This window comes from Amblyomma mixtum, chromosome 2 (genome assembly GCF_055824585.1).
Source record: "Amblyomma mixtum isolate Tamu chromosome 2, ASM5582458v1, whole genome shotgun sequence".
Lineage (NCBI taxonomy): Eukaryota > Metazoa > Arthropoda > Arachnida > Ixodida > Ixodidae > Amblyomma > Amblyomma mixtum.
The window spans coordinates 49,005,491-49,076,846 of NC_143013.1; the positions used below are offsets into that span (position 1 = coordinate 49,005,491).

At 47.2% G+C, this 71,356-nt stretch overlaps 3 protein-coding genes and 1 pseudogene across 4 annotated transcripts in view; 1 reads left to right on the forward strand and 3 right to left on the reverse strand.

The window, feature by feature from the left end:
- Nucleotides 1–12,511: 12,511 nt before the first annotated feature.
- LOC149359266 (uncharacterized) lies at nt 12,512–22,878 on the reverse strand. Its single transcript, XM_089569001.1, has 5 exons — nt 22,759–22,878; nt 18,596–18,747; nt 16,223–16,290; nt 14,439–14,519; nt 12,512–12,648 (listed from the first exon to the last, which is right to left on the reverse strand). Exons 1-5 carry the CDS (start codon nt 22,876–22,878, stop codon nt 12,512–12,514), a joined length of 558 nt encoding a protein of 185 aa, XP_089425127.1.
- A 6,013-nt stretch (nt 22,879–28,891) lies between these two features.
- Nucleotides 28,892–31,732, forward strand: LOC149359267 (uncharacterized; annotated as a pseudogene). Its single transcript, XR_016288769.1, has 5 exons — nt 28,892–29,092; nt 29,880–30,099; nt 30,675–30,814; nt 30,978–31,042; nt 31,149–31,732. The product of XR_016288769.1 is annotated as an uncharacterized LOC149359267 (transcript).
- On the reverse strand, nt 30,924–39,601 carry LOC149359268 (uncharacterized). Its single transcript, XM_089571555.1, has 5 exons — nt 39,290–39,601; nt 38,510–38,671; nt 33,395–33,674; nt 33,122–33,232; nt 30,924–32,824 (listed from the first exon to the last, which is right to left on the reverse strand). The coding sequence occupies exons 1-5, from the start codon at nt 39,469–39,471 to the stop codon at nt 31,916–31,918; spliced, it is 1,644 nt and encodes a 547-aa protein (XP_089427681.1). The 5' UTR covers nt 39,472–39,601; the 3' UTR covers nt 30,924–31,915.
- Nucleotides 39,602–63,427: 23,826 nt separating this feature from the next.
- The window catches only part of LOC149359269 (uncharacterized), a 10,261-nt gene continuing 2,332 nt past the window's right edge, over nt 63,428–71,356 (reverse strand). Inside the window, exons 2-5 of the mRNA XM_089569002.1 lie at nt 68,283–68,434; nt 65,254–65,321; nt 64,675–64,755; nt 63,428–63,673 (exon numbers count right to left, since the gene is read on the reverse strand). Of these exons, the coding sequence (XP_089425128.1) occupies nt 63,537–63,673; nt 64,675–64,755; nt 65,254–65,321; nt 68,283–68,434 (438 nt within the window). The 3' untranslated portion in view covers nt 63,428–63,536. The remainder of the gene's footprint in view (nt 63,674–64,674; nt 64,756–65,253; nt 65,322–68,282; nt 68,435–71,356) is intronic.

Sequence of the window (71,356 nt, forward strand, 5' to 3'; positions counted from 1 at the left end):
GCAATTACATTGGAAGCGAAAGCGGCCCATGGCAGAGCGTCATCTGGTCCTGTCGTTTCATTTGTTCGCACCCACTGTGAAGCGCGGTAACAAAGCAAAGGATGTCTCCCTCTTTGTAGTCGGTCCTGTTGTACAAAGCAGCCCGCAAGACAAAAATGAACTGATGGGGTCGCTGAACTCTGATGAGTTTTTTAGTTCCCATTTATCGTAACGGCTTCGTTTAGGCGGTGCACTTCAAAGGGAAGTGATACGATTCGAAGGTATAAGCAGGTTCAATCTTTGGTTCAATCTTTGTCAGCGAAGGTTCAATCTTTGTCAGCGCTGAATAGTCATGCATGTCTTCTACTTGCTGGCTTAGAACCCATCTTGGCGGAATATGTTGGAGCTTTGTGCGTTACTTCGCTGCCTTTGTTTTCAGCGAGAAGTGAATTTCGCAACTGATTACAGGTATGGCCATTGTTAAGGTAACCTGCCAAGGTGGAGTGAATTTCCAATAAGGGACAAATAACTCAATAGCATCCACCCAAGCGAAGCAAATGGCTACAAAGGAGAGCTGTGCAGCTTGGATAGAAACTTCGCAGTGGAAGAAAAATATATCCTCGGCCCTGGTTCGAACTCCGGACAATGACAAATTTTATTCAACTGCGACGTCTCCGTGGAAATTATGCGTGTTTCATCTAAAACTTTGCACAAATTTTAAAAATAAGCTTTGTGAGTTAGAAGGGTGATTTTTTTGGCATAGCATGTTCAGGGGTGAAGTACATCAGAATATAGCGAAGGCGTACATCAGAGTACATCAGAATACGAATACACTGAGAGCGCCAGTATATCCGCAGCGCATGTGCTTCAAAGTGATGTTCCAGGCAACGAGCAGCGCTATCTCTAGGCCCCTCCGCGCCTGTGCCATTTAGCTTCGGCGCATTGCCGTGTCGTACGCATTGGCCATGGAAAGAGTGCAGCAACGCCGCTCGCTTGTTCAATGTCGGAGTGGACGACCCTGTAAACAAAATGGGACACACAATCTACAAGGTAATATAATGAGCAGTTTAGCAGTGAAAAAAGTGCTCTCAGATTTATTTTTGTTTCAAGGATGGCCCGAATACTAGGACTCCCAGCACACAATCTCCTCCAAAAAGACGAACTCGGCTAGGGAAAACTTCAATAACATCAAGGGGGATAACAAAAAAAAAGAGGATCAGCTTTCAGGTATGTAGATGGGAAGAAACGTACCCTATGGTCTACTGCTCCGAGCGAGCGAAATACGAGGAACGGGGGAGGTAGAAATTAGATGAAGGTCAAATGTTTAGGGTAATCCCCCAAGGTGGAGTAGATTTGTAATAAGGGAGTAATTACTCACTGACATCCACCCGAGCGCAACCATATGACTACAAAGGAAAGCTGTACAGCTTTCTCAGAAACTTCGTACTTAAAGAAAAATTCGTCCTCGTCCGGGGTTCGAACACTGGAGTCGCTCTACCAATTGAGCTAAGCGAGATTTTTGTTTCTTTCTTTCATGGTTTCATGGTATTTATTTACATCCTTTTGTACAGGAAGGATATATATATATATATATGTGTGTGTGTGTGTGTGTGTGTGTGTGTGTGTGTGTGTGTGTGTGTGTGTGTGTGTGTGTGTGTGTGTGTGTGTGTGTGTACACACACGTACACGCACGCACACGCACACACACTATTTAAAGAGCAGGCGCTACGTGTCACAAACATAACAGTAAATATATTAGAACTAAGAGGCCGGTAGGGATATACAGCGAATCAGGAGAGGAAACCAATCCACTAAAAAGTCAAATTCTTTGTAAATGCCCTTTACCTGCAGCAACATTCGGCTGAAATGAATTAAGGGCTAAACAACAGGTTCAACGTTGCGGTCTTGCATGCGCGATTTCCAAAGGCTATGTAGTCCAATCCGATTAATCATATCATAGGGTTTCGAGTTAGGTTGAGAAACAACAAGGTAGCGCACACTGCAGGAATTGACGAGGAAATCTTTCTGTAGCGTCCCCTGCAACAGATCCCAAAACAAAATCGCGTCTTTGCAGTCTTTAGAACAATGTTCAATTGTTTATGGCACACTGCACAAGCAACAGTTCGCAAACGACACAAAAATGTTTTTCCTAACGAGCCATTTGTTGACAGGTAGAGTTTCGGTGTGTAATTTATAGAAAAATGTTTTGGTGCAAGGAGAAATTGGCATTTTACGCACTCGCTTTAAAATATCATGAGCTAACCGGTTCGACAAGCTTATTGTAGGGCGAGAGCGAATTGATCAATAACTCGAAGTGGGAACAGTGTTGGTCAAATGTTTGGGGGAATCCCCGAAGGTGGAGTAGATTTATAGAATTTAGATGAAGTGTAGCTTATGCATGGATATTAGTGCGATCACCTTCATAATGATGGTTATTGCTCTAATACCGTGCGGAGAAGGCGTGTCAGTATCTGCATTTTTGTAATTTGCTCACTTAATTTTGGCGACACGTACTGATTCAATCCATCAGACATATACGCTTATGCTTGTGAGTCCAGTGAAATGTTTCGTCATGATTTTTTTTTTTATACTTAAGCTGATTTCAGCTCACTACATTTGCGGGTCTCAGACCACTGTGCAGCCCTTAGTCTTACTTTCGGGAGAGAAAAGCTGAACTTTATTTAGTGTTTGAAGTGGTGTTTAAGCAACATGCATTGTCCTGCTTTTAAAACGAAAAATTAACGGGAGATAATAATTGGCAGTGGCTCAGCTCGGCTATGCCAGGGTGTACGTAGCGAAAGCAGGACTCAGGTCTCTCCTCCGGCTGCTGTCGCTGCTGCTAGCATTCGAGACATTGTATGTTAAACGTGCCTGTCTCGAGGCGGCATATTCGCGGCGTTTATCCAGTCATTCGCTCGGTGTTCCTCTGATTCCTGGGCGATTCGTTTCCTCTTCATCTCGTTCTGATGTTGATTCTAGGCCCCCTTCTCCTTAGCTGTCTTCGTCGTCCATACTGCAGCCTCAGCTGTAGTTGGTGCGCACGCGGGCTCTCCTTTTCAATCCTGCGACATGTTATCAGGCATGCGACACAGCTGGCAAAGCGAGCGGAGGCTTGCGCAACGACGAGGCAAGCGGTGTAACGTCGTACCGAACGGCGGCGGCGGGTCCGCGGTGAGGCGCGCGCTGTGACGTCATGCCAGATGGTCCGCCAGCTGCGGCGGTTGCTAGGCAACGGTTCAAGGTCGATCTCTGTGCTTCCTCGGAGCACCGCCACCGCGAAATCGCATGTTCGCATGTCGCTTTCGCTACAAAATAATATCTGGGCAAAATTTGGCTGATCACACGCGCGCACGCGGTCACTTGTAAATCTTGCATACAGTGCCGAGCGTGAACATTCAGATTTATTATGCGCGCATATCTTTCCTTTTGGCAAAAATATCCAGTCCTGGATAGCAAGGTCTCAAACATTACAGCGTTCGTAATCTGTACAGTCTTAAAACAAATTATGTTTTCCAGAAAGAGCATCAGCCGCTCAGTTGACTAAATAAATTCAAAAATGCGCAGACGGCTTACCGATTTGTCGACCCATTCAAGCAGGTGTAGGCAGTTAGTAGTAGACGTGTAAAGCAGGTTCAATGAACCAAATATTTTGTTGCACGGACGCATAGTATGCGCATTCATGCCAAGTTTTGCCCCGCCTACGGCATCGTTATTCATAGTGAAAGCCGCAACAGAGCCGTGCAGCTGGGCACCAGAAGCCCTCGCATCCAAAGGGCTGTTTTCTATAAACAATCCATTTGAAATGGATACTCTTTGACATATAGCGTGACGTCCGCTTGAAGGCAGCACCAGACGAAAACAGCAAGCGGCCAATCGCAAGGTGGTAGGCCCCACGCCGACAGTAGCTTTCGCCACTCGTCGCACGCACCGATTAACAATTGGCTGCGATATCCAGCTAATGGTGAGATCAGGTCGCCAATGAGCCAGTCGGCCGTTTGCTTTCCCAGGGCGCTTGAAAGACGCGGCAACGTCACAAAACAATAATTAACACTGCTCGAGGGCCAAATGGATAAGAAATGAAATAGATATAACCGGTCCTTATAGAATGCGGCCTATGAAGACCTGAAGGCTGGCGATACAAAGAGATCATGCGATCAAATATGGCGGCGCCCATGCTCTAGGGATGTAAAGGATCGGCCACATAGAATAGAAAAGATGCATAGGCGGCCGCAGAAGCATCATTTTTGTGGCCGCCCGATCGTTACCGGGCAGGATGCCAACGATTCGCGTTTTCAGTGACTTGTTCCTTATTAATAAAAAATTTAAAATTAGTGGTTTTTGAGGACGGAAATGGCGCAGTAACAGTCTTACTTCTAGGTGGACACCTCAACAGCGCCATGATGGAAGGGAGGAAGGTGGGGCTGAAGGAAGAAAGAGAGAGAAAGAGGTGCCACAATGGAGGGCCCCTGAATAATTCCTACCACCTAGGGATCTTTAACGTGTACTGACATCGCACAGCGCACGGGTGCTTTTTGCGTTTCGCCTCCATTGAAATGTGACCGCGGCGGCTCGGTTCCAGGTCGGGTACTACGACTGAGTGGGTGTAGGAAGAAACGTCCCCGGAAAAACTTCCCCGGAACATACATCCCCGGAAAAAAGGTCCCTGGAAAAACGTCCCCTGAGGAAGCACAGTCTACGAAAAAATGTCCCCAAGTGAAGAAAAAAATTTCTTCCGGAACCCACTTGACAGAAAATTGCCCTCTTTGTTAGACTCGTCTTTGGAGGCTCTGCTCGCTGCTTATGCGACATTTTTTCTTCTCCACTAAGGTATCCGACTGCATGTGCGAGAATGGCAGCAGGCTTTTCTTTCGAGTCAAGAGCGGTTTCTTTCATTTCCTGCTTTGTTTTTGCGATATTTACAGCAGCATCATCTACGGGGTGATTGTGGGGAACAACATCATCATCATCGGCCTGACCGTTCCTGCTGCAGGGCAAAGGCCTCTCCCATGTCCCATGTGGGGAACACTTAGGCTGTACTCTGAGGCACAATTAGAGCACCTTCGCAGCTCTTGCGTTTAACACAGCACCAGCGGGTGCCAGGGGCAATATCTTTTTGTCTTGTATACACAAAGCCGTAAAGGCATAGCTTTTCGCTTCCTTTGCTCAACTTGGTGGTCTCCATCCTGAAATTCAGTGCAACATTAAATCAATACTGGGACAAAAGTATCCAACTTTTAGCGCTCTGCATATCGTTACATCGTGTTTGCTAAGTCGTACAGTTACCTTGCAAGAGCTGGTGTGTTTTGTGTTTTGTGTGTTTTGTTGCAAACCTTCCAAACGTTGAGCGATAAAGCACTGCCACACTTGCTTTGCTCTGACCATGCCGTTGCGTTTACGGTTCAGTGACTCGTTCCACCGGCAAACAACTTGTATACGTCTTAAGCGAGCTGTACATGCATGCCAGTCGCATGCATGCGAGTTGCATGCGTGTACACATGCAAGGCGGCCGAATGCTCAAATTACGGTGGCTTACGATGCGTTTGATGTCAGCCGCTTGGGGACATTTTTGCCTGCTTCGCAAAGCGGGACGTTTTTTCCGGGGATATATGTTCCGGGGACGTTTTTTCCGGGGACGTATCTTCCGGGGACATTTTTTCTGGGGACATTTTTTCTGTCTCCCACGACTGAGTAGCCGAGCGTCCTAGCTAGTGAGCCACCGCGGCCATATTAGCAAATAAGACAAAGAACGGATGCAAACACACAGTCGATGGATAAGCCAAACTTGAGTTTCACTTGTTTTTATTAAATCTGGAAACGAATTGAAAGGCTTGCACGCAAGGTTTCCGCGTCGATACTTGTACGCCCACATGGTGCACCACTTGAATAATAATGATCACCTGTAAACACCGCTTTCATAGCTAGAAAGAACACCCTTGTAAGAGTATTTATAAGCTTGCACCGTGTATACGTGATCAAGTAAGAAGGACATGTTGTGATATTATGATGAGTTTCGAAGAAGACGAAGTGAGAGGTGTAGCTAACTAAGAGAGCTTGCATACAATTTGTGAGCTTCTAGGCGCTGTTGGGCGTATTTCGTTCTTACCGCTGTTGGCGTGCACCTACCCTTTCGTCGGTGAGGATTGGTTTTTGGTTTCTGAGGAAAGGAAATGCCGCACTTACGGTCACATTAAGGATTGAGTAAAAGTAGAAACGAAGAAAGAGGCGCTTAGAACAGGGATGCGGAACTATTTCGACCACCTGGGGTTTTTTAACGTGCGCTTACATCGCAAACCACACGAGTGCCTTGCGTGTTTCACCTCCATCGAAACGCGGCCGCCGCTCTCGGGTTCGAAAGTTGTTTCATGAGTAATATGGCTGGCATGACTTCTGCAGTAGGAACATCCTTCTGTATACCCAGTGCTCTCCAAAAGTGTACTCCTGTGCCAGCCATCGGTTGACTATTTAAAGGGGCGTTCCCTTAATGGGGAAGGAGTGGGCGTGGAGGCTCGCTCATGGGGCCCAGGCTTTACGGTTTCGTTTTCAGGCCAAAAAAAAAAAATACTGGGTTGCAGGGGAAAGACAGAGCCACGATGCTTCATGTATCTGTCAAACCTGTGTAGACCAACTCACAACCACTGGGAACAAGTAGGAAAGACGCATCTACGCACGCCTCTGCATGATATCCATTATTTCTCTCCCTTGACCCTTTTTCACTCATTTCGTTCATTCTCTTGAGGTGTGGTAAGAGTGTAGTTAGCTGTAGTTAACGCTGTTAGCGTCACGTAGTGGCACGTTTATCGCGTCTTTCCTTTGTTTGCCACCTCCTCTTCCTCTTTCGATTTCTCTCTCTCCCCACAATGCCTTGTCAGCTGCGTGGCTTACGCACTCGCCAGAGTAAATTCCTATAGAGGCAAATCGAAAAAAATTAGAGAGCACTGCAGTCTGCTGCGTTGGAGAAATGCGAAAGCGTTTGCGTTTGAACGGCAGGTACTTTTTTTGTTTGCAAGTTCCTGTTGTCACGTGACACTTGGATGACGTCAGCGACTGTTTTTTTTTTAAGTCATCGTTGTCTAACATCAGTACACATCCCCAACACACTTTACCGTCGTACACAGCACAACGCGTTCACTTGGTGCCCTTCTAACACGATTGTACCAACGACACACCGGACTTGATTCCCCAGGGGATGGTGCCTATCGCTTCCGCCCTTTTAGTCGTGTTGTCTTCTATCAAGCTGGTAGAATGCAGCTACTATCTCAGGTATTTGGAACTACTCAGTACATAGCAGCTTCTGTACATACATAACCTCGCAGACTAAATACCATTAACACATCTTTTTGTGCTACTTGGTGCATACTTGAAGTGGTAAAAAAAAAATAGCGGCAAACCACGCAAACCGCAAGAAAGAACGAAGACGAGAAACATGTGGTTTTAATTGTTTGCCGCTATTTTTTCGCCAATTCAAGTAAATACGTTGGAAGAAAAAAAATACCCTTCAACCTTGCCTGTCAAAACGTGGCGTCACGAAAATGGGACTTTTGTGCCATCATCTGTGAACTGTCGCTTGTGGAAGCAGGCAGAAGCTATTAATAATAGCGTAGACTGGTCGGCGAGTTAGTACTACATTCTACGACAAAGCAGCGCACTAGCACAACTCGACCCCCGGTGTACGCTATTGTGCTTCATTTCTTGTATAAGGGGCTCTATTTTGTCTTCCTGTCTCCCCGATCCGTCTCGTTTCATTCCTATAGTCGCCAACGCGTCATCCAAGTCACGTGTGCTTGGGTTCTGCATTCGCAAGCGCATTCTACCACCTGAAGTCCTGCCCTTGTTTGGGGGCTTTTTGCCTTCCATGAGCCATGGAATGATGATGTGCAAGTCATAGCTGTGACTCACTCGTGCCTTCTTCCCTCGTGTTTGTGCTTGTGCGCTGCTTTTTCCTACAATAGAGTATTGATAATTGCTTTGTGTTTTGACACGATGCTGTCTGGGACAATCTTCAATGAACTGCGGAAAAGGACATTCAGATTACGGCTTATAATATAAGATTCTTGCCTAAAATGGAAGGTCCTAGGGTTCCATGTTATCTTTTAGCGCTCATGGGACTGTTTTGCCTGTGGAATAGCTGCATGACAGATCGCGACGCAGAGCCGCCACATTCATCGAAGTCTCTGCTCAGTGAGCAGTGTGCTATGGCGTGGGGGTATATGCTGCTCAGGATCGACTTCCTGCCTGGTTGCCTTTGCTCTATGCATGTGTGTGTGTCTCCCAGAATTTAGATGTGGGGGCAAAGTGAGAGCAGGATGCTAGTATGATTGTGTATGACGAGTTGCGGGATGCGACCTGGTTTAGTCGAGCTGGAAGCCTGTTATAACGGCTGTACTTCCATGCAATAAAGAAAAAAAAAGACCCTTCATAACGCATGCGTTGCACCCCTGCATGGCACACAGAGGGCCTGGGTTCAAACCGCAATGCCGGCGAATTTATTTTTTTCGAATGGACATTATCGTGCGGACACATTCTGCCTTCGCGCTCTGCAGACAGGTCCTGTACACGCCACTCATGAGAGAAGAAATGCTTTCACATTAATAGTATCCGTGTTCTGTGCGATATCAGTGCAAGTTAAAGAACCCCACGTGGTTGAAATTTATCCCTAGCACTCAAGTGCGCGGGCCCTTTTTTCTATTTTCTTCTTATTAGTATTACCCGCCGCGGTGGCTCAGTGGTTATGGCGCACGGCTGCTGACCCGAAAGACGCGGGTTCGATCCCGGCCGCGGCGGTCGAATTGCGATGGAGGCGAAATTCTAGGGACCCATGTACTGTTCGATGTCAGTGCACGTTAAAGAACCCCAGGTGGTCGAAATTTCCGGAGCCCTTCACTAGGGCGTCCCTCATAACTTGAGTAGCTTTGGGACGTTAAGCCCCATAAACCAAACATCTTATTATTCTTCCTTGATTCCATCCCTGATAGCGCGATTCAGGCGTAAGGTGCCGATGTGTTACGGTATTAGTGCACCATAAAGATCCCCAGGCGGTCGAAATTATTTCGAAAAACTCCAGCATGGCACCCCATTGTTCTTTCATTTTTTCACTCCTGCCTTTATCTCCCGGATCCATCTTCTACTGAGCCAGAGAACAAGGGGTCAATCCCGACCGCGGTGGCGCGTTTCGATGGAGGCGAAACGCAAAAAGGGCCCGTATGCCATGCGATGTGAATGAATGCACGTTCAAGATCCCCAGGTGGACAACAGCAAGGTGTCGGGCTAGTTGGTTCTGCATAACGGAAAACAGCGCTCTATTTGTCACCCTGTAGCGATCGTTATCCTCAGGAGATTGAAATTTCCGCTCTTCACCAAGTCCTGTATTTATTTCTTCCTTCTCTCAGTCCTTTCTCAACCCTTACTTTATAGCGTGGTTGACGTGTCCATAGAGAGGTGAGATATTTGCAGCGCTTTTCATTTCGTCAAAGCAGACAAATTTTTCATATTTATTGTGGCACCGACCGAGAAGCCACAGTTTTTGCGCCTTTCTTTCGTGTCCTCTGGTTTCTCCAGACCAAGTTTCATTTTCGGGACGTTAAGGCTGTAAGACTACAAAAAACATATTAGCACTCTTCTATGGCAAAAACTCGCGGCGCTGTCAGATTACCATGGAATCAGAGTCAAGAAATTTCCATCTCGTTCGCAGCCAGTATTAGCTGCAGAATATTGGACCTCAGCGTCAAAGTAAGCCGCAGATATTCTCCCGTTTGCAGAACCATGGTACTCGCACCTCACTCACCCTCTTACCTCAAGGAAAGTGCGGAGTGCAGAGGACGGCTTTTGAAGCTCAGAAAGCCCTCTCAATCGGCCCCGGCCCCTCGGCTCGATCATCGAAAGAGACAGGTTAATATAAACTGCGACGTTCATAAATTTTGCATACTCACACTATTCTACTGAAATCCTATAAAGGTTGCTGGCGGAGCTTACCAGATACAAACGATGTTGCGCTTTTTCGTGTTTCTGACTGCAGCCTCCGAGATCATTTTCCCGGTTGAATTTTTTTCGTGCTCGTTCGTTAACTTCCGCATAGGTGGCGCGAGTTGTCTGTAAAATGCAATTGTTTGATAGGGTAGCGCGGTTTTCTACAGGGCTATATAACACCTAATTTTGTTCTTTAAAGAGCCCTACAGAGAAAAAGACGCTAGAAGAGGCGCAGACACGGGACTGACTTGAAAATTAAATGTTATTGCTCGGCTAAAGAACGGTAATATAAGAAGACCTTTCTTGGCATATCTGAAAAACGAATCAAGACAAAAGACGGTATCGCTGTGTCTGCAAGCAGATTTGAAGATGCCAAAAGTGGATGATCAGTTGAAATTAAACATTGGAAGCTGTTGTTCTTCTTCAAGCTCAGAAATGTAACGGACCTATGGCTTTTTCGATGACATGAAAGATCTTTACTATTCAATCCCACAAAATAAATTACTGCAGTATAGCTCACCATGATGCCATTTCTTTCCAGAATGCATCTGGCACTTCAGTCGAATCTTTCCTTGAATTGCACTTTGAATAGGTTCCTTGCTGGGCGCTGACCGGTGATTCCTTTCCTGCACTTTGTGTTGCATCGCCTTGATATGAGCACCTCACTTGGCCGCCGGTATCACGAATTTCTACGCAGGGATGTGTTTGATTTCAGCACCTGCCATCGCTTCCAAGGTGCAACTGTGTTAACTTCCGCGCCAAGAAAGTACTTATTCTTGCAAAGAATCAGCAAGAACCGTTCGTTCTACAGGAGAAAGCAGCGATAAATTCAATTCCCTTGAAATTTAATCTAAAATGCTTCGCGCAAACGGGCAGTAATCTAAATGATGGGTTCCTTGAACACCGGAATGATATGAAGTATGGTGTCAGCGGTTGTCTAGCAGCACACTAATAAAACGCCGTGTCACCCAGATTTTGAGCTCTGAAGTGTATCCTATGGCCACGAAGTTAAGTTTTAAAGAGGAGCAATTAAGGCTTACAACATAACATATATCAAAAAATTGAAGAGCACTGCCGACTGCTGCATTGGAGGAATGCGAAAACAAGGCATCGTTGTCACGTGACACTTATAACGTGGCCCTTGGATTTGGATTTAGTTACTGCAGAGAGTTTCGTAGGAACCGGTAGAAAGTCATGCACGCAGACGACCTCCTAAACGATAAGCTTCCGAGAAGTAAAGCCGAACTTCTAGTTGTGCTGTTTCAGACAAACCTGAATGAGGCGAGTGGACGGCAGATGTGAAAGAAACTTAATAAAAAAAAAAACGACTATAATATTGTGTCCTACGTAAAGGCACGTCTGGGGCTCGTTCCTCCTAAGAACAGTGTCCACCACTAGTTTGAATGTGTCCGGAGCTTGCCTATTTCGGCCCTGATATTTTCCGCGCGCTTGTTCCTGCTAGCCGCGGGGGCAAAGTTCCAACGAGATGAAAACCTTTGCTCCTTGCACCAAGTTTACCTCCGTCTGTGCACAGCGGAGGAATGGACAGTCTTGCGGGTGGTCCTTTTCAACAGGTGGTAGCCAATGCGCAACGTTATGTAACTGTCCGTTGCTTTCACTCTGCTAGCTGGAGTGGCCCATGTACTGTGGGAGGACTGTATTACGGTGGTATGAGACATGCATCCACATGGCGGCCATTACTGAGGTATGGCTTCGTGACCGGTACTCCGTATGTTCGTTGGAGCTAAGAGGAAGACCCATAGCAAGAGGCTTCGACGATGTGACCATTCTGCACAGTCGGAAGGGGGTACTGACGGCGTGATGAAAACGTTAACGGGCGGCCGAACCAGTAGCAGCAAGAATGGAGTCAACTGCATCAATCTCAAGGGACGAGGCATAATCGTAAAAGGTGTAAATAAGACTAGGATCAAGTTGCTGAGCACGCTTTAGGCATACGATGCTGAACATCTGTATGCTTGCTGCATGCGATGAGTTCACGGATATATTGCGCATATGTTTACAGGAATTTCAGTGAAAATCAGTGTCTTGCTTGCTGCTTAAGTTACGCGTGCCCGCCGTCTAATCTCTACCGTGCAGTTTAACCAGTCCAGCCAAAGGTCGTCCTATGGACCTACCTTCGACTATCTCGATGATAGAATATGTGATTGCAAGTGCTGACAATAGGATTGAATGTGTGTATAGATGGTGACTTCTGGAGAGGATTATGTTATGATGTGAGTGCATGTGTGCATAGATGGCGACTGCGGGAGTGGAATATGTACCATTATAAGTGACTGTGCGCATAGCGGGGCAAATCTGACCGGTTATAAGACATTATTAACATATAAGTGACGCTACGGTGCAGGAAATGCCGGCAGAATAAGCAAGGCTGATCCCACCTGTAGCACACAACTCAACTCAACTCAAAGTCTCAGTACATTTATTCCAGAAAAATATGGACTGTGTCCGATTTGTCGAAAGTAATACAATTTCTATCGATTGGTTATAACGTGGCGCTTCTCTTCCCATGTGTCTACTGTAGACTGCCTTCATCTCTCTTCTGTTAAGGCTAGTAGTCTCCTTCGCCGTCGTTGCACAGGTCTCTGCTGTGCGGTGGAACGTCGACGTCGCACGTATCCACAAAGTGGTCAATGCAGATTTGTGGAACATTATCTTTCACTGATCTCTTCGCCCAGAGTACGCACTCTGAAATGTATTGGAAGCGAGAGATGGCACTCAGCACAGTTTGGTGGGATACCGTTTATAGGAATAAGGAAATTCTGAAATTGCAGTGGAGGTAGGGGGAAATGCCACAAAATTGTCGGCCTTCACATATCGTTCGTGCACATTTTATGGGCACGACACTCCTGATTGACGAGCATGATACAATGAACAGGAAGAGGATAGGGTGTCAGCCTGCACCAATATTTCACAACATTCTTATTGCACCTGTATTGCCGCTGTTATTAACGCCGGGCGTTTCCGACGCATCCCTCAGGTAGAAAGAGAACACATTTCTCGAATGCACACGAAGGTGTGCGCACCCGTGAGTGCGCCCCAGCGCACCGCCTCGGCCCTCTTATCATGGTAGCTTCACGATAATTATCGTGGTAGCTTCACGGTGGGGTAAAACCCCGCCGAATTGCTATAACACGTTCTTACGGCTGATCGATTAAAATACTAAAACGGGCTAATATTTTGCAAGTTCAATCTTCTGCAAACTCGGATAAAGTCGGTGCCCCGGAATAATTCTCGAGCACTGCATTTTGCGACGCAGAAGCGATAGGCCTCTGAGATCTCCATTTCCTCAGATTATTCGAGGGACCAAATTTGGCGACGTATACATGATTCCCGATAGACGCTAAAATTAAGTGTCCGCGAGAATGAAGTGGTTTACGGTATTGCACCCAAACAGGACGATAAGAACGTAAAGAATTACCTAAACCAATCAGTGTTACTCAGAGAATGGCAATGTCGGCTTCTGTAAAGTGTCAGCAAGCTAGCCGCGATTATCATTACTTACAGTGCGCGAAACATGAAACTTTCGCAAAATGAGAGGCCACAGATGTGTCGGGAACGCATACTTCTATGTTGCGCCTCGAATGCTTTCCTCCATTTCCGATGTTTATGATAGGATTAAAACGAACGGGACACCTAACCTCGAACAACAGTGCTATCGCTCATCCATCGGAGGCCGGTACGAACCCTGCACTATTTACAAGGCTGATAGGAGTATCCAAAAAGGACAGCCGATCATCGATTGAAAACAATATGCCACGAGTTTGAGAGAAACTCATCCTTATTATTTAAAAATAAGGTCTTTGAGGTAAAGAGAAGGTTTATGCGGCATACGAATACCAGCTTTGGCGGACGTCAAAAAACCGGCGAATCAGGTTGACTATTAAAGTGAGTAACTTTGTCTGATGGTTAACTTTTTATTACCGATTAACCCCTGATAGAGATTTGTAGCCGGCCGCTAGTAATAGTCACATCGGTTTTTAGAATATCAGAAACGCGATTATTCTCGCCTCCGTGTCTCTACAAAAATTTGGATACATCGTGCCAGAATACATGAGCTTAAAGAAAGTATGCAGGAAAAGCAACCGCTCCAGGGCCCGTAAGTAGTCGAAGTAGCCAAATTTTGTCGACTCAGAGTGGCGAGGGTAATAGTGTTTTTGAAATTCTGAAGACTGAATGGCTATTACTAGCTACCGGCTACAAATCTCTGATTGCAATCAGGTGCGTGTCTGTAACAGTTAAAAAGTTAGAATTTAGTTAGAAAAGTTAGAACTATTAGAATTTAGATAATCACTTTACCGTGTAACATTATTTGCGTGTTCTTTGACGTCCGCCAATACTGGTATTACTGTGCCGCAAAACGCGTCTTTTTGCCACAAAAACCCTATTTTTAAAAATTAGTCATCACCTTCCGTGAAAAATCTTGTATAAAGCCGAATATTTTTCTGCCTTCCACCACAACAGCAAAGAACCCTTACGATGTCCGTGGTATTCCATGTCAAGGACGACACAGGTCTCGTAATCTGTGAAGTAGTATCTACCTTCCCTCAGCATAGGATCTGAAAAAAAAAAATGCGCAAAGCACACAGTATGAAAACTTCGGCACTAGAATTGTTCTTCCTTTCCCTCAAGCACCATTCTTAATCCTGATTTAATATTTCACAAAAAAAAAACGAGAAAAAAAAATCGAAACTCGACAAAAGAATGGGGACACACGCCGCGCAGTAAATCCATGGCGCGCAGTAAATACTATTAATACGTAATCGCGAGAGAACGGAGAAACGGTAGTAATTAAACAAGAAGATGGTAGCCACCTGAACACCGGGAATTACCGTCTGCTTGGAGTATCACACATCAGAGTGATACTCCCCCCCCCCCCCCCCCTCTAAGGGCGTCTGGGAACGCACGCTAAAGTGCTCAAGGAAGTGACAGCCTCTGTGTTTTGATTATTCGTTTGGCTTACTGATTCCGTCGCCTCGCTTCAGCCTTGGCAGCTGTAACTGCTCGGGTTCTGGCGTCTAATCGATGGAACTGGGCAGTGCATGGCAACTATCTGGGGTAGGCACGAATTGTCTTGAACATTTACTCGCACGCATAATCCGGAGGCAACCCATTTTGGCCTTGGCACCAGGCTATAGATCACATTAATGCACATATTACAAGGAGGGAGTAAGTTAGGTATTAATGAAATCAGTGAATGTCGTTGGAATGAAATAACCATGTTTGAGGTGTGGCCTCATCCCTGGGAGCAGAGCCGACAATGCAGAGGTTCACGAGAACAGGATTTGGCCGCCTGTGTCCCTTCCATTAAGTCTGATGCAGGAAGCTCCGATCACTCTTTGTAACGCCACCCCTCCCTGCGTCGACATCTGGTTTTGCACATTGCGATTGCAAATAAGAGCAGTGTTTGTTGCGACTCCGCATTACACATAATTAGTTCAGGGCTTCTTGGCACCAATCATATTTTGGCACCGGAAGTTGTTTTATTTTAAACATTACTATAGCGGCTTCAGCGCTGAGTCGCACTCTTAAGCACAATGTATGTGGCTGAGATGGAAATAAAAACAAACCTGAGGGGTCAACTAAGCTCCGCCTGCAGGGTATGACGTTCTGGCGTTAATGGGCCCGTACAGTGGACTGGGGTTCTCTCTGAGTATCACTTCGCAGACACGGATAGTGTTCTTTCTTTCATCAACACATAACGCCTAATCTACCCTTACGAGTACAGTGGGATAACAATAGAGATCACTCCCGCGCAATGACTGTTTTTACGCCACCTATGTTCTGCCTGCATGCCCACATCTGCTGCATTATTCATTCTCTAAATTCATAGATCGCGGAGGGTCCTCATGCCACTTCTGGTGCTGTGAATAAGCGATGCGCCACTACCCCGCGAATGGCTGCTTCACCACACAGCCACCGGTGGCACTTGCGAGAGCCAGGGTTGCTCTTGATGATCTACCTATCGTGACCGATCATTAATTTAACTACCACATGCCACTGTGGGCAGTTTGCTCACGATCCGATGGGCAAGTAGCCACCTGCGGGGGGCAGGTTGTGATGGCGTCAGTAGATCACGTGACCTAGGTGGCAGATGTGCTATCTGCTTTTTCGCTTACAACGCCACCGACGACCACGACGGATTTTCTGCAGAACGGGCGCCTTAATGCTCTCGCGTTAAGAATGACGAAGATCTTTGACGGCTGCCAGAATTCTTGAAATATTCTACATAAATTTTGCAGAAGATAGGTGGTTCTCTTACCGTCATCGACTGTAAATGTTATTGTTCCAGGTTCATCGCCCACCTTGACGTAGAAGGGAATTTCCCGCCTTCAAAGATATAAAAAGCAGAGAAAACATGAAATATTTGCGCGTATGGTTCCGCAGATCTCTACAAACAATCAATGTATAAACCACGCTGTTCTTGGGAAATTATGTGACATAAGAAGGCTGTGTATTTTTTGTAGGCATTTAGCTGCCGGTAGAGAGGCAAAAATTGTGAGCCACTTAAGTCAGCTTTTAAGTTATTATAGACAGCGATAACTCGCGAGTCGTCAATGCCCCAAAATAAATTCTGCACGTGACCTCTACGGACCGTCATGCTCTTTGACCGCTGACTGATATAAGCCAACGTTCCTGTGGTCTACCACTATCAGCGATCTACCACTATCGCTGAGCTCTCACTCTATGCTGCCTGATGTCGAGCTCCCAGAAATAGCTCGTACGCACCGATTTAACCTCACCATCGAGCGGCCTAAAAATAATCAGAAACTTCTTGAAAGCACTCGTGCTCTCAACCTATCCGCCTCAACCGCTGCAGTCCAACTTAAAGGACAACTGCATCACTGCATGCCAAGTGCTTTTGCACTAGCATAATACAACATTTTGGGCGAGTTGGTCACCTACATTCATTATTACAGCGCAACGACGGCACAAAACAAGAGTGGGAGACAACAGCGCTGTACTAGCATTTAAAATAGAGGCGCAATCGACGATTGATTTTTGCGCTTCTTCTCAAAGCACTGGAGGTGTGCGGAGAAGTTCAGTGTGTCGTCACGAAGGTATGGTTTGAAATTACCGATGCCGTCAGCAGCACCCTGTTGTGCCTCGTTGGATGCTGCCAAAGAACGGCTGGCGGGCTTTGCCTTCTGTCGTGTTTTTTTTTTCTTCAAAGTTGGTAGTTATGCGTTTGAAATGCACCAGTACCTTCGATGACGTCGTCAGGCACCCCACTCGGCTTTCTGCGCTGCGGAGAAGCTTGAAGGCATTCGCGATTTTAATCAGGTGATTACGTCATCATTTCAGCGAGCCAAAAAGGACTTTGCATGCTTTACCTGCAAGTTTCACACGCTCTACCGTAAGCTAGTCGATTACTAAAACCTATGCAGTTGCCCTTTACGGTCACAGAGAAAAATTGTAGCGGACACTGAGGCACAGCCTCAAGGGTATGACGCGAAAGCGTAAGGGGTTAATATTGCCTTATATGCAGAAGGTCATTCTCTACTTTAGTCTCATAGTTCTCTGAGAGTCCTCATAGCCCTCCTGGAGCAGTGGTGCAGCGATTAAGCGATGAGCCCTGCGAATGCTGGTGCTGCCACCGTTAGGGATTGTGCGACCCAGGTTGCTCTTCCGGAGCAACCTCTAGCGACCAATCATATATGTAAATGCCACCTGCCAAGGTGGTACGTTGACTCACAATCCGACGGGAAGACTGTGATGACGGCACAAGGTCACGTCACCCAGGTGCCAACCTACGTGGATTCTCCGGTGCGTGGCCGCCTCGACCCCGTGCGCTGCCCCACTTTTCGCTTACAACGCCGACGAAGGCACCGGACTTTCTGCACAGCGGTAGCCTGAATGCTGTCGTGATCAAACCCGGGATATGTCTGAAGCCTCAACTTCTGAAACTTCTGACCTTTGTCCTTGAGCTTAGACCTTTCACTAGACCTTTCGCTTTTGCATGCCCTACTCGGTTTAACTACGTTAACACCGCACTAGTGTTTCACGCGTTAGCAATAAGGCTCTCGTTGTGCAGAAAACCCGGTATAGTCGCCATCGTCGTCGGCGTTGTGAGCGATAAACAGGGTGGCGTTGGGGGCCAAAGAAGTAACTTAGATAAGCCACTTAGGTCACATGACCTTGTGGTATCGTCACCACCTGCCCACCGGATTGTGAACAAACAAACCACCCTGGCAGGCGACATTTAAATATATTTGTAGCGAAAGGCTGCTCGGGAAAGGCAACCTGGGTCGCGCAAGACCCACCGGTGACGTAACCAGCTATCATAGAGTAGTGGCGCACCTCTTAACCCCTGCACAATTACGCAAGGAGTGGCATGCGGACTCCCAGGGACATATGAATGCCAAGTTGAGAATGACCAACTTCTCTTATATGGGCATTAACTCATTTAGGTTACCGCGTCAAGCCCTTAAAGTGTAGCCTAAGTGTCCCCTCCATTTCTTTCCTGATGTTATATCAAATTCCTGCCGAGTTCAACTATAATCAGGTGGCCCAGCAGCGGAAGAGTATTTAATCAAGAATGATTTTTAAAACTGCTTGTTGCCTGCATTGAGTTGCATTCTGTCGCAGCCGCCGCATGTGTGTGGCTATAGTATGAGATGCCGTTAGTGCATACTTTGGCGAGTCATCAGAGCCTTGAAATAGCCAGACAAATGTTGCTGTCTGCGTCGCTGGGTCGATCTCTGTTCGGTTCCCTGCTATGCACTCCAACATACCGTCGTGGTCAGAGTCGCTTATGGCCACCGTGATGGGGTAGTTTTCGAACACCTGCAGGGCGGCCAATCAATCAATCAATCAATCAATCAATCAATCAATCAATCAATCAATCAATCAATCAATCAATCAATCAATCAATCAATCAATCAATCAATCAATCAATCAATCAATCAATAAATCAGTCAATCAACCAATCAACCAATCAATCAATCAATCAATCAATCAATCAATCAATCAATCAATCAATCAATCAATCAATCAATCAATCAATCAATCAATCAATCAATCAATCAATTCGTTCCGCTTGCACACTGAAAGCTTCAAAAAGGGCGAAGAGAACGACGCAGAAGTAATGTGAGCGGTCTGCACATGAAAAAAAATGAATATGTCACTAGCCATTGCCTCGGTCTCTAATTAGAGAGGAGAAAAAGTATATTGGTCAATAAGAACAGGACACACATTTCAGAGCAAACATTTCACTTCTTACTACAAGACTTTGGTCAAAACGTTGCAGGAAATCTGTTCAGGCGACAAAAACTTTTCTGTTCTGTTCTTCAAGTGGGTTTCGCTTCACCTTGCGCTTTACGTTGCTGAGCACATATTCATGGGGGTGGGGGTCCAGATTCGATGCTTCTAGAGAATGCGATTGATAATAAGTGCCCAGAGCAAATTTCTCTGATTAGAGGCCTCTAGCTATAAAAAAAGGTTCTCTCGTTTATTCAGTACCGCATTAATTATGAACTCTTAACCAGCGGCCTTCTACTCTTGATTAATGATTTCTTGTCAGTGTTTGGCTAAACGAGGACCATATAAATTAAAAGCCGTTGAACGCATTCGCAAGAATTGCAGTGACATTTGAGTATTGGGGTTTAGTATCATCATTGCTTATACCCATGACTTGTGATGTGAATGAGAAGCTAGCTTTTTCACAATCTTGGCATTGTATTGTCCACTTTTCCTTTATGTGTCTAGAATACTATGAGAAAGCCCCTTTTGTGTCCTTAGAATGCGTTTGCATCTTATTTTCTACCAAAGAAGCTAAGAAACCACTTTTGGACTACGCTACTGCGTTTCCGTAACGCAGAACTGGGGTTTAATGTTGCGACGACAAAAGCTAACAATATAATTTGGCGCTTCCTGCGAAATGGCACTCTGCTATGGGTGGCATTCGAAACTGCCAGCTCATGCACCTATCTAGGCGAAAGACCCAGAGGTGATGTGGTCCTTGTTTTGGACCAGATCTCCTCTGATCTGTTCTGTTTTCGCCGAGTCGAACAGATCAGATGTATGAGCAGCAGTGGCCGACGGGCGCTCAGCGGTGGGTGCGCGAGATTAGCAACTTTGAGGGGATAGGTTGGGCGCAGCTAGCGCACGGCAGTGTACATTGCAGCTCTGTGGAGCAGGCCTTTGTCATACAGTCCGTGTGGCTGGGCTGATAATGATTATCCGGAAGAAACTGCAGAGAATAGCGGTACGAAAATATACACATAAGTTTGACGTAGATTGACAGGGGTGGAGTTAAAGCAGCTTTAGAGAGCAGGAATGATTGTCGTAGAAGGTATTCTTGCCGAAATTAAACCAAGGAAATCGACTTGAGCATGTTGTACTATGTACAGCACGCTTCTACACCGGTCTCTTGCAACAACTGACTGAATACGAAGGGACGCTCACCATCATCAACATGGTCATGCATTAACACAGGGAGAGGTAGATGAAAAACTTTCGAGGAATTTACTACGGCTGCCGCACGACTGGTTAAGCGGAAGTTTATAGGATATACCTTGACCTGCGCTAAACTAACCATGGGTGATTATGATGACAATGAGGCACCACAGTAATTTCGTTGTGCAAACGTTTAGTAAGGGATGCTGGCAACAAGCTTGAAATGATTAGCTCTCCCTTGGAAGAGCGAGAATAACATTACTTGTTCAGATGAGTTGAGATTCGAAAAAAAAATTACCGACGATTACGTTACTTCCTAATGCGAAATTTGAGCGCAGCAAATAAGCTGTTTCACCTTTTCGATAGATTGAGGCAAAGAAATCGAGCAACACATGTATGCGCTATCACAGAATTTTTTTTTTTATTTGTCACACGTATTCCTTTAACAAAGGCTCCACTAACAGTTCTTGACAGTCATGAAGGAAGCTTTGTGGTCGGAGAAATAGACTGATATATGTTCAACTTGGTACACCAATGCTTGATTCTCAAAGACGAGATCTATACAAGTGCCTCGCGAGGTTGTCACAGCCGTGGGACGCGTTACGAGCGGGAGGAACGGGATGTTCTCCCGCATAAGTGTTAGGAAATTGCTGTTTGTCTTTATGTCAACATTAAAGTCCCCCACTACTAACATCGGTGTGGATCGATGGACGGTTAATGCGAGTTGCAGGAAGTGCACGACGTCTTTCGTGAGTGCGGTAGGGGCGAAGTAGGCAGCTACTACCCGCAAGCCGTTGGGCAACTTTGCGGCGCACTGTTCGCCAACTTCATGTGACGTGGCAAACATTTCGACTGGTATTGCAGAGAGACCTGTGCGCAAGTAGATAGCGACTCCCGCCGCTCTGTTGTGGTCTCTGCGAGCACCACAGCAGTATAGGAAATCTATGATTTCGAGAGGCTCTTCGGGATCCATCCAGGTTTCAGCAAAGCAAAGTACAGAGGAATGGCGCAGAATGTGATCGTGGTGTACGTCCTTGGCATGTGCGGCAAGGGAGCGTACGTTAAGAATGTGGTTGTGAATGATGAATCAAGTGCTGCCAGCGAATGACGCGTCCATTGGCTGTCTGCGTGTGTTACTGATGTGTGGTTAACATGTTAAGCTTCGCCTGTAAGAGTGGAACGCGACAGCGTCTTGCAACGCTGCCAGGGAGTCCACAGAACGCCATCGCCAATTCGGCTGTACGCCTTGCTGGACGGTAAATTTATTTTTTGAGGAAAGGAAATGTATCTCTCTCGCATATCTGGGTGGACACCTGCACCTCGCCGTAAGGGAAAGGGGGAAGATGGGAGTGAACGAAGACGCCGTATTAGCTAGACGCGCCTTTGTTCATTCCAAACCATTCAGCTGGCATTACGGAGTGGCTAGCGTGCTCGTATCGCACTCCGGAGACCCTGTTCGATTCCCCAACTCGACCAATTTCGTTGTCGGTTTTATTGATTTATGCGGTCTAACTAGAAAGGTTAATTAGGCTATTTCATATTTATATTCTTGTATTTCTATCCATCGTGTTCTGTCATTAACCTGTCAATTGTTGGAACTGTCTAGGATGTTCGACACAACGTATATGAAACGAGCAACGTCTTACTGAGTGGGGAAGTGCGTGGTGGTGGAGGGAACGCGGCTTCGTACTTATGTTTTTTTTTTTCAGCACTGTCTTTTTCCGCGGACGCTGTTGTCGCTGCGGCGCGCGTCTTTCTTTTCTTTTCTTCTGACCTCTTCATTCTCCTCTATATTAATTAGGCTAATTGATTAATTAAGCAATTAACTATACTCAGTCCAACTTAGTTGCAGCATCACTATACGATCCCTTTGATTGGTTGCATGGTTACTAGCCAAAGTACAATTGGCCCCATTTGAAATTCGCGCACTGTGACGTCACGAGCATTTCGACCAATTGAAAAGCGTGATATTGGGGGCGGAGCTGGTTACGAGGCCGACGCCGACGCCGACGCCGACGCCGACGCCGACGACGACGCGAAACCCAGGAACGGACGCCAAAGAGCTGCGCTCTAAAAAAATTATACACAGGAACAACGCAGGCATGAATGATATAAACATTGTTACTCTCCGTAGGTATCAAAGCAGTGCGAGGTGCAATATCGCAGTTCTAAGGGTTCATTACTTAAGTTTCGCAATTCGCAAAAACACGGCAAAACATGCTTTCATGTCCGAAGAAAATAGGCTTGGAGGTGTTTGAGGAGGCAAAACTAGTTCGCGCAGCGCTTCAGTTTGGTAAAATCTATACTCTTTGGGCAACGTTAGCAGTAAGCAGCGGTAGTTTTAGAATTGCATTGAAAGCGCCATCTTTTGTGGACGAATAGTAATCGGAGTTGTACTACCTTGAAAACGTCCACCACGTCATAGGGCAACTTGTGAGGACCGCCGGGGTCGGCCAACTTCGCCACAACGCCGGTAGTGTAACAAAGGCACACAAAGGCAAGTGTCGCAAGGTGACCCATCATAGCTTCTAGCAGGCTGCAGTAGTACAGAGTTGTCTACTCGGGGTTTATATTTGCGTGGCGCGCGAAATAGCAGCAAGAGGAGAGGAGGATATGATATAGCTTTCGCGCCATTCTGGACCAAAGAGATGAGGGCAATGATCTGCGATCTGCGTCGCTGATATCACGACTTTACTGACAGCACTATTTTCAGTCTTGCACACTCCACAGGGCAAAAATGCAAGCTTGACAAGTATGAGCAACATATGAACTTGACAATGAAACAAAATATATAGAAATGATATGGAGGTTGAGAAATAACCTTTCAAAGTTTTTAAATTGCACAGTGAGAGTAATCAGCGTGACGAGGCATGTGTGCGTTAGCTCATATAAGTTGCTCACATACGGGCCAGTTTGGCCGCAGTGACTGCAACAATTTCTCAATTTGAGCGACGTTTTTATATTGTTAATATAGTGGGTGTTTCACCCAAGATTGCCTGCACTTTCAAAAATTGGATTTTTCAATTAAAATAGCGGTTTTTTCTGCCTAGCATTGCCATTAGTGTAGCGCATAAGAATACCGCTTATATGCGCTAACTAGGAGGCTAGTTAACTAATATTGAATACTCAATGTTTCACAATCGGTATTAGTCTGGTTATTTATTGTGAGGTGTGTAGCACACCGAAAGTAATATTCATGTCAATTTTGAGGATTTCTAAAACACAGTTACACTAGTTACAGTTACCATAGGGTAAGTGTATTTGTAATAGTAAGTGAAACTTAAAATTGTTGTGCAGTTTTTGGAACTAACTGAATTCTTGCTTGACTGAAGCTGAATTGGAATTTTAAACTGCCTGTTAAAAATTCTATATTGAGTAGTTTAGCTTCTTACAGATGGTTTACTCTGGATATCTATAAAATAATAGTACGTGCTTTATGTCCATTGTACATGTGCATTGTGCGGAGTTGCCCTTATTACAGCATCATTATTATGCATATGGCCAACACTAGATGACAGGCTTTCGTAGCAGTGCTTTCATAATATTAGATACTGTTGACATATGGAAAAATTCAGTATAGAACACAGGCAACTATGTGGTCTCCACCTCCAGCCCGGAAGTGAAATGACTTGTAGAGCTTGCCTTTGGAACGAATACATTCAACTGCTATTATCATTCCACACGTGAACTTCTGTAATGTGTTATACATGTATATGGTGCTTGTAAGTGAAATTACTTTCCCATTTTGCCTTCCGGGACTAATACATTCTGCTGCTGTTATTATTTACACGTGTGAATATCTGTGATGTGCTACACATGTATACGTACTTGTTTTTTTTGACAGTTTTAGTGAATTCTTTTGGCTTTACTTATTTTGTTTAGGTGCTTATGGGGAGTACGTCACAAAGAAAGTAAACCCCAAATTAAACCAGGCTGGCAGACTAAAACCAGTGAACAAGAACCTGGCAACGCTCCTTCGCCGCGTAGCGGGGCGTTCTACTGCGTACTATCGGGGTCAAAAGTACTGACCCCCCTCCAAGTCTCGAACCGCGCCCTCATGCAGCGCAGTACGTTTGGGAACTTGGAGCGAAGCTCAGTTACTTTTGCCGCCAGCAATACAAGCGGCAACTGCCATTCAGCTTTGGTGACTTGCCAGCATGGTGGCTGTCATGTTTCCGTCGGCCAAAGAATAAAAGCGAATGTTCCCCATGTGGTCATTAATTATTTGATGTCCTTTTAACACACATGCTTAAAATGAATTCCAAGCACAAATGTGGATAGTTGTGCTGCGGCTGCAGAAAAACCGCGTGTACGATCCATTCATATCACAGTTCATGCCTGGCATTGCTGAAGCTGTTTTCTGCATTGTGCGCTAAACAGCGGAGTAATATGTGAACCTCTTCAACTGTTCTAACAGATAACGGGCCAATACAGCACAAGAAATCTGCCCTGCAGGGCTCTGCGTTGTAGCCCGAAAAAATTTGTCCATTCCGACGAGTTGAACACTGAAGCAGTTTGTTTGCCTTCAATCTTTTCGAAAGGGGATGTATTTTGACGTGATGTAGGCAGAATTTGCTGGGAAACAGCGGCGAGTGTAACGGCGTTTTAGAAATTCGCAAAACTGTTACAGATATTACTTACAGTAGGCTACACTCCTCTTAATAAAAAGGAGACTATACTTAATTGTTAAAAGTCAACTATTCAGTGTTAGTTAACCTGCCTACTAGATAACGTCTTAGCTGTATTCTGCAGCGCTACACTAATCACAATGAAATCCCAAAAAATCTCTCTTTTGACTCAAAAAACGTACCTTAAAATGCAGAACATCTTCGGTGAAACACCCGGCATGCACAACAGTTCTTTTTGCAACACAGACAGCATAATGGACTTCATGGCAAGGAATTCAGTGGAACTGTAGCTTGGACAAATTAATGTGTCATAGTGGAAAAGAGTGGGAACAGGAACGCTGCAAAAGAAAGATACACACTTTCGTGTTGTTAATAGACAGTTTTAGCTGAGCGTTTTTACGGCCAGCGGAGAAGAGCGGACTAGCGCAGAGGCCACTGCGCATGCGCACGTCGCTGGGCCGGCCAGCGTTTTTACGGAGCGAAGCTTACGCCCGCTGGGAAGCCCTCTCCAGCGGAGCGATAGGCAGCGCGCGAGCGTGCGGGCGTGTATGGGTATTCAAGATGGCAGCCTCTTTTGTACATCTAAAACGCAACATTTACCCAATCAACAACTAAAAACACAGAATGTACCTTTACTAAATAGTTTCCGAGCATTATTAGCTGGCTTAATTGATATTCTTTTCAGTCTAACTTGAATTGTGACCTATAGGTGGAGCAGCAGAGCAATTCGACTCTAGTCCGCTCGAGAGGACGGGCAATCCGGCCGGCTAAAACTGTTTTCTCGCGCGCGTCTCCGCTGGTGTATCCGCTCGCCCGCTCAGCCCCGCTGGCCGTAAAAACGCTCAGCTAAAACCATAGAGTAATATAGAAGTAAAGAGCGGACACTCCCGTAGTCCCCAGCGGCCGACTTTTGTGCGAAGCGAACCTAGCGGACCCGGGGAAACGCACTGGCCTCAGAGATGATAGACAATAACAGGATTCTTGGAGGCTCTACTTTCAAAACCTAGTGGTGGGCATCTGCCCTTGACGCAGCTTTGTTGCCTCTTTGGAAGTGCTTAGGAAGAGCCGCCGCCGCCGCCTTTAAGGCCGACAGCTGCAGTTTCTTGTTGGACAGTTCACGGGGTGGAAGAAACAACCGTCGCAGCACCACAGCAGTACACAAAACGGACGTGCCCACGAAGCTTGCAGACGCCGCAAAAAAATACAGCCGCTCACACCGTCGGTCCGTCGCTCACTGCCGCCTGGACGTGCTTGCCCGTTGGCTTGACGCACTTAAAAAACGCCGCTGTTGCTGACGTAACTGCGGCCGTAGGCGCCCAGCGCACGTCACTGCAAGCCAAGACATGCCAAGATCATGCTCTTTTTCTTTTTTTTATTTCCACATTCAGTGCCATCTGGCGGAAACGGGGAAGCGCCGAACTCGGCCGCAAAAGGGCCCGAGTGTCCGCTCTTTACTTTTATGTTACTCTATGCTAAAACTGCGTAATGTTTCCAACGCTGTAACTTTCTGTGATGTCGCCAAGCGTTATCAAAGCCGCGTGACTACGTCGCCTCGGTCACGCTCTCTCCGCTTGCCCTTGCCCACTGTGATAAGGTGGCTTAAAAAACAGAGTGGTTTGTTGGGCGAGTTGGTTTGCCATATTAAAAAATACCTGCGCTTAAAAGACACGGACTGAAAGATAGAGACACACACACATAGCGCTGGTTGTGTGTGTCTCTATCTTTCAGTCCGTGTCTTTTAAGCGCAGGTATTTTTCAATATGGCTTAAAAAAGCGCGTTGCTCCAGGCGCCGGGGCCTTCCTTTGATTCCGTTATCACGGAATAAAGTCGTTCCGTTTGAGTGATGCTGGCTCCGTTGTCCTGCTTCAAACACGACATAATGGCGACGAGGAAGCCGAGCCTGCGCCGGTGTTACGCCCACTGAAGACAGGAGCAAGACCGGCGGCATCCACAACAGCAGGGAAACCTTCGCCATGGCCACTTTCGGGCAAGTTGAGCATTTTGATGATTCTACGACTGTTTGGCTTTCTTATGAAGAGCGTTTAGCAGCTTATCTGCGTGCAAACAAGGTTCCAGAAGACTTAAAAGTTGACGTGCTGCTGAGTTTGATCGGTCCGAAAACTGACGCACTTCTGAAGTCACTGACTGTTCCGGATAAGCCCTCGTCGAAATCGTACGCAACGCCCATAACGCTACTTCGCAGTCACTTGTCTCCGAAGCCGTCAGTCATTGGTGAAAGAGCAAAATTTCACCGTCGGTCACAGAAAGAAGCTGAAACGATATCGGAGTTCGTGGCCGAGATACGATGCTCTGCTCAGACATGCGATTTTGGTGAATTCTTGGATCAGTCACTGCGCGACCGGTTTGTCTGCTGCTTGCAGCGCGTAGACATCCAGCGGCGTTTAATTGCCGAAGAAAAAGCCCTGACTTTCCAAAAAGCTGTCGAACGTGCATTGTCTTTCGAAGCAGTAGTACGAAATGCGAGAGAAGCGCACGTAGTGCAGGAAAGAAATGCTCAAGGTCAAACTTGCAAGAAAAGTCGGTGCTATGCTATCGATGCGGATCGCCAAAGCACGGAGCTGCAATGTGCCCGCATTCGCAAGCAACTTGTTACTATAAGTTGCAAGAGTCAGTAATATTTCATAAAGTTAACCTTCGAGAATCCTTTAATAACATAACGTGGAATATCGCGAAAAGTAAGCAAGCTAGCAAATAATTACTTTACATAGAGGTGCCCCAAACCGGGTCTGCCTGCAAAAACATGCCTGAAAAGGTGATTCCACTGTACGAGCTCGAAATTGGATGCCTTATAAACGTCGCAAATACTCAATGAAAGCGTTAGTTGTATACTATTAAGCGTAATGGAGTATGTGCACTAACACTTTTGCCGCAAAAAAGAAAACAAGAAACATGTTACAGGCCTCTGTTCAACCGAAAATGAAAATTCTATGCCCAAAAGAAGTAGGAGCGCAGGGCTCAACATCCGAGACCTTCTTCATCCAGTAATGTGCACTTTATTTCAAGGCGTAAAGTGCCACGTCCAGATATTTAGGGGACGCGCAAGACCTTTCTATTTCCACAAAATGAGGCGGTGTTGTCCCCGGGAAACAAGCTAGAGAGCTACAGTTTTAACAGCAATTCATCTCACGCCCGACACGATGCCAAACCGTCCAATCGTCGCTATAGTTTAGTCGGTACTCGGCTTATCAATGCTTAAAAGCGCAAATAATAAAAGTAGGAAACCATTTCATTGTTCAAAGCAGCGAAAACATTTATGTTACTGCTTTGGAGAACACTCAAACAAATGGTTCTATATAAAGGGCTGAGAGAAGCGACGACATAGGACAGCCTTGCCACGTCGATGACCGGATTGGTATGGGGTGTGATTTGTGAGATGTGACCATCAACAGTGAAGTGTAACCGCCTGTTGCTCTGCACACCTGAGCTTGTTCGAATATTTCCCTAATGATTGTTACATTAAGGCATTCTGGCATTCTGGCAAAACTACAGTGCTGGCCACACTAGAACTAAACAGGCCTGTAGAGAATAGATAAATGCATTATCAATTGGCGTCATGTTCTTGACGCTTGGGCTGTTATGCTGCAAGTCGCCGTCCTCATTTCTGTCTGCATTTCTGGCCAAGTTCCAGACTACGGTTTGCGGATGCTTCGCCGGGCATGGCTGTTGAGCCCCACCTGTTAACCTTGATATCCTTGGGGATAGGGACCCAAAGCAACGTCGAGCGGCGCTGCTGCTCTTGACAGGGAGCGCCATCTCTGGCAGAAAAAAAGAAACTGGGGATAGACGTGGCGCTCCACCTGGGCTCCCGTGCGTGCTTTCTCCTTTCGCTCTCTCACTTCCGCGCACGTGCAGACGTCTCGCGCTGCTTCTGTCGCGCGCCGCAATGATCCGGCTGCAGTGCGGGTTCAAAAAGATATGCCAGCTCGACAACTATTTCAGGAAAGCGAACCTAATCAAAGGTGAAAGGCTTTTAAGCCATGTGTACTCCGTAGAGCAGGTAATTGAAAACAACGAAGCCCGATTGAATGGAAAATGCGTGTCACAAGTCAGCGACAACGTTGTGTACGACGTGAACCTTGAGCCTGTCCATTTGTTATATGCTCAAATAACTGAACGATTTTATAAGCACTAGCTACGAAACGAAGCGGTGCACTCGGTTGAAGTTCTCCGTTGTCGGAATGCATATAGGAATGAGTTGTTTCCACATGTCATTTTTGAAGAAATTAATCGCGCACTTTCGGGAACGACGTTTGCGTCATGGGGAAGAAATTCTTTGCGGCCAAACCATAATACCCGCTATAAAGCATGGGACAGTACGAGACACACATACTCCATCCCTTAGAACATCACCCGCTGACTTGGCTGGGAGGCAGCTGGACGTAAGCGCTCAGAAGCAACACATATTGTTCGCCTTTTTTTCTCGGTGGCTCGTTGTTCTTTCAGTTGCAATGTCATGCCTGCACTTTATTTTTTTGTTCGCGATTGTTAGATTTACAGACTTAAATACGTAAAATCTGCTCCGCGAACGCGATGTTCAGCGTGAGGGGTGCCGAGCTAGAGGCGCGCTGTCGTAGCTGTGGTATCGAGCGCGCGGAGCGTTCGCGTAATTACGCTGGCATAAAAACGCACTCACAACATTGTACTGGGTGTTTTAAATAATGAAGCCTTTAACCAAATCTTTCGCCTTAATTTTAGCTTTGTACGCGCGCACGGAATAGTGTGGGAGGGGCAGACGTAGTTAGCTGAAAAAATGTACACCGTGCCACATGAGATGTAGCTGAAAATTTGTAGAGGGAAGTTTCGGGAGGAAGCCTTCTTTAAGAAGACGGCAAGCGTCTACGCTGTCTCACTTTTATTTCTGACCCTCATAGCTGTCGTGGTCGTGCCAGGAAAAGCAGGAGCTGCTTGTTCGAGAGGGGCGATGCTCCTGCAAAGCTGGAATTACAGCTAACTGCAAGCACGCAGCTGCGGTGTGCCTCCATGTGAACGACCACGAAGTAAATTCATGCACCAGCGAGCCCCGGAAGTGGGGAAAACCGAGCGGAAAGCCCAAGAGGCGCTTAGAAGAGGAAGTTTTGGACCTCTTCCCCCGTAAGTATTTTTAGGCATCCGATGTGCCACACCTTTAAACGGCAGTTTCCATTTTATGAGTGAATCGTTACCTTCCTTACCCCTTGTCTCATTCTCCATAACAGGACAGGGCAGCAGGGTTCCTGATACCAAACCAGCTGACCCAAATATCATTCTCAGCTATCCGGACATAGTGTGTCCACTGAGAGAAATATTGGAACTGCAATATCGAAGCGCTGAAGATGTCATTTGTGCGACCTTGCTAGATGACATTGTTGACGAAGTCTCAGAAACTGTGGAAAAGGAAATTCTAGAGGATTTACTGCAGTCAATGTCGCACCGGCCTGTTTACAGGTATCTTAATGTCCTCGATGACAAAACAATTGAAGTAAAAGATTTTGTTAGCAAAATGGACCGTGAAAGGGCGCATATGTACAAAACAAAAGTAGTACTGAAAGAAGCACCAAGTGACATGGGCTTCCACACCATAGGCCAAGCAAACTGCTCACGGTATGAAACTAAAGTGCAGTAAAAGGTAGGCGACACATTTCATATACATTCTGTTGACTCATATTTTCAAATTTGCCAATTTTCAGATGGCATGAAGAACGTCGACTTCGCATCAGCAGCACGAAAGCACATGCCATACGCATAAAAAAGAATGATGAAGGATTGGAGAGAGCTGCTATTAGCTTTTGCAGAACATCATCATACACAAGTGCTGCAATGCGCTACGGTATGTTTCCAACAGCACAAAAATTTGTTTAAAGAAACATTTGGAGTGCTTAGTTATGGCATTCCAACACTAAATTCACTTGTGCTGCCACAAGCTTGGACATAAACCGTGATGTTCACAGTTTATTTGCTCTTAAGTTAAACATGTAAATGTGTTTTACTAGGCATCAAGACAGAAGCCACAGCACGAGAAGAGCTCCAACGAAAGCTTGGCACCCGTATTGTGCAGGTGAGTTCACTTACCAGTTTACATCAGGAGTTATTCCTGGCATGCTCAGTTTCCTCTTTGTTGTACATTTCAACTCAAGCACTAATCTCAATTATTCATGTTCTAGGCAGGACCCGTGCTTCCACAGCAGCCATGACTGTGTTGCAGCCCAGATGGACTCGCAAAAATTGGCAGTGAAACTGTGTTGATTGAAATCAAGTGCACATTCAAATACAACGAAGAACCATTCATCGACTATGAAGAAAGGCGAAGCTTGCTCCCCTACTTAATGTTTAATGGAGATGTGATTGTGCTCAGAACCACACATACTTATTACACACAAATACAAGTCCAGATGTATGTTTTGAACCTGCAGTGGGCCATTTTATATGTCTACAGCCCGAAACATGCAGTTATAGTGAAAGTAACTCGGGACGAGGCTTTTCTGTGGGAACTGATCCCCAAGATGGAGTATTTTTATTTCAAGTTATTGGTTCTGCATTTATTATAGGTTTCTATGCTCTATATTTATGGACTGATGCACGATCCTTGCCTGAAATCAAACTTATTGCTGTGCATACTTCAACTGACTTATATATCTGCCGTTTGGTTTTCAGTCCTGTTATTGCCTCTTTTACATGTATATTTTGATTGTAGAATAACACATTACAGAACTATCACAGGGCTTCTCACTAAAAAATAAAATTCAGACAAAAAACAGTGGTGTGATTGAAGAACCCATTTATTGGCTGAAGTGCACATAGTTGCAGTTATCAAGTCACAGTGTGCTAATATGAAACTGCAGAACTAGTTTTCCTTTAAATTTTCATCTTTTTGCAAATTCAATCTATGCCTACAAACCAATTTATGGATGCCACAGCAAACCAAGCAGTCCTACTTCTGAATTATTGGTGCTTGCATGTTTACAAGGGCAGCACACACTGAAACCACTTTGTTCATGTGTGGGACCAGGCTTAGTGGTACTCTGTTGCTTAGAATATGATATATCTTCAGCCTTTGAATAACTCTTTCCACATGGATTCGCACAGACGCAATCTTGTATGTCTCTTCCATGTCTTGTTTAGACAGCTGTCTACCCCCTGAATTAAAAGGAGGCATAAGTAGCACTGCACCTTTACCCTCTACAGTTGTCCGCATGCTCGGGAATCCTTTGTCACTTAAAACTAAGTCCCCTGGTTTGATAAGCTGCAGGAAGCCGGAGTCCTGTGTTATGAAAGAGTCTGTATGCCGTCCTCCATAACATTTAGAAATGAAACTTATCATTCCATTAGGAATTATGCCGATCAAAATTTTGAGCGTGTATCCTCCTTTGTAGTGTGAATACAACACGTGTTGGCAATTAGGATTAGACGGTGTTTCTGTGCGGAGCTCGGTGCAATCTATTATTAGGGTGCAATTTGGATAATTTTCTTTGAATGGGGGAGGCAAACACAGCTTGATTACTTCCCTGGAAGGCATAAAGACCCACTCTTTCAGGGCAATGCTTAGAATATCAAGCGTCTTTCTAAACACAGTTGATGCTGTTGTGGCTGTGACACTGAACATAGCGGCGAAGGCACTGTACGTTATCCCAAGCCGTAGCTTGGCAAGGAACAAGCATAGCTTGTCTTCCCTTGACATCGCATTGCGCCTGTACTGTGGTGCTGGCAACAAGTTCAGAAGAAGGCAGAAAACTGGCAGCGTCACACCGCACATATCTTGCAGTGCCTCTTCCTTTTCCTTTAAGGAATCAAAGCCATAAAATCCGCATTTCCGCTTCCAATTTCCATCTGTGCTTGCAACCTTCAGGATAGAATAAACATACAGAATGATGAAATGAAAAAGGAACCACACTAAGGTAAAATGAATAACAAAGAGAAAATAACATTTGTACTCTCAAGCAGATAAACAAGTTCATTCTATAGCGAAAATCAGCATAGCCATTATAAAATTTAAAAAAAGTGATGTAGGAAAGGAAAATAAAAATGAACATTGCCCAATAATGCAAGTAAACTGGAGAAAAACAAAAGTGGGGTGCTAAAGCAAGACAACACCACAGTTCAAGAGAACAGATAAAGAACAACAGCTGCATCATCTCACCTTGTGAGTCATTTCTGTGTGCATGACTTGAGTAGAAGCTTCAGTGCCATTTGTTGCTGAGAGAAGTATAGTTAGCTTTCCTGAAGTTGCACATTCTTCTGTTTGGCTTGTCTGAAAAAAATCAAACAAAGGATATGTAGAGGTATTTAGACAAATTTTCTGTATTCTTTGGGGAAATTGAAAGGACACTATTAAAAGCAAATGTATGTTGCACTACTGTCAGCTATATTTACACTGACTAAACAGGAGCCCAGAATTAAAAGGTGTCCTTACAGCGTCCGTCTTTTTTGCAGTAGAATGACTTTCTTGTCCTGCACCACACAAAAGCTCCAAAGAATGTGAATCACTCGTGTCGTTGAGCAAAGAGGTAGTTGTACTTGTTTCCAGAAGTGCATCACTGAAATCCATTGGGCTCAAGTCACGATGCACATCGTCCAGAACGGAGGCTTCCAGCACCTGCATTTTTGCTTCATCGGCTGCACTTTGCTTTGGATGCTCATCTTTTGCAACAAGCTGTTTGGATGAGATTTCCTTCTTGAAACGTGTCTGCCACCTGCATTGCACAATCAAAATTCTAGGTTACCAATTGAGTCTTGTGCAGGCTGCAAACAAACTTGCCATGAAATGTAGTCACTAAATACATGAGAATGCATCTAATGATCTGTCGTGTCCGGTCGCTGTGTTGAATGCAGCGAAAGACGCACACGGTACTTTAAGACTTCGTTTATTTAAAGCCGATGAGGGTGCGACCAGCGTCGACCGAAGCAGGAGCCGAACTGGCCGCCCGAAGAAAGGAGGGAGCGGAGAAGCGTCCACGGGAGGGAGTGGCTTCCCAAAACAGGAGGAGGATGCGGGTGGTCGTTAGGAGGAGGATGCGAGTGGTCGTTAGGAGGAGGATGCGGGGGCGCACACACACAAAAGCAATAAGGGGACACAACACTTCCTTCCCCCCTAGAAAGTTGCCTGGTATCGTGCAGGGGGTCGGCGCTCACGCGTGGAGGCGCGCTGGCTTTGCGCGCTCGGGGGAGAAACACTTGTAGGCTGGCTGTTGTTCGCTGTGTCTCCTAGGTCTGTCCTGGGCGAAGTCTCTTCTTCCGGGAAGAGGTGCCAGGCTATGTGGGAAGATGGTGCACGTGTTCTCTCCGCTGGCGGACAGCTCTCAGACGGCGTCGTAAATCTACGCAGCTGGTTGAGATGTCGGCGTGCTACTGTGCCATGTATGTTGACGAGCCAAGAGCGCAGGCCTACGCGTCTGACAATTGTAGCTTCCTCCCAGCGTGGCTTTTTCAGAAACTGTCGGGCGAGGACGCGCTGCCCCTCATTAAGCGTGCCGCAGCGCGGAATTGCTTTTTCTTCCCGGAACGTCTCTGCCTTTGGCTCGGGGAGGATGGCTGTGAGCTGGGTTCGCATTTCACGCTCGAACATCATTTTCGAGGGGGTCTCGCCTGTTGTGCTCTGAACCGTCGTGTGCTGCTTGAAGAGAAAGCGCGCAAGGCGGCGCTGCAGCGAGCCTGTCTGATCTCTTTCAAGGGCGCGTTTTAGCTCGGCTACGTAGCGCTCGGCTTGTCCGTTTGTCGCTGGGTGGTAGGGGGCCGATGTAACTGATGAGATCCCGTTGTCGCGATAAAACTTGAGGATCTCCGCAGACACAAACGGTGTTCCGTTGTCCGACACTACCTTGCGCGGCAGGCCGAACGTTGCAAATAGTGATCGGAGGTTGTCAATGACTGCTGCCGAAGTCGTCTGTCCCATTTGCCTTATCTCAAGCCACTTTGTGTAGGCATCTACGACCACAAGGAAAGTGCAGCCCTCAATTGGTCCTGCAAAATCAATGTGCAGTGTGTGCCATGGTGTGTCTGGCTTTTCCCATTCAGGGACAGGAGCTTTCGGCGGGGCGCTCCGGCTGCTCTGGCAAGGCTTGCATTCTCGCACCACTGTTTCGATGTCGTTGTCAATGCCAGGCCACCACATGTAGCTTCTGGCACACTTTTTCATTGCAACGATGCCCCGATGTCCGGCGTGGATGAGAGACATAGCTTGTGCGCGTAGTTCTCTCGGCATCACAACTCGGGACCCAAATATGATGCAGCCGCGATGGGTGCTCAACTCTGTAGCTCGCCTGCGGTAAGCGTCGAAGTTGTCCCCTTTGAGTTTATGCACGTTGCCTTGTTGAACAGCTGTGTAAACTAGCCGGAGAGCTGCGCACTTCTGCGTAGATGCTGCAACTGTGCCTGCTGTAAGCGGAGGTTCTGGCAGTGCTTCGAACATCAGAACGTCTCCTGGTGGAAATGGTTCGTCAACAGTTGCGTCTAGTGGCAGACGGCTTAGCGCATCGGCGTTTTGATGTTTACTCCCATTGCGGTAGACCAGAGCGTAGTCGTACGCTGAGAGTTTGATGCACCAACGTGTCATTCGCGGAGACAAAGTTGGTGGCATAGGCCTTTGTGGTCCCAGAATGCCCAATAGCGGTCGGTGATCGGTTATAAAGGTCACCTTCCGGCCGGCAATGTACTGGTGAAAATGTGTCGCCGCGTAGACGATGGCTAGCCCTTCTTTGTCAAGTTGCGCGTAGTTGCGTTCTGCTTGCGACAACGTACGTGAGGCGAAGGCGATGGGAGCTTCCCTTCCTTGCTCGTCAGTTTGCGATAGAACCGCGCCGACTCCGTACGGTGATGCGTCGCAAGCCAAAAGCAGAGGCTTCCTTTCGTCGTAGTGGCGGAGGACTGTACATCTTCGAATCAGGTCTTTCAGGGCATCGAATGACTGCTGATGGCGTGGCGACCATGTCCATGTCACATCTTTCCGAAGGAGTTGGTATAAGTCGTTGGCCACGGTAGCTCTTTGTTCCAAGAACCGGTCGTAGAACGTCAAGAGTCCGAGAAAAGCCTGTAGCTCCTGCTTGTTTGTTGGAGCTCGTGCTTCTGTGATCGCTCGCACTTTGTCCTCGGTAGGGTGAATGCCTTCCGCATTAATTCGGTGTCCCAGAAATTGCACCTCTGGCACCGCAAAACAGCACTTCGATTTGCTTATGCACAAATTAGCGTTTGCTAGCCTTTCGAGAACGAGCTCTAGGCGCACTGCATGCTCTTCAGTGGAAGTGCCACTGATGATGACATCGTCAAGGTAGACACAAACTCCTGGGATGCCCTGAAGCACTGTCTCCATGAATTTTTGAAATATGGCCGGGGCTGCAGCTACGCCAAAAGGCAGTCGCTTGACTTTGTACAAGCCTTTCAGTGTGTTAATTGCCAATAATTCAGCAGTTGACTCGCTCACCTTCAGCTGCTGATACGCCTGGGTGAGGTCCAATGTGCTGAAGACTCTTGCGCCACGCAGTACACTGAATACTTCTTCAGGTGTCGGTAGCGGGTAAGAGGACGCTTTAGTCGCAAGATTGACGGTGCTCCGGTAGTCTCCGCAGAGGCGTATGGTTCCGTTCTTCTTGCGAACTACGACAAGTGGTGTGGCCCATTCTGAATGCTGCGTCGGCTCGATGACACCTTGCTGCTCCAGTTTGTCCAACTCTTTTTCAACTGAATCTCGGAGAGCAAACGGCACCGGCCTGGCCTTCAGAAATTTGGGTTGCGCGTTGTCCAACAACTCCAGTGTGACCGGGGGCCCTTCGTTTCCTGGAATCTCTTCCGAGAATACTCTTTCGTATTTCTCTTGCAGTTGCTCAACCATGTTCTGGCTCGGCGTCTGGTGTATGCCGCATATCATCACGCCTAGTGGAGAAAACCAGTTTCTGCCTAGAAGGCTTGATCCTGTGCCCTTCACAACAAGCAGAGGTAGCGTATGGGTCTGGCCGTTGTAGTTAACCTGCACGTTGGCAGAGCCCAATAGTGGCAGATTCTGTCCTGACCACGTTCGCAGGTGCGTGTCGTCTTGTTGCAGGGCGGGTGCGTCAGATGGCCATGAAGTTCGGAACGTGTCCTCACTGATCAGAGTACAGGCTGCGCCGGAGTCCACCTCGAACTTAATCAGCTGGTGATGTACGCTTACTTCTGTAAAAATCTTCGGTCGCGTGCCGAGATTCATGGTGTTCAGGTCGTACAACACAGATGGTGTTGCTGATGTTGTTCCATGGAGATCAGATAGCGGCGTATTCTCTGAGGCGTTGACGCTGTGATTAGGCTGGGAAGGTGACTTTATCTTGGCAAGTCTCCGTTTCGTAATGCATGCTCTTTCGATATGCCCTCGCTTGTGGCAAAAATTACACGTGGCTGACTGGAATCGACATCCCTGGGGGTTGTGTTGGTCGTCACACCGCCAGCAGCGTTGTGCCTTTTTGACCGATTTTACAACAACAGAAGGCTTGCGCACCTGGTTGCTTGTCTGGTGTACCGGCTCGGTGTTCCGGCGAATCCCTCTCTGCTGGTGACCGGCGCTCTCCGCTCGAACGGCGATGTCGTAAGCTTTGCTGAATGTGAGGTCCTTCTCAGCGAACAGGCGCTGCTGCAGTGACTCGTCACTCAGTCCGCACACAAATCTGTCGCGTAACATCACGTCCAAGGGAAGCATGGTGGTGTTAGCAGAAGAAGCTGCGTCTCCCTCCTGCCCGGTAGCTGTTGTCGACAGCGTTCCAAAATTGCAGTCGGCAGCGAGCTTCTTGAGCGCGGCTACGTAGGCGCTCACAGTTTCTCCTCCCAGTTGATCTCGTCGTTGGAAGCGAGCCCGGCTGTAGACCTCGGATGGCCTTGGGTCGTAGTGCTTTTGCAGCGCTTTTACGATGTCGTCGTAAGACACTGCCGCTGGTGTGCTTGGCTGAATAAGGGCGCAGACAGTATCGTAGGTCTGCTCCCCGCACAGCGTAAGCAGGTTGGCCCTCTTCAAGGCTGGGTCTGTGATGTTGTTAGCTTCAAAGTAGAACTGAAGGCGTCCAACCCACGATGACCACGATGAGCCGTTGAACTCTGGTATCTGATTGGGAAACCCTCGCTTAGCCATGGCTTGTCAATAGCGTTGCGTAGCGCGGGTCGAATCCACTTTCTCGTCGCCACTGTCGTGTCCGGTCGCTGTGTTGAATGCAGCGAAAGACGCACACGGTACTTTAAGACTTCGTTTATTTAAAGCCGATGAGGGTGCGACCAGCGTCGACCGAAGCAGGAGCCGAACTGGCCGCCCGAAGAAAGGAGGGAGCGGAGAAGCGTCCACGGGAGGGAGTGGCTTCCCAAAACAGGAGGAGGATGCGGGTGGTCGTTAGGAGGAGGATGCGAGTGGTCGTTAGGAGGAGGATGCGGGGGCGCACACACACAAAAGCAATAAGGGGACACAACATGATCATATTATGATTGGACCGCAATTTCATAAAGCAGGTAAACAACAGAACACACTTGAAAACATAAGCTTGTGACTTCCACTGGCAGTGTCACATTTTTGGTTTCATACCTTTGCGCCCTTTCCCGATCAGGTGCCTTTTTTCTGTAGATAGGTGGAAAAATGGTTGGGATGTAGGAGGGATGTTGGCTGATGTCACTCTTGCTGTTGCCCACAAAATGCGTGCTACAAATTCGCGTATGTTCTTTTGGCAGCCACTGAGTTCCATCGGGACTGCACAAGAAAGAACAACATTCTCTCTTATCCACCGCCAAGACACACACGTACTCACGCACATGCATGCACACAAAGACACACGAAAACATAGAAACGAATGCGCACACATGAACAAATGAATGAAAATTGCTCAAGCTCCGAAGGTGGCAAATGACAGAGCCGCCGAGCTCCTAAGCATTCGACATGGTAGTAGTATACATAATGGTAGTAACATACAGAACATAAAATGCTGCCATAATAAAGAGGCACAGCAAATTGAACTAGCAAAACAATGTCCAAGTTTGTTGAAATTAAAAGCAGTCTGTTCAGACGCGAGAAAGATGCTTGCCTGATGCGCAAATCGCGGCGTCAAACCTTTGACAACGTACGTAGTTCAAATGAATTCAATTAACAGCGGAACGAGCACGTGCAAGTGTGAATTTCAACAATGACGGCTACGTTAAAAAAAAAAAAAGCTGATTAAAAACGCCTCAACATGACACCGTAACTTGGCTTTCACACACACGTTCTGTGAGAAGGCAGCGATCTCGATACCGAGATGCGTCGCGGCAACAAACAAAAACGATTAGCTGCCACGGTCAAAGCAGAAAACGAGAGAGGGCTGTCATGACTTACTTGACTCTCCTTACAGCGGTGATCCAGGCTTGTCTCCTTTCTTTCTCGTACCACCTGCCTGGGAATCGGTACAGTTTCACAGGCGGATCGCGATCTTTGGTGTTGTCTGCACTGTTGTGGCAACCCACGACACAGCAGTACTTCGGACCTCGCTTTTGTTTTCGTTGGGCCGTTTCTGCCATTGCAAAAATTCCGCTTCAACACCATTGTCGATGCAGCGCACAAAACTAGCCACGCGGAGACTACGCTGCGCCCCAGCCGGACTGAACAACACGCGTGCACGTGCGCCGCCGCCGCTGTCAAACCGGCAGCGTCTGCCGCGCTCCTTCCCAATAGCCTCTCCGGGTGGCCACCATAGGAGGCGCGGCGCTGTCGTCGCGCCGCCAAACTTGAGCTTGGGTTCCCTATATCAAGGTTATCCCCATAATAATGGAGCTAAGATAATCATAAAGTCACTTCCTCGTTCTATAGGCAGATTACTGATAATACCCACAAACATTCAATGCTGGAGTGTCCTCGACAATATGCATGAGTTATAAGCCCGGTGTTCCGCAATAGAGACTATCCTTTGTTGCAGACTCATACAATACGCTTAGATAAGAAAACACCTAACGCAACGTGCTTTACCTCACACTTGTGCTGTGTAAAAAAAAAAAAAAAAATGGATACACGACCCTTACGCAGCCCTTGGCAGCTCCCCGTTCTTGTTTACCCTAATACAGCAGCGACGTGTGAGTGGCATGTGATAAAACCGTCGGTAAAACGTGTCCGCATGAAGCTGCGCTTGTTTTCTGCACGGGAAATCCAATTAAATAACACGTCTGAGGGGTAGGCAAGCGCGAACGATAAGCCCGGGGGACTGAAAGCATTAAATAAACGGCCACCGGACTACAGTGACTACAAAGCCTGCTGCGCTGTTATTAAAGCACGAGTCAATCAGAAACCTGCTAATTATCTTCCCCAGTGCGCAGCTCTGGCTAGAAAAACAGAATACGCTAAATACGAACCTAAAAGCGATAGAATCAAGTAAAGGGCAAACTTAGAACCGGTTTTCACCAAGCCGTTAGCACTTACGGTTTTGGGGCAAATGATGTCATGCTTTTCTGCGATGTGATAATATTCGTCGAGCTGCTCTAGAGGACTGCGCGTGATAGAGAGCTCAAAGGCACTGCCGGAGTTTCCTGAGTAGCCGCAGAGAAGGCAGCTAGGGGCTCATTCTAGCCGTGGTGGTCTCTCTCCGCTTTGCGTTTAGAGGAACCGCAGCACGGGAGAGAGCGGCGGACGGTCAAGGCACGACGAGGATGCTTGTTTCGTCCAACAACATCACTTCCTTTTGGTTTCTGGATATTTTCTATCAACTGTACGTAAACTTAGGTTCCTCGTCTCCAAAGCCCCTCTGCCTCTCGCAAGTTCCGTTCCTGATAAGTGACCCCAACCCCTCGTGAGGGTGTTCCGCGAAAACAAATCACTTCATCTTCCGGCAAACTATAAGGGGGAGGAGGGGCACTGAGAAAAAAAACTGAATTATTCGCTGCTACAAAAACGAGGGTGCTGCGTTGCGGTGGCCGAAATGCTGGCTCGAGCGCGGGCAAATGTTATAACGTGACGAAAATATGCAGATCTTTTAGCTTTGGCACATAATGTACAGTCCATTGTCCGAAAAGCAAGTTTCTTTATTAATGATTAGTAAACGCATTGAAAAAGATTGGTCCTTGCAAAAATTATTCATAACTCGATTTGTCTATAAAATAACCTAGTTCATATTAACGAGGGGCGACTATATATACCCAGATGCTGCAGCCAAACGCCGCTGTTGTGATCGTCAGACTAACATCACATTTAAAGCATAAGAAGCCACTCTTATTGAACTGGTAGATTATTTTTTTTTTACTTGGTAAATGCAAGCAAGGCGAAGAAAAGGACTTTTTATGTACTTGATATTGCGCTCACTCCATAGTTACCAGGGCTAATTGTCGAGACTTTCGAGGAGCCTTTACACTGCTGTGGGCATAGACAGGCTGATGAGAATGATACCTACCAGAATTATACGACAATAGACACCTTCTGTATACGTGTACCGCGTTACCGTTACAGTTACCGGAGCACCGCGAACCCACGCGCCGTCAGTGCTCATGCGCAGATCCTCTTGAGGGCGCAAAGTGGCGCCGGGTACCCGGCAGCTGTAAAGGCAGCTGCGCGGATGCCTTCCGCATCGGGGCAGATCAGCGCTTGCGCACTGCCGGTGTGCGGCCTCCCGGTAATCCGGTAACTGTAACATGATACGCTGTACGAGAAAGGTGTCTGGCAGTCAAGTCCATTTATAACATCGACACTTATAACGAACGCTCGCTTATTACGAACGACAGCGTTGCTGTCGTCAAATTATGTATTATGGCTATGGCACTGTGTTTCGGATAAAACGAACAATCGTGGGCGCACCACTCTGTATAATGAACAAGGTGGCATAGTGAACTCGCCCCTAAAGTCGAAAAACGATCGCTTTGTGGCAGCAGCGCGCAAATACAAGGGCATTTTCAACTCCCGCGTGAGCTCCTCAAAAGAAAGTGCCGACCTCTTCCCCCCTGCCTAAAAGAAAGTCAATAAAAAAATTGCGTTGAAGTTAACCGCCGCTATAGCGTGCCTAGGCAGGCTGTAAGGCCCATCGGTGTACGTGTGCGCCGGTCGTACGAAGCGTTTAAAGCGGACGCAGAAGTCTGCGAACGGCGACACAGGAGCTGCGTTAAAAGCGAAACCCCTGTACACGGCCGGTGTATTTGCGCGCTGCAGCCAAAAAGCGATCGTTTTTCGACTTTAGGGGCGAGTTCACTATGCCACCTTGTTTGTTATATAGAGAGGTGCGTCCACGATTGTTCGTTTTATCTGGTTTTATACTGGCAGCACAGTGAGAAGTTTAAATGCCTATCTCGAGGTATGTGTGCTGGCGCATCCAGTTACTTGGCGTGCGTCACCTACCAAAACCGATCTCCGATTTTTGCCTTGCTGCCGCGTGCAGGCAATGCGCAGACAGAAGGCAGTCTGCCTCCCTCTTGTGTAGCGCGGTCAAGCAGTGCGCACCAATAAAGGAAAACTGAAATCATACACCACGCATTGGTATTCGGATTAAGGTGTGCTAGTTCCCACATGGTTGGTAAGTCTACGCAGCCTCCGGTGCATGTACAGAGTGTTTCACCTAAGAATTAAATTTTTTTTTTCTAATATAGGCTTTTTTAGTTAGAAGAGCGCTTTTTTCAGCATAGCATTGTCAGCGATGTTGTACGTCAGAATACAAACAATGCATGCTGACTAGCAGGCTTGTTAACTAATATTTAATAGTTAACTTTCAACTATTACTTTTAGACTCCTTTATTATTGAGGGGCTTGTAGCCCAACACAAAAAAAAAATTCATATCAGCGTTTAGATTTTTGAAAACGCGATTACCTTCAGCGTTGTAGCCCAACAAATTTTGGATGTTTCGACGTGTTACGTCCACTGGAGGGGTTCCTTTGCTTTCAGGCTTCTCGAAATCGCATCTATTTTGGCCTAATCTAGGCTAAATTTCTTGGTCGACAGCGCCAAGAGTAACCGCGTTTTCGAAATTCTAAACGCTGATATGGATACTGCTTACGATGGGGTATAGGCGTCTCAATAATTAAGAAGCTTCACACTAATCGCTAAAAAGTTAGCTATTTTATATTAGTTTGTAGCGCCCGGCGACGCTATAAAGCGCAGGCGCTGAGATCGGCGTTCCTGCGACAAAAGAAAATAAAGAACGACAGCGCGTGCTCGGTGCGCACGCCCGGCACGCGCAGTCCGGAACTAGAAGCCTGTCACGCTGGTCGTCTCTGTCTGGTGCTCCGCTGCGACCCCGCTAATTCCTCAACAGTGGTGACCTGGCGAACCGTGCCTTCTATCGCAGCGGCGTTCCAGCATGGCGTACTGCCAGCACCCAAGTTTCGACCCGCCGCTCCCGGCGTTCCGGCCTGCAGGCGTCGGCGGGTGGTTCGCCCAACTGGAGGCTGCGCTGTACCTGAACGGCATCACCATCCAGCCGTTCAAACACGAAGTCCTTTGTGACATCCTCCCGGCCGACCTCCTGCGTCGGCTCACCTACTCTGCTTTCGGCGGCCGGCCATACGATGAGCTGCGTGCGGCCGTCTTGGCGTCCTTCGGCGCCTACTACGTTCCGCCGCCGCTCTACGACGCAGCGGACCCGTTTTCGCCGCCGCCAGCCTCTGTCCCTGGACCGGCCTCGCTCGCGCCCACGCAGCCTTCATCAGAACCCGGCCCGCCTCAGCAGCCCCTCGCCGCATCGCCGCCACTCCCGTCCAGCGTCTCCAGCCCGGCTGTCTCTCTCGACGCAACACCAGGTGGGATCCGCACGAGCTCCGCCTCGCTTCCTGCTCCCACTACCATCCGACCCGCGTCTCTGGCTCTGCCTCCTTGCGCTTCAGTGGCGTTGTCGCCAGAGCCTCCTGCAGCCAAGGACGACTCTGCGGCAGCAGCCGTGCCGAGGCTTCCGGCATCTCCATCTACCTCGTCACTACCGCCAACAGCTCTACAGGCCTCTGCTGTGAGGTTGAAGCCGCCACCGCAGCATATGCCACATACCAGCCCCACTACCTCGGCGGCCATACCGCCTGCCCAAGAGGCCTCACCCCAATCCCTCAGTACGGTCAGCCGCTTCTCGGATTCTGACCCTGGCAGCTCGACACCGCCGCAGCAAGCGTCTGCTTTGGTGCCTGCCTTGAGCTACCTTCAGCAACGAATGGTAGAGCTACCCGCACCGAGTAGCGCGGCAGTTGTCCTTCCACCAGCTGTGTCTGTTGCTGTCAGCCAGCCGTCTGATGTACGCGTCTCAGCTCCACGGCCTGTCACTGGCGCAACCTTCTTGCAGCCACCCACAGCCGATCATGCCCACACGCGCATCAGCACTGGCCAGTTTCTCCGGACTGCCACTCTCGCTTCACCCAAGCACCTGGCATTGAGCCCAGCAACTTGCTCCGGCATCGTCACAGCTGTCGCCGCTATGTCGACGGTCCCACCACACCTGCTGTCCGTCCCTGGAGCCGTTTCGGCCGCTCCTGTGCTTGTGACCACGTACACGGCGCGTCGGATCCCCATCGACATCAGCTGCAATGTTCCAGCACCGACGACGCTTGTGTCCGCGGGCAGCACTGCAAACGGTGACGGCCCGACCATGGTCTTCCCTGCCCTCATGTCCATTGTCAGTTCGGCACCCTGCCTCATTCGCCCGTTGCGCAGCAGCCAGGCTCGTCCACCTGAGCCCGTGCACTCCACCCGACAGCTTTTCCCGGCCCCTGACCTGAACTTACCGGACCTTGCAGCGACCCCGTGGGGACACTGTTACTCTAGCTGCCTGCTTGCCTGCCGTGGCTACTCCATCTCTGCCCCGTCGGCGCGTACATTCCGACGTTCCGTCTAGGCGGGGGGCCCTGTAGCGCCCGGCGACGCTATAAAGCGCAGGCGCTGAGATCGGCGTTCCTGCGACAAAAGAAAATAAAGAACGACAGCGCGTGCTCGGTGCGCACGCCCGGCACGCGCAGTCCGGAACTAGAAGCCTGCCACGCTGGTCGTCTCTGTCTGGTGCTCCGCTGCGACCCCGCTAATACCTCAACAAGTTAACCAGCCTGCTAGTTATGTCGGGTTAGCTGTATTCTGATGTACTACATCACTGGCAATGCTATTACGAAAAAAGTGCTCTTCTAACTAAACAGCCTATTAAAAAAAATTGTGTAAAATCTGAGGCGAAACACCCCGTAAAGTGCACTATATATCGAGCAACAAATGCGGTAAAGTGATTGCGCGTGCGACGGAATATCAGGATGGAAGGTGGATACACGAAGGAACACAAGCCAGGACGCTGAAACAGAACGTGAAAGTGCGCCCGCGCGCAGAGAGCTACGGATACGCATTTTTGCACACATTCATATGTCGAAAGTGTTGCTCTTCTTTTTTTTTCTATCGTTCGCCTTTCTCAGTTCTCAGTCGCTGCGATTGACCACCAACTAAAACCGGCTCTCCAAGCTTCTATATATGCAGAAAACCCCTCTTCTGCTGAGGCTCTGGCAATAGCTATCGCCATCAAACATAAAGACCAAAGAGGAGAGTCCTCCCACGTTATAACAGACTCCCAACAAGCCTGCCGAGACTTTCTTAATGGCAGGCTTCCCTCAAGAGCAACACAGCTACTTGGCAATCTCAGCCAAACACACAGACTAACATGGACACCTGGTCACGAAGGACTAGCTGGAAATGAGGTAGCCAACTATCTAGCCCGAGATTTAACCCACCGGGCGGATCCTCATCCCTACCCCACGCCCATGCCTAGCACCTATGGTGACAGATTAGAACATATTCGGCTGGAGCACAGAAAATACCCACCCCCTCACATAAAACTAGACTCCTCCGCAGCCATAGACTGGAGGAAAATTCAGAACAACACGTTCCCTAACTTGTTCATCCTACACAAGATTAGCCCCACTCAATATCAGAATACATGCCCTTGGTGTGGAGCTTGCCCAACGCTCTACCACATATCGTGGGAATGCACAACGAAACCAAAACACTTAACTGTATCCAACCCGACATATGAGCAGTGGGAGGTGGCCCTGACCAGCGAGACCCTGGATCAGCAACTTAAGTTGGTTCAGCAAGTCCGTCAGTCAGCTAAAGCCAGTGGCGCCTTGGACTAGGGGTGCCACCCAAGTTGCTCGAGCAACCTTCCTCATTTTAAATAAAAGTTTTCTCTCTCTCTCTCTCTCTTTCTTCTCCTTGTTCCTTTATTTCCTCTAGCCGCAGCTCACGTACTTCAAGCTTCGATAGAAAATGGCTAGGAGCATTTTCCCTCCATGTTTTATTTTTGTTTTTAAAAGAATCACCGACGCACAAAAAAAAAAAAAAAACAAATTGAAGCAAGCAAAAGCAACCCGAAGGCCAGTGGAGCGGGGTCGGCCGGAAGCGGCCAGCTTTCAATGGGAGTTGGGGGGGGGGGGTGCCTGCGGGAAGGCTGTCTGGCAGTAAAAATAAATATAGGGGTAAGGGAAAGGCCATGACACCCGCGCGGGGTTCCTGGAAATAGAGAAGAAAAATAGAAAAGGGAAGGAGGGTCCCTGCCGTGCCCCCACCTTTATAAGTGAGGACGCTGTTCCCTTCGAAACTCGGAACACGCCATAAAAACGGAGGGGAGGGGGCGGCGGAGGGGTCGGTAGCTTTAGGCAGTACTGTCTGCCCAACAAACCCATCCCCCTTTGAGTGCGCCCGCTGGTCCGTGTTTCCTGTAGGGCGCCCTTCCCCTAGACCTTCAACGCTGTCACGTGACGCTTCTGGTTTTGTTCGTACCTCTGGCCGCCATAGCTCCCGCACGGCGGCAGAATGGCGTGTACGTGAGAGTGGTCCTCCTCCGTGCGTTCGAGCTCCGTGGCCAGCACCAAGAGCAGTGAGTTCATTTCTTTTCGCGTCAGATCAATCGCGGGTCTTGTAGGCACGAACTTGAAGTGAAGTAGCTTAGGCTGTGCGAAGTGCTCAGTTTGACTAAAATGGCCTAAAGCAAGCAGTGCTGCGTTAGCAACTGTCGCGATCGCCGCTATCCGTTCTCCCTTTGTCCCACCTTTAATCTGTCCCATCGCGGCCTGGCCTCCCATTTTTCTGCAGGCGGTAAAAGACGAGAGCCTCCCTTTCAGAAGAGAACCGGCCACTACATTAGATCAAAAGCACACTTCCGTGCGAAAGAGCGTCAAAATGCCTCTTTACATCAGTTTGGAGAAATTCTAGAGGCCCGTGTACTGTGCGATGTCAGTGCATGTTAAAGAACCCCAGGTGGTCGAAATTTCCGGAGCCCTTCACTACGGCGTCTCTCATAGCCTGAGTCGCTTTGGGACGTTAAACCCCATAAACCAAATCAAACCAATCTTTACATCAGTTTGCTTAGCAATCCCGGCACGATTTTAGTGACCATTCGGACATAGATGGATAGATAGAGAGAGGGGGGAAAGTCACTCGGACATATCTTTCTTAAGAGCCAATCAGGTGGTTTTATTTTCAAAATGAAGCGGCCAGCGGCACAACGGCGCCCACGAGGTTGTTTAGCAGCCAAGATGGCGTGAATTCGATGTTTACAGAACACAGCAACCACAAACAAGAGAACAACAAGAACACCTAGACGGGACCGCGCGCACAGGTGAGGCCGCGGTCCACCTTTCACGTCCCGCTATGGGGCATCTGCCATTCCTTACGCGGCTCGGCGTCTGACTGCCGCATCTAACACCAATTCTTTGAACACCAAGTGTCCAAGCGTCACCTACGCTTTTCGGCAACAATGTGAGCTTGCAAGGTCATGATTCCTCTCTGTCGGCTGACCGTTGTGCCTGCTGCACAGCATTTGCAGTATATGTTTTAAAACTGCGGCCCGACCGGTGCTGGGGTGAAGGAAGAGCGAAGAACCGCTTACAGAAAAAAATTACCGACGATTACGTTACTTCCTAATGCGAAATTTGAGCGCAGCAAATAAGCTGTTTCACCTTTTCGATAGTGAGTCAACCACAGCTGCGGAGTTGGTTTCAGGGACAACGCCGCCGATGCCGACACAAACAATATGATACCCTCGCTTCCGCAGCGCTAAGAACCAGGTCTAGCCGTGGGAAGGTGGTCACGTATTCGTCGACGTGCCGGGGCCTACGTGAAATAACCGGCGCGTCGGCAACTGAAGAGCACCCTATCCGCCACACAAGAACAGGGGGGGGGGGGGGGGGGGGACCCTTTCCTCCTCTTTCTGCATGGCGGCGACGGTGTTCTATGCAGTCACGTTATCTTGACTCTCTAGCGGCGTCAGCGGCATCCAGCGTTATCAGTCGGTCGCTGCTAGCGCTGGGGGGATGAAAGGGGGGCGGAGCTGGTTACGAGGCCGACGACAACGCCGACGACGACGCGAAACCCAGGAACGGACGCCAAAGAGCTGCGCTCTAAAACTAATGAAAACCACGTTGACGGCGTCGGGCTGTGAGATGCTGATGTCCCTCCGCTACCCCGCCCGCGCCGTAACTCGAAGTATGAAAGAAGTAGGCATAGTGGCGCCACTAGGGTCAGCTGCAACCAGTGCGGTGGGCAGCACGTCGCCCCTCTCTTTCTTTTCCTTTGTATGGCTCTGTCGGTTTGCTCCATCTCAGTGTTACTATAGGGCAGATAGGCCGCTGAATAAATGGGCTAAAGAGTGTCTTTAGTGAATATATTTGCTTGCTGATAATAAAAGAACCATTCAAACGAACCTGTAAACGTTACTTTTTGAACAAAGGAGCGATAAAGAAGAGATATACACCACAGTGTTTCTTGACGTACGGATGAATGTAGCACCTGGCAGTCTGAAAATCAGGGGAGCAAGTAAATAGTAAAGTACTGGAAATATTGTGTGATCATTTAAATAGTTTATTAGATTATTAGGTTGGTCGGGATAGCTGTAGGGAGAGTTAAAACTGCGAGCGGCGAAGTACTGTTTCAAGGTGTACGAAAGGAATCAATTCATACCAGGTGTCATAAATGAAAAAAGACCAAATTAGAAAGGCACCGTAAAACCGCTAAATTACATTTGCAAGAATGACAAGGTAGAGATATTTTAATGATGAAAACAAACAGGCTAAGAATGAGGGCCCCCATATATTGCACCATTGTTGGAGAGCTCGGCTTCTCTTTCCAGACTGAAACCCTTCCAGCGATGAACGCATTAGCAGTTCATTGCGATTCAAGCTGGAAGTGACGAGATCGAGATGGCGTGTGCAGTAAAGCGCGGACTGGAAAGGAAGCAAATGATTTCGAACTTCAATTCGTGACTTCATTCTTCACAAAAAAAAACAACCTAAATAAGCCTATGAAAGGTTGATAACTTTATATATAGTCTTGCAACTATGATCGTGCGCCTCGCTTCTATACTGGGCCGTCGAATCTGACTCGTACGAGAGTCAGCACCGCAGAAGAAACCGCGCTCAATATGGATGGTGGACAGCCTGCAAAGGGCGCCTGAGCAAAGTGTTTTCGAAAACTTGATGCGAGAGAGTAAGACGCGGGCTACACGCATCTACTTCCTGTGCCCTGCGCCTACTTCTACGCATTTCGTATTTTTTCGCTGCTGTTCCTCAATGAATTTCCACACCGCTCGGCTTTCTGCCTTATTGAAGTAAATTAGTAACACGTACCACAATAAGCACACATCACTACTAATCACGCCACAGTCTTGGCAGATTCATCGAGATTGTTCTACCCTGTCAGAGTACCAAAAAAATGCATAATTATACGCGTCATTCTTGAGATTAAGTGGAAACTCACAGAAAATAATGCAGCACTGCTTTCTTATTCATTTCAAGTTCAAAAGTAGCAGCGCAGGTAACTCGCGCTCCCCTGCGAAATCCGGTCCCAGTTGGCAACCTCCTGAAACGAAGATTCCTTCAGATCACGTCGTTCATATTTTGGGTCTGTTATATCGCATAGAAAACGCATCTCATCAGTAATCGCGATCAGGTCACTTTCCTGGTGGCCCGAGTACGACGGCGGAACGTTCACGCGAGCAGCTGGCAAACTCGTGTGCCGGCTCCTGCACGAGTGGTTCGATGTTGTGCGCAACCCTGTCAAAAAACTTCTGTAGCTCGCGGCAGAAGCAGTCTCTACACAAAGACTAAGGCATTCCTTTTGGTCCCCAACATAGCCGCGTTCGTCAGATGTGTAAGCTTGCTAAGAAGAATGCAACGGGGATCGTAAGAAACGTGCTTCTCTAAGGCGGTCGCATCCGCCAGCCGAAGGTGGCCACGGCAGCCTGCCGGTTTGTACGCTCCCCTCCCCCTGCAAGACGCCGTACCACGGCAGACAGCACTGCGACGAAAGGAAACTCTTTTTCGCACTTTCCAATTGTTGTTTCCAAGCACGAAAGGGGCAAAAAGCGGTTGATCACCGCAAAGTGCTTGCTTTGGCTGGTGCGATGTCTCTAGGAAATTCGCCTTGCCGGCGAACAGGGCCAACCGGGCCCACGAACGCTGTTTGTTTATTGTCCTGGTTCCCGAAAGCAGTCGTACCGAGGCAACGCTGCAGCAACCTTTCTCGTTTCTCTGCCGTTCGTGTAGTGTTGCAAGAAGTTGTGGAACAAGTTGGTTAGGCGACATATTGAGAGCTCGCTAGCGAACGACTTTGGTTGATATTACTCTTGTGGTTCCGCAGCGTGGCACGGGCTTAAGAAACGTCAAGCCGAACCCCTGTCCAGTTTGGGGCCTACACCTGATGGCACTTGATCAAACGCTTCATCTTACTTCACATCTCACAAAACAAATTGCGCAGTAACCCCAATGATTTCGAAAAACTGTAAAATATGAAAAATGGCCTTCACTCCCGCAGGTAAAAATACCAGCCTCTCGGGCTCTAGGTGGCGCATGGTAGCACAAAGGCACCAAATTTCTGGCGTGCGCTACGCTACAGTTTGCGTATGCAAAAAGAGAGCAAAACTAATCAATGCGCACAAGAAATCATTGCCCACTTGCTAACGCATTCCATCCGCATCAAGCGCATTGCGAAGCCGCGAATTTTTCGGGTATTATGTATAGAATGACAATGATCAGTAAAAACCATGCATAGGCCACCGCAATAATGAAGCGTATAGGGACACGTGTCGGGTCCGGATGTATGTCGAATGTCGATGTGATTTATTTGTCTCCTTGAACGCGACCGCCACGCTAGCACTTTACAAAGCAACCCAATGCCCCCAAAACGTAGTAAGAGATTTCTGCTGATACAAACTGCATTTGTACTCGGAAAGAAAATCTTACTTCCTCACAGCGAAACAAGGCGCACGATCGAAAGAAAAACACGTTAAACTAAGTGAGCTACAGTTGTGGTTGGCGTGAGAATAGATTGCACATAACTCCAATGAGGGATCAGCCAAGAATCTGGAGGCGTAGACTGCTACTCACCTGTACATTTACGTGGAAAAATAAAAAAAAACACGGTAATAAACAAAGAAATATAAAAGCAGATGAAACGCACGCGGGAGTGCAACACCGGTCGGTTGTATAGTTGAAGTAAGGCGTGGAGTGTAAAGGAAGAAAATCGTTTTAACAAAGTGAGATGTAAAAACATATAATGGTACAAAGAAATGAAAATGTAACGTTTAGCAAGACAGTCGATGAGATTCCAGTAAGAAGTATTCAAAAGCGGAACAAGTAGGTCTGTGGGTGAAACAGTGTATATAGTGGCGCTCTTGTGCCACTATACACTACTACTATAGTATACTTAGTATACTACACTATGCTATACTTAGTATACTACACTATACTACACTAAACTATACTATACTGTAATATACTATACTATACTATACTATACTATACTATACTATACTATACTATACTATACTATACTATACTATACTATACTATACTATACTATACTATACTATACTGCACTGTACTCTACTATACTATACTGTACTCTACTATACTGCACTGTACTCTACTATACTGCACTGTACTCTACTATACTGCACTGTACTCTACTACTCTACTGTACTACACTATACCATATTATGCTATACTATAGAGTGTATAGCAAGAGCGGGCTGCTGAAACTAAGGCCAAGATGTGCAGTGGCTCCTCCAGCAGCCTTTTTCTCAGAGAAAAGAAGCGGAACTAAAGAGCCAAAAATGATCGATAGATTCCGGTTCACGGAAAAATGCGCAGAAGGGAGAAAGGGCTAAACCATACCTGTGCAGATGGAAATTCTGAGGAGGGATAGGGCAGGTCAACCTCGTCAGATAGATTTCAAGCTGCCGAGTTCGACAAAATATCCTATCCCCGGAATATCTCAGATATTGATAACCTGTTGATCTTGAAAGTGCTCCGTATTGCGCGCTTAATAACGCACGTCGTCGAAACTAGATGCTGCGTTTTCCTAGTAGTTGAGACGATAGGCAGTACGGGGCTGCTTAGGAACTCCTTTGCGAGCTTATGAGCAACTTCATTTTGGTCAGGCTGCTGTGACCGGGTACCTGTATTAAATGTACGAGACTGAAATGCTAACGAAGGAGGGATGAAATGTGTTTAAAATGGGACTGGCCCTTGGATAAATATTATACACAAGTGCGCAACGAACTAAAGGGAAGATGTTCTAGAGCAATATCGTACTTATACCCCCGTCACACGGGCACCGCAAATGCCATCGAGATCAGTTCCATACGCCCAAAGGCGTAAGGTGTGTAGCAACACGGCACAGATGTTGACCTTTGCCGCTAAGGCCCTCAGAGGCGAAGGCCCGTCTGAGGCCTATCGAGCCCAAAGGCGCGGCCTTGGCAGTCAAAGAAAAAATCTAAGCAGGTAACAATGTTTGAGAACAACTTATCACTACATGAGGTTTGCCAGTATTTGGAATTTTGGACTGGCGTTTGTTTATATTTTATGATCAGATTTCAAGACAGCAAAAAAAGCACAGATTTCAAGACAGTAAAATTGTTGCAGTACCACCGAGTGCCCCTTGTGGCTAAGCCAATAAAAAAATGAAATCGTGCTGCTGATGTGAGTAGCTGTTGATATTTTTTTAAGTTGTTAATAAGAATAAAAAAATATGAGGGTGCAATGGATGAACAGAATACCCCACCTTCGTTTTAAAAGTCACTTCAGCTGCTTCGTGGACCGAAGCGGGTGTTAAGTCGCAGTGAGTATCTCACCTTGGGGCTGCGCGGTGTAGCTGGGTCGCTGCTCCTTTGAGTTCTCGCCTCTTTGGTGAAAAGAGGCGCCTTTGCAGGAAAGGCCTTCGAGTAAGGCTGTGTGACTGGAGTATAACTACTTTAGCAACCTCATCGTTCTATAACATCTTCCTGTTTGCATCCATTCCCCACTTGTGCACGCTGTTTATCTGGGGGAATTTTGACCACTGTAGTAAAGGACATCGCGTAAGCTAAAGGAGCTAAATATTTGAGTTTTTCAATAATGTAAGTGAGATTAGCTACCTTTAAAAGAGCCAGGAGGATTTTTTGGAACAACACAACAAAGGAAAGGAACAATAGCCACGGAGCGTCTCAGACGAGAGGAGCGCTTCTCCTGAATCGCTGAGTGTCTGTGGGCCGACCTTGACAAAGCAGTGGTCCGCTCGTCTCGTGGCCCTGACCCACATAACAGTGTTACATAACGACGCTGCTTTCCTTACGAAGAGTACTGGGCACTTCGCAGCTGTTCTTGGAACGCGCCGAGGTGTACTTCCCTCGGACGCAATAAAGTAGGCTGGGGCGAAACAAAAGAATAGAAAGTAGTAGTGCCTACCAGCACAACTTCCGTACAACAGGTTGATGCAATTGTAACATACAAAAGGAAGCCTAAGAGCAATTGGGATTTTTGATATCCGAAGGTGGAAAAATAATATAAACATGGGGGGGGGGTACTTATTGAAGCGACCTACAGCAGGGGAGGGGGGGGGGGCGGAGAGGCTCCCCGATCTCTCTTGGGAAGTAGCATGAAGGGATGTGATATGGGATGTAGGGATGGGGACACAGTGGGCGTATCCCGATGGTGTATTGTGAAGACATCTTGGGAGCGCGGAACAGTCGCGGAATCTTGAACAGAGGTCATTGTGCTAAACGCTGTCTTTTTTTCCAGCCCCATGGCATCGGTAAGCTGCACTTTCCGCCACGGAAAGCACGCCGCCAAGCGGGACGCAAATGGCGTAGTTCTCGACCTTGAGGGAAGCATCTCGGCTTTGCCAGCTCATTTCCGGCTTCCCTGCACTCGAGGTCGGGAGGGACCCACCTGCCAATTGCTGAGGCACCTGGAAGTCTGCAACAAAGTTCTCTGGCACTTGGACGTCCAGCTGCGACTAGACGAGACTGACGACGTGGGCGACCTGCGCCTCAAAGTGTACTTATTTCCCGGTGCAAAAAAATACCCGGAAAACTCGACATCCACAGCCGTTGATCTCCTGGAGTGGCTGTTTATGCGGCATCGATGTCTTGTCTTTGTGGAGCTACACTATACAGTTCTTAAGCACAGTCGCCTCAGGCAGGCCCTGATGCAAAGCAACGGTGTGCGCAAAGTGCACGTGCACTGCTGTGCTGTAGACGCCGGCCAGTACTCGATTTCCGAGCTCATTGCTTCGATGCAATATGTCGAAGAGCTGGTGTTTCTGAAAACCACTCCCGTAAAAGATTTCCGGGCGGAAGACACGGTGTTCGGTCTAGGCCAAGCTGGTCACTGTCTCACGACATTCGACGCTGCAATGCTTTTAATGTCCGAGCAGGCTGCTGCACATTTGGTCGCCCAGCTCATCACCAACAAAACCGTGACCACTCTCACCGTTCCGAAGGTCATCTGGGGACTTTCTATTTTTCTCAAATACTTGACCAGAGAGAACCCAACGCTCAGAATTCTTGCTCTCATATCACATCATTCCTGCGGTGCGACGGTTTTGCAAGACGTAGTCAGTGCCATTTGCATAATGAGTACGCTAGAAGAACTGAGAGTAGCGATTAGCCACGGCGGAGACAGTAGCGAAGATGCTGCTGTTTTCGCGCAAGTGATCGCCCGAAGCGAAACCATAAAGAGTGTGTGCTTGACATGGTTAGAGAGATGGTTACCATACAAAGAATTTTCACTCCACACCATCTGGTGGATGCGCAACCATCCAGAAAAATTTAAACTTTTGAGGCCTCCTATAAAGACATTTCCTGTCCGCAAATTTCTATCCTGTTTTGAGTTTGGGGAGGACACTTGCAACGATTTCTTCCGTGCTGTAGCGCAGAGCGCGACTACAAGAGATGGCACTTTTCCGAATCTCCCAGCGAGAGGCGGCGTGAAAGAGGTATGCGAAACGATTCGCCAGTCTGGCGTCGCTCACGCGGTGGTACTCACGAACCTTTACTTCTGTTCCGGCGCAGTATCGATACTTCCGGAGCTCCCGGAGGTAAAGGCCGTATCACTGAGTATGCCTTCGCTGAGCCGGAGCTGTTCCGACGCATTTCGCTTTCTTGGCTCTTGTAGCCATATCAGCGCAGTCAGCTTCGATATGAATGGCTACTTCTTCAACGACGCTTTTTTTCTACCTCTGGTCGCTTTTATAGAACGGGCTGTCAGTCTTAAAGCACTCTGCCTTAGAGTTTACATAACTTTCAGCGCTCATAGGCATTTAGAGGATCACGTTGTCAACGGCGCTCTGATTAAAGCGATTTCGTCGAACACGAACCTCGGCCGTGTCGTGCTCGATGGACTGAACTTTCACGACAGTGACTGCAAAGTGCTCGCCGAAGCCGCTGCACACGGCCCGCATCTCAATGATTTGTTTCTGCACATTGGGAAGAGCGGTGCGTTTTTTCTGCGGCACATGGCGCCAGTGGCAGAATCGAGTTACAGCATATTTCAGCTAGAAGCGTATAATAATCACGAAGTAAAACCAGAACTTCGCGTAGTTAAGGAGGTCACGATGCGCAACTCTGGCCTCGTCATCCGGGCAGCCCGATACGTGATGGGCGACGAGAGCACCTTTTGCGTGCGGGCACTGGAGCTTGTGTCGGGACATCCCAAGCTGGTGGAAATGCTTCAAAACGGGTCGGCCGCAAGCTGCGATGAAGCGAAGGAGATGATAAGAGGTGCGCTCTCCAGGATCGCTGGCATGAACCAGTTCATGAGGGCGGCAGGCGTCGTTAAGGAAAGGGTGGAGTGCTGCGTTCGACGAAACCGCGAGACACAGCTAGACGAGCTGAACGAGTACTGCTGGCAGCACATCAGGATTTACCTCAAGCTAGCGGACATCTTGGAAGCTCCTCTTGTTACTGTCCAGGCAGCTACTTAGATTTACGCTCAAATAACCTATTTCCTCTTATATTTAGTTTTTCTTGTGTTCATCGGAAGGTTACGCGCGAATTCCATTCTCATCTTGACGAACCGTCATCACTAGACTTGTATTAAAGTGCTTTTCTATAAAAACACTGTTACTGGAGTCCCTCGCGAAACAAACAGCAAAGTGAAATTAATGAGATCCTACACGGCTCCTTGGATATGGCAGATAAAATTGCCGGTTTGTTAGATCACATGCCGTCAAACATTTGTAAGTGGTAGAGTTAAGGAGAAAATTTTGCGGCGCATAAAGATATTTCGTTGCAGTGCAACTCTTTCACCGAAAACCATGCAAGCATGAGAAATAATTTACATTCCATTCGCTCGGACAAATGCTAGCAATTTAGATGGCTCCAAAAGTTTAATTTTCCATGCATGCGCACATTCAGGAAAATTGAGACCCTGCTGTGTCCAATCTATCTGCATGCTGAGCCACCGAAGCCGCGGTGGCTCACTCGTTATGGCGCTCGGCTGCTGACCCGGCCGCGGTGGTCTCATTTCGATGGAGCTGAAATTCTAGATGCCCGAGTACTGTGCGATGTGAGTGCACGTAAAATAACCCCAGGTGGTCGAAATTTTCGGAGCCCTTCAGTACGGCGTCCCTCATCGCCTGAGCGCTTCGGGAAACCGCCATAGACCAATCTACCTACATCGTGTGATCTAGAATCATTCCAGTAAGATTGTTTTCGCTTTTCTTGCGTGTTTTGAACTCGCTGCTCTGATTTCACGCTCCCGTGACGACATTACCTTGCCTGTCACAATACTGCGAGGCCATGCCAACTCAACCAGACGGGTTTGTTCAGCATCGCTAGCAGACGCTGTAATTAAGACCTGTGGGGCATTAAAAGCCACCATTTAAAGTGTGATCAGCGGCGCTTTCAAACCGCCCAGCGATCGGAATATCCGAGTGAGAAACGACACGCAAAACTCAATCATAAGCTTGGAAGCTTGCAGTGTCGGGTGCAGTTGTAAAGGCAAGCGGAGAGGGAAATAATTACAATCGGTGGATTGAGGGGCAGTTTTCAATACACGAAAACCTCAACGATACAATAAAATTCATCATGTTGCTCATGCAAGTAATATTTCACTGCAGGTGGCTCTTGAAATATTTTATTTTACTTTGCTGCGAAACTTTGGAAAAAAAGTTCTTCACGGCCTCTATGGCAGATGCCAACGTGCACATCTGAATGCATTGTGTGGCGCTTTGCTTCAGATGACCTGTCGCAGCCAAGCTAGGTATTAACTCGCGTATAAGTCAACCTATCTTATCGAAATGCGCACGTTAAAACTCAGGAATCGAACAACGCGCGAATGAAGGCTATGGTAGGCACACACTCGGCTGTAAATTCTCGAAAGGAAGCGTGATGGTCGTCAGCGACACTGCCGTGGCTAGTCCGGGATTCTATCTTCCCCATGAGCCTTTACATACTACGGCAATTGCTACCAGTGTTACTCAGAAATGTTTCAACGGCAGAACAAATTATACACCACGGATGTATTGCCCATATATTGCTGTATAGGTCCCCATTAGTCTGACATGGGTTTGAATTAGCATAAGAGAAAGCAACATGCACAATTTTAAACAGGATCAGCGCTAATTTCAGACATGTACATGTCGGAAATTAATGCGCTCATCAATTAATTGAAGGTAACTGCAGGCCTGCTCAATATAAAACGGTTAATAACGAATCTGCAGTCGTGATATTTGTTTAGCTTGCTTCGCACGTCACCAATTCACCACCAGCACATATGGATATGCTGTCCAAGGGGGCTATATAAAGCCCAGTGAGGGCTGCCTATTTACGAAGGCAAGCATAGAAGTTTCAAACTGTGCGGTTCTCTCTGATGACGCTGTGTTGCCAAAAGACATTAGTGCCCACGTGTTCGAAGTGGGAACCTGACATATGACGCTGTTAACCCTGCAAATGCAGGTCCAAGACGTCTGCAAATTCAGTAGCCTATCAGACTTTTTCTGCGATATACTCCTTCTTAGACTAGCAGCCTTTTGGATTCTGGCAAACAGCAGGCTAATAGTTCTGCTGTTACAATTTTCTGCACGGACGAGCACGCCATATCATACCAGACCTTCTTTGGCATCCCAGGTTTCAATCTCTCTTAGCCGTAAATAATATCGTTAACGATGCACCAATGCCACCCTGCCGTATATAGAAATATTTCAAGCGCTGTTCATGTTGTAACGGACACCGAATAGAAAGAGCCCGAAACGAGACGCCCGTGCGTTATGACCGCTTATTCAAGGCCTCAACCCACCATACTCTCTACAAAGCTGCTCTTCGACTACCTACGCATACTTGCACCCAAAGCCATTAAGCCACGGGTCTGCTTCCTCCCCTTTCGGACCTCATCCAACACCATAAGGACCGCCGGAATTTCCGGCCCCCACGCACTCACCAGGGCCGTTGGCTCCTGCAGTATCTGGGGTTCCTGAAATCAACCTGCCTCAATATATTGTAAAATCACTCTCGCATTGAATATCCGTCTCTTCCCCATCTCAAAGAGGCGTGTACTCAATCCTCACGTCATTCTGTTGTATGTTGTAGTTTTTATCCTTTCCACATATCACTGCGTACGCTGACGCCTCAGACAGCAATATCGGAGTAGTCTTGTGTTGCATACACGAGCCCCACAACACTTCTCCCACCACACACAAGTTGACACCACCAGCTACCCATACATCGACCGCTGTCCTTGATTTTGTATGCAGCGCTCAAGCAGTCATCTCATTCATCCAACTTCACTCCTCCCCATTTTACGCGATATATACACGGACTCGATGGCCGCATTTCGCAATCTCCAATCCCACACACTCCCCGATGACCTCCACTCTGACGTTCTCCTCTCCCCCATACCCATCATAGTAACTGAGGAATGGATACCTGACCACGCTGAACTAACGGGCAATGGGCTGGTACTATCGCGATTCCAGTATCAGGGGACGTAAGAGTGCTTGGAACGACTGCGTTCTACGCCCTCAAATGGAACGCTTCCGCTCTCTCGTCCATCGTACGCAGCCCTGTACCCTCTCTCCTATCTGTAGCGTGCCATGCATAGATAGGAAGTGGAGTCAGGTGCCGCTTTGATAGCTCGCGCACCGAGGCAGTGACCCTACGTGAATGTCTGCGCCAGCCACTATGATTGGCGAAGAAGGCCGCTGTCACCTTTCGTGGAAGGCCGGTTTTGCAAGAGGGAAAGAGTGCACGTGATCGTGCATTTTTCAATTTCTGCTTGCTGTTACATTCTTCAGAGGCGTGGCTCTAAATTTTCACTGCCGGTAGACTAAGTGGTATCTATACATATACTCCGGATGCTGAGATAGTAAACTGCTCTGATCGCAGAGGTGGCAAGAAAATGAAGAAACAAGGAAAATGAATGAAATGAATGAAAATGAAATAGGAAGGAAAATGAAGAAACAAAGGGAATATGCAATTTACATTACGCGCGAAAGAATCAGCTAAAAGATTACATGGCAACAGGTTCGTCACTTGTGTTCACGATGTAGACATTGACTTGTCCGTACTCTGTCGAGGGGTGTTTTGCAGCAAACAGGAGTAGGCTATACATGCTGTGGCCGAGCCCATGCGAAAAAGCGATATGATGCACGTCAATGCAGCTAACACTCACTTTATAAGCAGAGCGAAATTTGATGCATGTAGGTCATAGGTCTACTAGGAAAAGAACAAAAACAAACAATCTCGGAAGCACAAGCGGACACAAAAGTTGAATATATTGCTAACGTCCGTCGAAATTGCATGGACGGTTACCGTTGTTGGTTGGTTTCCTGGCATCGAAAGATAGAGTTGTGACTTAGTCGCTGTCGGCATTAACGAACGAGCTTTCGGGGCAAGCTTTCTTTGAAACCTTCGCCAACAATGACCTTTGTACTATTTAAATTTGGACTTATTACCGGGCATCCATTTCTGCTTGAAAGTACACAAGCTTACAACTTTGCAGTGGTGGCGGCACGTGGTTTTTTCTGGCGACCTCAGTGGCTGGCACAGACGCTCACCGCAGGGCGCCTGGGTGGTTGAGCTACCGAAGCGGCACCTGACTCCGGTTCCTTTCTATGCAAGGCACGCGGAAGATACGAGTGAGGGTACAGAGCTGCCAACGAGGAATGACAGAGCGGGCATGCGCCGTTAGAGGGCGTGTGCTGTTAGAGGGCGTGGAACGTAGTTTTACCACATGCTTCCACGTCCTGTAATATTATGATCTCCTGCGATACTCTACACCGGGCGCCTACGATCCCCTGGTCGAGTCCATACTGCGCGTTGACGAAGCACTCCTCTACAAGAAATAAATCAAGCAGCACTACTCTAATTTGCGTGAATCCGTGCAGATATTCTTCCCCGGACGAAAATCTCTCTACTGATCGCACTTACGTTCGAAAAATCCAGCTGAACACAGTACTCTCTCCAGCCCAATTATTCTTCTGTAGGGTGCATTCCAATCTCTCCTTTCCAAACTGGCTTCTTCCATACACCTAGACCAGAGCCTAGAGCACTGCCTCTTCCAGTGCCTCACCGCACTGCAATTCCCCTAGATCCCCCATCTCCCACCCTCCTACTGGCGTGCCTGGCTCGCTTTGGCACAACAGGTCGACCAACTAGCCCTGGTGCGACAGGCGGAAGACTTGCTCGGCGCAAACGTTAATTGTCTCCTTCTTAACGTTTTTCTCCTGTTGCTTTGCTTATGGTGTCTTCGACTGGTCGCTCCCACGATCCGGTTCGGATTTGGCAAAGTGAGAGCCGCTCCAGCTCCGAGCGCATAGCGAGACCGGTCAAGCCGAATGGTCAGCAAGCTTTCAGAGCGAAAGCGCAGGAAGCAGAAAAAGGACGTAACTTCCGTAATGGCGTACCCAACGTAATGATTCGTGTTTTTTTCGACATTTCGCCTCACAGAGCCACACAGCAGGGGCGTTTTAAATGCGTCTAATACCTAAGCGCCTAAACTTGCTTGAACGGATGCGTAAAAACCGACGCGTTAGGCCTCGCCAGACCGGTCGTGGTGTGCCCTGGCTACCCTGGCTTCGCATCCGTCTCCGCGAAACGGCGGAAGTGGCTCTGTCACGTGAACACATCTCGGGGCCGCTCCGACTTTTTTCTCGGAGCGCCTCAGACCGCTCTGAGCTGGAGGCGGATGCTCTGAAAGAACCAGCCGAATGTAGTCAGAGCGCTTGATTTCGACCAGCCGAACGTGCGGCTGCATCTCAGAGCGCTCTAGAGCGATCTGAAACGACCAGTCGAAGACAGCATTACTGTGTGTAAAGTGAGTGGCGTCGGGTGGGGGTGGAGGGTGACATTATTATCACTTATAATATGCAACAGGTTGAAGGTGGAGTTGGTGAAAAGAGGAGTGCATGACGCTAAAGCTGGTTCCTATAAAGAAATCACTGCAACAGCGCTGTGCGGGGGAATGCGGATAAAAGCGTGAAGGAAGAAGAGACAGGCCCGTTGAGTAGGACGGAAGTCAAAGAAGAGGAATAATACGGGCTGATAATACATGTTGATGGAAATGAGGTAACAAAGCTTTTTCAGAACGTGACAGAGAACGAGACAGACACCTGCACTGACTAGCAACCAAAATCATTTATTGTGAAAATTTAAGCAGCATATAAAGGACACCTGGTGAGCAAGATAACAAGAGCAATAAAAAGAAAAAGGAAGGAAGGAAAAAAAATGGCTGAGGCTTAACTTGGTTAAGCCTGGAGAATGCGAAGCATCATCTTGTCGCGTAATTTGGAGGCGCACAACCACAGCGACGGCGCGAGGTGGGCCCCCGTTTCTCCACTGTCGTGACGTCATCGTGTCACGTGGTGTGACGTCATGTATCACGTGGTGTGACGTCATGTATCACGTGATTTGGAGGCGCACAACCACAGCGACGGCGCGAGGTGGGCCCCCGTTTCTCCGCTGTCGTGACGTCATCGTGCCATGTGGTGTGACGTCATGTATCACGTGATTTGGAGGCGCACAACCACAGCGACGGCGCGAGGTGGGCCCCCGTTTCTCCACTGTCGTGACGTCATCGTGTCACGTGGTGTGGCATCACCGTGTCACGTGATTTGGAGGCACATAACCACGGTGAAGGGCTGAAGTGGTAGCTAAAGTAGTATGCTTCGCATAAAACAGTGACCTGACACCACGCGCTCGGGAAGAATTATTCGTTTTCAATGATTAAGATAAGCACGTTCTTGTGGGAACGGGACTATTGACGAGCTACTGAAGCATGCGTAATTTGCTACTGATAGCATTCTGCACAGGTTTGCGGCTCCTCTCACTTGTCGTACTCGCTACCACGGGAAGGACTGTACAGACAGCAAGCTTCACTTAAATATTTTACATGCATAGAAGCAATTTGCGTTGGACGTTCGCAGCAAACACTGTTTCCTCAACACTTTTACAATCGCTGATGTTAAATCAAGATCATTGACAGACTATAAAAAGTTTTTTCCTCTGCGAATCTTTACGAATTATGGTAAAGGATATCATGCATACTAGGTGCCATATCACTTCAAAAAATTCAGTGCAGTCTCCACCACAAATTCTTTAACGTGATCAAAAAAGCTCATTAAAAGTTGGCTAGAGTAAGATGAAGGCGAGCAGCAGCCGTGCATCATGCGCATTTATTTTATATATATCTATTAAAAAAACTTGAACTTAGTGTTGCTCCGTCTACACCTGGTATAGTTCGCCCTTTCATGATCTATTTTATTTTTTTCCTCTAGTTGACAGCCATTATTGTTCTACAACTGCGGATTGCTTGTACGTTTTTTAACGACTGATTTCTCACAAGTTGTTGAACTTTCGCTTCTTCTATGCGAGATAAGCAATACATAATGGCGTCGTTGATTACAAAGCTACGTGAAAAAAAAAACTAAGGTTTCGTCGCTGTGTTAACTTTTCGCGTTGTTTTTGTATGTTTTCGTGCTTAACATGCGACAACGCTTAAGCTGGCCGGCTTGTAATTGTGTACAAGACTTAGTTAGACTCAGCTTCTGTGTACTTAGTTGATGGGGCGAGTGAACCTATATAGAGCTTAAAGAATTTAACGCATTTCATTGGGAGATGAGTGAATTGTTTGTGGGGTAGGCTATCCTTGCCTTTCGTCATCACCCTGCTGTGCAGTTTAACAAATGCACCCAAATCTCGTTATGTCGACCTACCTACGCTATGATACAAAATATTATCGCAAGGGCTGACATTGGGAATGAATAAACGAATTTATTGAAGGAACATACGAACTGCATCAGGTTTGATGAAATACACCTTTTATTCTTTTGTCCCAAAAGCCTCCGTGATATCGTATATAACGCGATGTTTCTCTCCTATTGCGCCTACAGCAGTCTGCCCGTTTTCCGTCAAGACTAGTAGTCGCCCTCGCCGTCGATGCAAAGGTCTCTGCTGTTTGGCGGAACATCTACGCCGCAGGTGTCCACAAATTGGTCAATGCAGTCTTGTGGCACATTATCTTTCACTGACCTCTTCGCCCAGAGAACGCACTCTGAAATGCAATAGAAGCGAGAAATTTCACTCAGCATAGTTGGGTGGAATGCTGTTTACAAGAATAATGAAGTTGTGAAATTGCACTTGTTCGAAAATTAGGTGCCATTCATATTTTAACTTTCGTGGGTCGTTAGTGCACATTTTATATCTATGCCACACTACCGACGCATGGATCACAGGAGAGGGAAAAGAAAAAAAAAACTCATTTCCACTCACTCAATTCTGCCACGTTATGCTGACTACAGTGTTCCTGCAGTCTGTTGAAAAAGAGTTGCAGGTATCGTTTTCCGCACCTCGTCTGTAGACTGTCGGTCTCTGCACGTTCCATATAGCATTCCGAGTTTCCATGTCTGAACAGCTAGAATTATATCTTAAGCCGCTCAAGTAGGAGAGTAAAACTGGAAATGGAGCGTGTTGGATTTCATGGAAAACTTCAGGTAAGTTCCCTCAATGTTTCCAGCTGTTTTTTATGTGACTAACTGCACTGTGTATAAGCTATAATTCTATCAGGCATTCAGGCCCGTTTTAGCCCAACAATATGAAATGGCTGTGACATTCGTTCCTCACACTGTTTTATAGCTACACTTCTACCCATCTCGAATGGAAACAGGGACTCAGAGTTCCATGTTTCACCCCATATCTTTCTTCCGTCTGAAATTCTTGATGATCGGAGCAAAAGCAAATGGGATGCAATGCGCCACGCACTGCTATGATTCTTGCCTGAGTTGCTTCCTAGGTTTAATTATGCGTGCCCGAGCAGGTGATGGAAAGGCAGACACATGGACCTGAAAGGCATCTCTAGTATTGAATACTCTTTTTTTCTTCCACTATACAGCAAGCTGTTGGGCGAGTTGGTGGCGATCTTCCATAGTTACAGTGCGAAAGACACGACAAGAGATTACGACGGAACGGAACGCTTTGTTCTGTTGTTCTGTCTTGTCCTATCTTTCACGCTGTAACGATGGAAGATTTTCCTCTATAGCGGCAAATGCTCCTTACGATGCCCGTGGTACTCCATGTCAAGGACGACGCAGTTCTCGTAATCTGTGTAGTAGTATCTACCTTCCCTGGGGGTAGGATCTGAAAAAAAAAGAATGTGAAAAGCAGACATAGAAATTTGGACACCGCAATGACACTTTTTTCAAGTGAAACAACATTTTGCAACGTGTTTAAATTTTAAGGCAGAAGGTATACATAGCCAATTAGCAACGAATCCAGCGTCAATTTCGGCATCCACGAAAAGAGGTGCATAAAACGCCAAATGGAGTCATCAGCAACGAAAAAACCTTCTCCCGAAGGTCCGGAGAATCGAACCGAGAACTTTGAGATTGTGATTGATTATCTGTGTAGTTAAATGAAGAAACTTGTAAAAGGCATATTAAGCTTTGAGGTCTAATTTGAGCCACAACTGAACTCATATCGAGCAGCTGTAACTGAAAGGATTGTCAGAAACTGATGAATGTCTTGGATGCAAGCTCTGTCTTGGTGTTTGCCTTGGCTTGCTGATTGTCTCATCGCTTCTACTTCGGCTGTCTTAAGCTGTTGTACAGAAATGTTGTAAAAGAGAAATCCTCTCACCGTTGCCTACTTTAAAAGTCAACGTTCCAGGCTCGTCGCCCACCTTGACATAGAAGGGAATGTCACGCCTTGAAAGATAAAAAGGGAAGAGAAAATATTAATTGATTTGCTACCATGGTTCCACCGATTTGCTCGAACGTTCACTCCACAAGCCACTCTGTTTTTCGATTTTAAGAAATTGCTGTGATTTAGGTTGACAATATTCTTTCAAGACCAGTGAGGTACACTCTTTATGTAATATAGAGAGCGATAAATCGCATCTTCCTCATGCCCCAAGAAAAATATGGTACGTCGGCTCTCCGAATCAGCTGCTCTGATTAAGCATTGAGTCATATTAGCTGGCGTTACTGTAATTTCTGCCAACATCACAGAGCCTAATTAGCCTACTTCTCAAGCACAGCGGGTGCATGTGCCAACTGCCCCGTATCCGATACATTGTGTAGCCCGACGTCTTTGAGAGCTTTACCAAGCGCATTAGTTTCACCACGGCATTCAGTGGCAAAAAATGATGACACACCTCAAGAAAGCGTTTGCGCTCTCAACCATTCCTCCCCAATTGCTGCAGTCCAATCTAACGACGCAGAGAATGAGGTATGCTTACGACAGCGAAGATATCACTGAATTTAAAGTGGGTGCTTCTTGTTGCAGTTTCAGCAATAATTGCATTCCAGTACACCTCTAAAGAGTCCGATCTGGTTCAACATGCAGGAACCAGATAGAATTGCTATGGGCCATTTTTGCCGCAAGTAACAAGGTCAGTGCTGTTATCGAACCAAAACCCTTACGACACCAAACATCAAAATAACATCTGCGTCCCTTTCTTGAATACATTATGAGCCCAGGATTCGAAACGAAGCATTCGATATTTTGCCACAGATGTTGAAGATGGTTATATATGTTTTTCAGAGAACGTGAGCATCGCAGCACTGTTCCAATGTGTCGCTAACCGTGCAGGTAGTAAGGAGATTTCGAATGCATCCAGACAATTTTTCTTGGGTGCAAACACACCAGGGAAAGTAAAGAAGGACGAAAAGACGCATATGAATAAGCGCGTGCTTGTATTTTGTTCTCCCTGTGCTCTGCGCTAAAAAGTGCCAGTATCCATTGCAAACTGGACCAAACGACAAGCTTCTCATATGACAAGGTTGTAAGATGGTGAATACAAGGGGGGTACTGCGCACAAAAAGACAAGGACAAGAAGATAACACAACAAGCGCAGTCTTGTCTTTTTGTGCGCAGTACCCCCCTTGTATTCACCATGATTGACCGACTAGCCCAACAACGTACGCTCTTAAAGGTTGTAAGAAGTGACATGTTTGACTTTAATAATATCTTGCATCGAATGATTACGATCACCGCACGAAAACAGTGAAGATATCTAATTTACTAGTAGCTTTTAGAATGCGATAGTAAAGAACCCCGTTGTGAGCTGCGATGCGCGACCACGGATACCCTACAGGTCGAGACGGAATTTCTCACTCTCGACTTTGCCACCTACCAGGTCGTAGCTGGCTCTTCTGCATAGCAACCTTGGCAAGTCACAAGGTTCTTCTTGTGGCAGCCACCTTTAGGTCTCTCCTCACTTTCCCCCAAAATAGGAAAGGAAGATTTGCCTATCTCCTGTCAGCCACCTGCCAGTCGTGGAGTGCTAAGTTTCTTGCAGTAGCCGAGGACCACTGAGAGTTAAGAGCTGAGAAAACCGTGGTTTGTAGGGTTTAACGTCCCAAAGCGACTCAGGCTATGAGAGACGCCGTAGTGAAGGGCTCCAGAAATTTCGACCACCGGGGGGCTGAGAACGCATGCGGAAATCCTCAAATCAAGCGGGCTGGGAAACGAAGGTGAAGTGATACGCAAAACTTGTGGTGCAATAATATCCTGCGGTTGCTTATTGCCGCAAAATAGCAGTACTTACTAATAACGGGGGAACCGACTCTATGGCGGCGTTTTATAAATCTGAAGTTTGAGAAGAAAACTCTTAAATAAGTTCGGCGTGATGACGGATTATATCAAGCCTTGATGGTAGCGTTGAAGCTCGTTTCAGTGCTGCTGTTATGAGCATGCAAATTTTATCGGACGCAATGTACTGTACTGACACCAACACTTTACGTTAACGTTGGCGTTATAGCGATAAAGCGCTTACTGCTGCAATTCAGTTTCGGCGTAAAACCTGGTATTCTTTAGGCACTCCCCTTAAGTCGTCGTCACATACTATCGTCTTATGGCTGTGGTTTTGTGGCTGCCAATGAGTAATTACTCCCTTATTACAAATTTTCTTACATTGGGGGATTCCCCTAAATATTTGACCAACACTGTTCTCACTTCGAGTTATTGATCAATTCGCTCTCTCCCTACCATAAGCTTGCCGTCCCGGTTAGCTCAGTTTGTAGAGCGACTGCTCCGATGAAGCGGTGGTCCTGGGTTCGAAAACCGGACCAGGACGAATTTTTCTTTAAATACGAAGTTTCTGAGAGAGCTGTATAGCTTTCCTTTGTAGCCGTATGCCTGCGCTTGGGTGGATGCCAATGAGTAATTACTCCCTTATTACTATCGTCATGCCTTCATACCAAACCAGCTGTGGTACCAAAATAAATTTTCTTGCGCTTAGCAGCGTCCAGGTGGCATTCCGTTGCATGTTGTATTTGTTATTAGCTACAAAAGTCTCCGGTACGCCTGAGCTACAACCGACACCTAGCGCTCTGGTGTTAGCTAGTGGCTATCGACTACAGTGGCGGATCGTAGCGTAGGACTGAAGCCGGAATATTGTAAAGTTGCAATGTATGATAGTGACAGGAGGTTATCGTGGAAAACGTTCAGACTAATGAGGAGAGATGGCATATCGCGCATCTTGGTCACCTTTTTTCCGGTCGTAAATGAACTTTCCAACGGCGGTAGCTGTAATGTGCTCGCCTAATAGCAGAAGGGGGTTACACCGAGAGTTATTTAATAATCACTTCTTGCTCTGAGCTACAGAATCTATGTCAACCACAGCCTATCTATGGTCATGCGTGGCAGATGCCATAAGTGCATACTTTGGTAAGTTGTCAGTCTCCTGAAATAACCAGACAAATGTTGCTGTCTGCGCCGCTGGGTCGATCTCAGTTCGGTTCGCAGCTATGCATTCCAAGACGCCGTCGTGGTCAGAGTCGCCAATGGCTACCGAGAACGGGAATAGCTCGAACACCTGCAATCAATCAATCAATCAATCAATCAATCAATCAATCAATCAATCAATCAATCAATCAATCAATCAATCAATCAATCAATCAATCAATCAATCAATCAATCAATCAATCAATCAATCAATCAATCAATCAATCAATCAATCAATCAATCAATCAATCAATTCTTCCGGCCTACGCCTGGAATGAAAGCTTCATAAAGGGAGAAGAAGATGGCACAGAAGTAGAGTGCGAAGTCCGTACATAGAAAAAACTGAATATGTCGCGATTCATTGCCTCGTTCCTTAACTACACAACAAACATAGCATATTGCTCAATAGTAATAGGTTCCCACGCTTACGATATCATGCGTATTATTCTATTTGGCTGATTTTGTGCCTTTCACTGGCGCGAACAATGTGCCGCCTACCCATAGCCAGCAGCAAAGCAAAGAAGAAACCGGGTAGCAAAAATTCGAGCAAGACGACAGCAATTAATCGTTCTATCAATCCGAGCTCTCAACATCATTAACATTGTCTGTTGACTGTCTAATCGGAGCGCTTGCTGGATTCGCCATGCCGTTCGGGCTGCAGAGTAGAGATTGTTCATGTCGGCGAAGGCTGTAAATTTGAAGCTTCAAAGAGAATGTGATTGATATCATGTGCCCAGAACAAATATGCCTGACTATGACTGTTTAGCTTTCGCGTGGGGTAAAGTCAAGTTAGAAAAAGGTTCGATGACTTATGCAGTTTTGTGCTAGTCCTGAACCGTAAAACTGGGGTCTTCTACACTTCTTTCGGGAAGTCCAATCGATGTTTTGCATGGGTATGGTCTCGGATAGCATGAATTAGAACTACAGGATAAAAAAGAGCTCGAAAGAAACACGAGAACCCAAACATACGAAGACACACTATGAGCGCTGACTCTCAACTGACTTCATTTCCTTAGGCAAACTATTCTTGTACTCATGTGCGGCTGGAATCGCAGGAAAAGAAAGAAAAAGTTGAAAACAAGCAAGAATAAACGTGACAAAAAGTCGTGATGAAATAAACTTGTGCCGAGGAATGTGTTTTCATTATCTGCAACAACTATGGTTGGTTGGATAATGCAAGTGTTCATATTTTTAAGAACGTGGTATGATTACACAACTTCTCGAGGTCTGCTTGCAAGTCGTTTTGCAGCACTCATGTGCTATATTTGGCGAGCAGCCCTTGCATGTGAGACAGTGGGCTGCAACGCGTGAACCAGTGTCGTTGTTTTCGGCCTTTTTCTTGTGCTTTCGAAGGCGTCTGTTTGACATCGTCAAATCTTCTGTATGTACTGCTCTGTGTGTGGAAGTTGATCTGAAATACAGCGCCGTCGGCGCCTTCGGTGCGTTCAAGACAAGACAATTATCATCATGGCCGATAGTGCGTCCATTATGAGCACCACGGTTCGGTGTCTCTAGCTTATATGGTCAAACATAATTGCGCTTTTGAGAAGACTTGGGACAAAAGAGGGACGACACAAACTCTCCTGCGCAACGAGAGTTTGTGTCGTCCCTGTTTTGTCCCAAGTCTTTTCAAAAGCGCAATTATGTTTGACCATGTTAAGTACCAACTAGCCCACTTTCAAACCCTCTTAATCTCTAGCTTACTTTGTGTGGATGGGCAGATGGGGGCCAGTTCAATAGGTGCGGACAAAAAGGGGAGACTGAACGATGTCTTAACACGCCTTCGAGAGCGCAGAGAGAATAAAGAGAACAAAAAAGGGTGCTTGCGAATATTTAGTACGAAAAATTTGAATGGACAACGTGGGAGGTGGTAGAACCATATCATATCACTTCACTTCATCAATCTAACCTTATCTCAGCTCTTGAATCTGTGCAGAATCGTGCCGCTCACTTTATTATTTCAAACTACTCGGGATAATCCAGCATATCAGCCTTAAAGTTCCAACTTCAACTTCCTTCTCTGGCTTCCCGTAGACGAATTTCTCGTCTCTGCCTTTATGACACGTTTTCAAATTGTTCACCACGTGACAGTCAGGTCATTCTACCAGTACGTCGAACACACCGCAGAGGCCGCCCTAACAGCGTCATCCCGCATCGTGCCCGCACTACTACATTCCAGAAGTCATTTTTTATGCACACAGCTCGCGATTGGAATGACCTTCCCTGCGGCTTAGCGCTAATCTCTCATCCTGCCCATTTCAAGACTGCCATCGAGGAAGACATGTCATCATCATGGTTCCCACGTAACCTTCATTGTTAACCATCGTTCTTGCGCCCGCCCCTCATGTATTGTCCCGCCAGGGACCCTTGAGGTTCAAATAAATTAATAAAGAAATAAAAAACCGGGACGTGCGCATCAGAAAAACTACCTTATAGTTTAAAGAGAAAGATGTCGCATTCCTCGAACCAAGTTGTTCGTCTTATTTTTTCCTGGTACGTTTGAAAACGTTTCTTTCTTTTATTTCCTGGTGATTCCAGCCGCTTATGCGCCAAAGATTGTAATTTTTTATTTATTTTTAATACACCGTGCAGAGCCTAAGCATTTCAGCACGGAAGTGGGTACATTTAAGTGAGGAGCCATAAAATAAAATTACAAGTAAAAAAGGGGAGCGAAGACAAAGTAGCGACATATAAAGGCAAATGAAACAACAATAAACGAATAGGATCAAGAGTACAATCGGTCAGCGATTATCGGTTTGAAAGCACAGTGAAATAATATATCTTTGATTAGGCGCAAAAATACATACCGAAGAGCACTCACAGTTTCAACCTGCAACTTATCCCAACACATTCGAATTACTGTTATCATTAAAGTTTAGAGTCAGCACTCGTAATGCGTCATCGTATCCTTTGGTATTCATGTTGTTCTCGACCTCTTTTTCAAATTGAATTCTTCTCAACTCGCCTAGCTGTCCCTAACCCTATGCAAGAAATGTTGTTCACAGGAATGGAG

Bases quoted from the DNA above. Each gene is read 5' to 3' on its own strand.
- LOC149359266 (XM_089569001.1), bottom strand. From the start codon at position 22,878: ATGGGTCACCTTGCGACACTTGCCTTTGTGTGCCTTTGTTACACTACC. The intron at 14,520-16,222 runs GTAAGAGAACCA...TTTTTTTTTCAG, and splicing joins AACATTTACAGTCGATGACG to ATCCTATGCTGAGGGAAGGT. The intron at 12,649-14,438 runs GTAAGGGTTCTT...AATACATTTCAG, and splicing joins CATGGAATACCACGGACATC to AGTGCGTACTCTGGGCGAAG.
- LOC149359268 (XM_089571555.1), bottom strand. From the start codon at position 39,471: ATGGCAGAAACGGCCCAACGAAAACAAAAGCGAGGTCCGAAGTACTGC. The intron at 38,672-39,289 runs GTAAGTCATGAC...TTTCTTGTGCAG, and splicing joins ACCGCTGTAAGGAGAGTCAA to TCCCGATGGAACTCAGTGGC. The intron at 32,825-33,121 runs GTGAGATGATGC...TCTATCCTGAAG, and splicing joins ACACAGAAATGACTCACAAG to GTTGCAAGCACAGATGGAAA.